Source organism: Manacus candei, unplaced genomic scaffold (genome assembly GCF_025592945.1).
Source record: "Manacus candei isolate 608988 ecotype Guabito, Panama unplaced genomic scaffold, ASM2559294v1 h1tg000043l, whole genome shotgun sequence".
NCBI classification, from domain to species: domain Eukaryota; kingdom Metazoa; phylum Chordata; class Aves; order Passeriformes; family Pipridae; genus Manacus; species Manacus candei.
In genome coordinates, this window is record NW_026138091.1 from 3519319 (window position 1) to 3591407 (window position 72089).

The window sequence follows — 72089 nt, forward strand, 5'->3', positions numbered from 1 at the left end:
TACCCAGCTCTTCCTTCTTTAAAGGTGTCTCAGAACCAGCTAAAGTTTTCCAGTGCTTTAGAACCAAACTAAGGGGGGATTCTTTAGGGATCTTAACTTTTGAATCCACACAACCCATGCTTGCAAAACAAAAGCAAACCAGTCACACACACTGGGTCTCAAACTGACAACCTTTAGGTCACAAGGCTGTTAACGTAACCTCTCAGCTATTTACCGAGTCGTACCGACTGTAGAGCCCCACCGGCTCTCCCAGAGCGTCAGAGCACCGGAGGGCGTCCCCTCCAAAACCAGAACAGCCCCTAGGCTGAACACCCGCCCTGACCTGGGTAATTGGCGAACTAACCCGTTCGCCTCCCCCTGAAAATTGACTCTCTAGACTGTTTCGAGGGCCCAAGTCAAAATTTTCAGGAATCCGTGCCCCCTATCCCGGGACACAAAACTTTCCCGCAGCTGCTAACTAACCAGATTCGCTCTTTTCTTATCTCACCTCTATGCTCCGTGCTTGTTTTCGTGGGTTCCGTGGAGCTGGGCTTCTCAGACCGGCGGGAATTTCTCTCAGATAAAAGCCGGCTTGCTGAGGAATATTCCTGCTGATGAAAATTCCAGTCTGAAGAAGTCCCCGGTCCAGTTCTCCCCGTGCGGGTTCCACCACTGTTGCCGGTGTATTTTGGTTCTGAAAAAAATCTCCGGAGCAGTTAATTAGGGGTGAGATAAGAAAGGGTTTATTTGCCAAGGCAATAGGTGATATAGACGCGCGCCCCGGCCGTGCCCAAGAGGTTACATTTTATAGCATTATCCATCCAATCCCAGATGTGTCCACCCTTTGGCCCTTCCTCTGGACCGCCCCGGGTCCTCCACCTGAGAATTGGGTCTGGGGTCTTTTTGGGACCACCTACTTCATCATCTTCAGCTTCATCAGAGTACAAAGGGTATATTGTCACCTAGTTTTTGACCGTACTCTGTGGTTTAGGCCCTGATACGCTGTTCTCCAAACAGTCTAGGCCTTTACCTTGACAAAAGACTAAACACTGCTACTGGATTCAGGGGTAGGTTGATATAGAAGGCATAGAATGGGGTAAAAGGGTTAGGGAATGTATAAACAAGGGAAAGGAACAAGGGACAGAGGGGTTTCTGCTTTTAAAACCTACCTATAAAATTTACAAGTCTTATAACTATTAGAAAAATAAAAAACCATTAGGGGCTTAAGGCATCAATGTGAAAGCGTATTTAACTTACCTCTCCAAAGGTGGCCAGCTACACCATCTACACATACAGATAAAAAAGAAAATTAATTAGGAAAGGTCTCATGCTCTTCTTCCTTATACTTTTAATTCTTTTTCAGAGAGGAAAATGTCATATGAAGATGAATTATCTTATTAACCTATAGATATTGTAAGAAAACCAGACAGGTTTTTAGACTCAGGGTTCTGCAAAGAGGTCACAAATAAATAAATAGAGAGATAGATAAACAAATAAAATAATAATCCTAATTATTTAATATTATTTAATTTATTATTCAATAAAATAAACATTCTAATTATTGTCTGTGTTTGGTCCGGTTTCTACTGATTTCATGTTGCACAGCCACCAATCCAAATACCTTCCCATTAGGCATAAACTTCAGGACAACCTGGTTGTGAGAACAGTACAACACAAAAAAAGCAAAATATTTAATTTTGCTGGTTCTGAAGGGCTTATACAACTCCACTAAATAGTCCAACAAAATGACCAACAAAACCGTAAATATCTGGTCAGTGACATTTCATACATTAGGTTGTAGAAATTGAATTTAAAATACTATCTTACACCTTTTAAGTATACTAACTTGTTTTTCAAAACAGTGTAATAAACCGGGTATGATAGAGAATAAAGGAGTGTGACTTCTAAAGTAGAAAACAATTAGCCTATTCAAATGGAATCTTTGATTTCAGAGCAACAAAATTATTTAATTTATTTTTCTGGATTTACAAAAAACATAATAATTTTATCAAAATTTATGATGTTATACCTGCGTTTGAAGGGTTTGAGTGTTCTGCTATAAACAGTATACCAAGAATAGTAATGCAAAAGCATCAAAAACCACATCTTTTTAAGTGGCTTCACAAAAATACAGCTCCTAAAGGTAATTATTTTCATTTTGAAGACTTTTGTTCTGCCCATCCTAACTTTAATGTATTGTTCTCCCAAACAGTAGTGGTTTAGAGTTCGTGTTTGAATAAAGCATTGCATAAAAAAGGATTGTCTATAGAATGTGAAAAGAATCTCCACTGCATTTCATATTTGATGAATGAGGAGCTGCCTAGTTACTATAAAGGCTCCTCCCTGGGACACTTCTAAGTATGGTACACCACACTTGGAGCATGGCAAGGTAGAGGATTTATATACGAGTAGATTTGAAGATCAGAAGTGACTGATGTTATCATCTTGTCTGACCTTCTACACCCTAAGTGGAAAGCATCCTCAGAAGTAGTATTAGTGCCAGAACCTGAAACATATTTAATCTCATTTTGAAAACAGAATTGTAATCTCTCGTATTCTGTTTCAACGTGTAATTGCATTTTCTCTTTGAAATTTGTGTCTTACTTAATTAAACCATTGGATCTATTTGTACCTTTGCCTGTCATACTGAAAAACCTCTCTTCACCTGTATTTTTTATGTGTAAGTACCAGAGTAGCAAGTAGGTTTTTGACCTCCCTTATTATAAGATAAAAAGAGGAACTGATATCAGAACAGCAGGCCAATGTGCTGTGATTTAAGATCAAAAAATAAATGGCATAATTACGTAAAAGGCTCATTTCTATGCTACATAGAAATATTGTTGAGCAATTGAAATAAGCACCAGTGATATGCCATCAGGAAAAAATCCACAGATATCTGAAGATTTTTTGGAATAGAGAAAGAACAGAGAAAGTACAGGGAGGTTCTTCTCAGAAATTTCTCTCCTAACAATGTGAAAGAAAAGTGTATTGAAGTTGAGTCTTTGTTTAGGTAAAGAGTATTCCAAGGACATTTTCTTTCATAGAGTTCTAGAAAAGAAATCTGGTACAACACAAAACTTTTAGATAATTCTGTTTCAAATATTTAAGTTAAAAAAGAAAAAATTCAAAAGTAGAGAGGCAAAAATACTAAAGTTTCTTTGATGCAAAAGTCCATGCCTGTTTTGAACAGTTTTTAATCTCAAGTGCTTTCATCCTCTTTTTCCCCTTAAAAAAGAGAGGGCATAAGCTCAACCTATAGTGGAAAATATTTCTTGGAACAGGAAGAGTCAATCATATAATCACTGGCATCAAACAGAGTTAGTCTGAGCCTTTAAACATGGAGACACCATGTCATCCTCATAATCTAATTCTGAAACCTGTTGGATGAAAGTAATTATCATTATTATTGAATTTTATCCCTTTAGATTGTGTCCTCTAGGGTGTTGCACTAATTGACTTTTCTATAACTGCAACTTTATTTTTATGCATTGTAAGTCATATTAATAAATAAACATTATAATTAGAATGATTCCAGCTGGGACTACTTTAGCTAAAGGTCATTTTTTGTTCAAAAGATATGTAGTTTAAATGTTGTCGAGTTTAGAATTAAGATAAAATGCAGTTAAACTTCCTTTTATCTCAGATGTTCTCCTTGAAGTTATTCCAGGATTACTGCAGTTAAAAGCATAAGCAAACTCACCTTTTGAAGTTATGTTTCATGGGTTATGTGTTGAAGTGTTATAAAGGACTATTCTTTACACATTAAACATGACATTTTAGATAGAAAGAGAAAATACATTAAAGAATTTATTTAAACCTTTTATTATCAATATAATTATATTTAAATAATTATTTAAGTTATTTAAACCTTTCCTAATGAACAGACAAAAATTCGGGAGTGATATTCAGTTCAAATTACATGAGCACAGTTGATTTACAGGTTTCTTGCTTCTTCCCATCTTTACTAAATTTTAATTACATAATTACCAATTTTAATTACATAATTACCACAAACTAACTTCTAGATTTTTCAGAGAATGCACTCTGTTTTCCAGGCATTGACACATCAGTAGTAGATATATTTGAAATGTGAGCACTGGAATCTGCAATACCAAAGGACTATTTCAAACCAGTATGTTGGTCTAGGATGGCATTACCTTCATATTCTAGTGGCAGTTTAGAAATTGAAGTCATTAGATAAATCAACAAACTGGTAAAGGAAAGCTGAAACAATTTTCATTGCTTAATTCAAATCTGCACAATATTATGATAATTGCAGTAAATTGAAATTGGTTTATAGCAGAAATTAAAAGAAAAAAAAGCCACCAGGAGCAAGAGGAGTTCACCACTGTTTTTAAGGCATTGGCAAGGTTCTATAAAGGGCTTATTCTACTTTTTTCCAAGACTTTGTTCATCACTTAGGGCAAATGCCCTGAGGTGGAGGTGTCACAGCAAAAATTCTGAAAACATTGTAGCCTGGATATGTATGATTGGACAGCTGCCAGAGAGGCCACTGCTACAACAGAATAGAGCAGAGCCAGACATCAGTTTTCTGAATATGGGAAGGAGTTTAGAGATTCTGTCCAAAACTTGTGAAAAATATCGCATTTCTGTTTAAAACCTATATTTCTGGAAAATCTGCAGTTTGAGAACGAAACATATGAGTTCTGAGAATATGAATGGAAAACAAAGGTTTTCAGCTAAAGTTAAAGCCAAGCTGGATAGGCTGTCAGAACATGGAATCTGCCGAAGTGCATGGCAAATGGATTTTCTTTCCTCTTTATAATTGATGTGTTGAATTTAATTGTGCTGTGCATTTAGCTAATCATAGAGCAATCTGCTTCATAGTGGTTCATCTGACACCATCATGGCTGTAACTTCTACACATTTTTTAATAAAATCACTCATTTTCACTCACTTGAGGGCCTCTTGGTGTCAGTGTATTTTAAATTTACTGTGATCACTACTCCACAAAAAAGGCATGATTCTGTATAAGCATCTAAAATATGAGACAATGGGATCTAATAATTGGCTGCCACCTCTAATGTTGCTCTGATTTTAGACACTGAGTTCTATCTTTTATTTACACAAATGTTTGATTTTAACCTCATGAGCCCTATTCTCTGGCTAGCAGAGGATACTCTCCATCCTCTTAAATCCCCCGCAAATTCATGTAAAAGGTAGGAAAATCTTAAAAATTCTAGGATCTTTTCCTTCATAAAATGGGATTTTTATACAGGATCAGAAAAAGAGGGTGGAGGAGGTCAGAAATCCCCACACAAAATAGTGAGGAACATATACACTAAGTTACACCATGGACCCTACAGATAAAATGTTTTCATATTTGTTAGAAAATTCTGAAGAACCTGTTCTGGAGACTGCTTTAACCAATCAACCTCTCCATAAAATCACAGCAGAAAAACACAAACCATTAAATCAGTTCATAACATACCTTTGAGAGTGCTTGAACAAGGGTATGATGTGCCTTTTATGCATCCAACCAGGAGCATCACTGCATCAAAACAAAGGGGTTACTTTTACTGTGATCCTCTCAGTTGCAATATCTTCCAGCAATGCCGTGTTGGAAACAAGGTCATCAAATGGCCTAATCAGCTCATCTTCTCTTTGGGAGAAGTGCATGTAATTTATTTGTGGATAAATGAAGCTGCATCCTATTAACTAGAGGAGATACTTTAGGAATATCTCCAATGTTCTTGGAGACATTGGGTTGTGTACAAAAAAATTAACTTAAAAATGCATGGTCAATTTTATACTATTTATTTTGCTAGAAGTTTGCCTTGTTCTGAAGAAGTAAAAGCAGCATCAATGAGGTTTTGTGAGGAGAAAGAATCTCTAGCATGCCAAAATGAAAAGTGGCTGATGGCATCCTGGTTGCATTCTATTAGCAACTTTCACTTCTCAGAAGTAAACCTGCAAGGCTAACTCTTTGGGTCAGAGTACATAACTGAAAAAAATTATTTGATAGATAGTTATACTTGAACACTAGCAAAAGGTAAGAGTGATGTTATGTGTAATAAGTTTGAAACACCAGAAACATACAATTGCTCTGAAATCCCATTATGGAGATGTATTATTATTAGGTTCTGCTGTTTCCTCAGTAAGGGAATGCATATAAAACACAAATCAGTGGGCACAAAGGTTGGGAGGAAATCTTTAGACATCCATTTTCTAAACAAAATCACAAATCTCTTCCTTTGCTTGGAAAGGCAGATGCAACATTTTTAAGAGCCCCAAGAAAAAGAATGTAGAACGCATCTTGCTGTTTTAGGCTTCACAATCTAACAGGAGAAACTTAGTTTGTGCCAACAGGCATCGCAAACAACTCACTCAACTTCTCTGCCAATATGGCAATTTGCATAGCATTACCCATAATGCTTCAAATTGTGCCTTTGCTTTGAAAACTGTTTTAATTGAGCCTTTCTGAGCTGCATTAATGCGTCTGTTTAAATTGAGGAAATCTAATTAGCTTACATGAAAGTTATGCCACCTCTGGTGCAGCAAAGCTAATGCAATTAAAGTCAGCCAGATGTATTGAGTATTGTAAGCATGCATTCTGACTGGTGGAGAATAGCTCAGTATTCATCAGAGACTGGACAATTTTGTAACACATTAACAACAGTTGTACTATCTGTAGTGTACAAGTACATATTATGCTCTATATATGACTATTTTAAAATGCTAAGGTTTCTGCATTCTTCAACAGTACATGTTACAAGATCAGAACAATCTCATTCACATTTGTGCAAACCGAAGCCCACTATTTTTTTTTCAAAGAGACCAGTACTTGTATATATAGCTATCATTGCTACAAAATCAGTATTTACTAAACTATTTATACTGGAAATAATTTCTAAACTCCTTGACTACTTACATGCCATTATGAACTGGATTTCTAAAAAAGCTGAAACAGGACAGTACTTAAATGAATAACTGAGATATCACACAATATGCTAAGTTGGAAGAGACCCACAAAGATCATTAAGTCCAACTCCTGGCCCTGCACAGGACCCTTCTGAAGAGTCACGCCATGTGCCTGAGAATATTGTCCAAACGCTTCTTGAACTCTGTGAGGCTTGATGCTGTGACCACTTCCCTGGGGAGCCTGTTCCAGTGCCCAACCACCCTCTGGGTGAAGAACCTCTTTCTACTATCCAACCCAAACCTCCCCTGATGCAGTTTCAGGCCGTTCGCTTGGGTCCTGTCACTGGTCACCTTAGAGAAGAGATCAGTGCCTGCCCCTCCTTTTCCCCTCACAAGGAAGTTGTAACTGCAATGAGATCTCCCCTCAGTCTCCTCTTCTGCAGGTTGAACAGACCAAGTGACCTCAGCCACTTGTCAGGTCCTTCATCATGTTTGCTGCCCTCCTTTGGACACTTTCTGAAAGCTTAATATCTTTCTTATATTGCAATGCCCAAAACTACACACAATATTCAAGGTGAGGCTGCCCCAATGCAGAGCAGAGCGGGACAATCTCCTCCCTTGACCGTCTGGCGATGCTTTGCCTGATGCCCTCCGGGACACGGTTGGCCCTCTTGGCTGCCAGGGCACTGCTGACTCATATTCAACTTGCTGTCAACCAGGACCCCCAGGGCCCTTTCCACAGCACTGCTTTCCAGCATCTCATTCCTCGAATTATGCAAAAGTATAATTCCTGAAGGAATTACTTCAAATTGTGCTTTTTCTTTGAAAGCCTCACTTAGGAGAGATTCAGAGTTGGCTGTGTGTCTTCTATGCAGTGGTTCCTTGTTTCTACTTTTCATTCCCTTCCCAGAATGCCAAGATGGCTGAAAAAATTTGGTTTCTTCCCTGCTAATTGATAGTCTTCTTCTTCCTCATTTATTCAAGGAAGAAAATAATCTTAAGCATGTTCAAGACAAGGTTTTCTGTGTTTAGTTTATCTGCGTGCTTCAAGTTTTATAGTTTTTTTATTTTCTGAGGTTTTATAAAGGTAAAAGTGTAACAAAAAGCCATTTAAATGTTTCTTTACTGGATATTTAGATTTTTTCATGGAGTGTTCACTACAGAGAAGGAGAAGATTTGATTAACAGATGACTTAATGCATCATTTCTTTCCATGCTGTTTGTCCTGTCTGATATGCTGAGACCCTGAAATAAGTGACAACAGCTTAGAAGCTGCTCTAAATGGTTTGTCCTATGATCTGTTATTTTGTTACCTCATGCTGATATGTCCTCCCCCTCAGCATACCATACCGTAAGGAGAGAGTGGGATATCTGTACAGTCTTTCCATCATTCCTGTACTGAGGGTATACTGAAGTATAGCTACTTCCCTTCCACCTCTCTTCTCCCAGGCAAGATCATAGCAGAGGACTTGCAGTGGTATAAGGGTAGCAGGAAGTGGGTTTCTTGAATCAAATTGTACTATACATTGTTTGACTGAAGGAAGAAAATGTGGGGTGGGGGGTGTGGAAGGGCAGATTTTTGGGGTTCCTTTGTTTGCTTCAGCTGCTGGACACAATACAGATTCCTTTGATATCCTTCATCTTAATTTTATAAAAATATCCTTCTATCTTTGCACTATTCTTTAGTGCAAAAATGAATGTTTGCACTAACAAACATTCATTACCACAAACAATTAACTGGTTTGACCATCTCTTAAAAGTCACCTTTTTAAGAAATGTCAAAATGCTCGACACTTCATAGAATCATAGAATAGTTTGGGTTGGAAGGGACCTTTAAATGTCATGCAGTCCAACCGCCCTGACATGGTCAGGGACATCTTCAACTAGATCACTAGATTCAGTGATTATGACTAGATTTTCTGTCACTGGAGACAAACAACCATCTCCATAAGTGGAAGAATAAAGATCACATTGTGTGGGGCTTGTTCATCCACCAGTCTGGCAGCTGTTTGATATGCCTTTCGCTTATGTAGGAGTCAGTGTCACTAAATACTAGTGCCACTTTTCAGGTCCAGTTCACACCAGAACTGAACTTCAGTTGAATCTCTGGGCAAGCTGATTTGGTGACCTGTCACTCATTTGCCTTCTTTTCCCAAATTTGTAACTCCATGATGGTTGTGCCACTAGGATGATAGTAATTTTTTTAAGGTATACCTTTGTTGTTGGGAAAAATTAACATTGTTTCCGTATTTGAAACAGAAACAAGAAAATAAATGAAGGGTGAGAAAGAAGCAAAGTTTTCTGAGTAAAAATAAACCAGGCTCTCACCTACGACAATGACTTGTTTATCCTAAAGAAACATAATCTGAAGAAAATTCAAGCTGGGGGAGGAAAGAGGTAAAATGCTACACACAGAGGAACAGAGTCACTGAACAGAGTGTTAGTTAAATAACAGAAACAATTATTTTGAACAAGCAAGACACAGCTCTCAAAAAATGAGAGAAGAGTTGCAACTTGACGTCTACTTCTGCTGGTTCATCCCTAACACAGGTTCATTAGCACCTTCAGAAATGCCTGCATGCAGGCATTAAAGGTTTTTTTTTTTTTCATGAAGGAAGAGGGACGCTTTGTACCAGCTAAATTAAGCCCTATTTCACCTTGTGCGTGTAGCATGTAGCAAACAAAAGAGATACTGAAAGATTCAAGATCTCTAAAAGAATTATTTAAGACCTGTAAGTGGCCAAAACAAAGACTTATTTCTCATTTAATATGTCCTTTCTTTTCAAAAGGGGCAGTATCCTAGCTATTGAGTAACTAGTAATCAACAAATTATGTTAGCTAGTCGTAACTCCAGAAAATTTACCGCCTCCAGCCTTTTTAAACATGAAAAGGATTAAATCCTACAAAAAAAAACTAATCCAGAGACAGATATGTACAAATATTTTAAAAAGCATTCTATAAATTTTATAGATGGTACAGTTGATACAGGGAAAGGGATGAGATCATTAAACCTGTTAGCCTGCATTAATTCAATTTATCTTAAAGAGAAACATAAAGAGTTCCCCCATATGTTCCAGTAGTGAGCTCCTGAGTTTGACTTGTTGATATTCTACTAATGGCTAGCTGAAAATAAAGATGTGCTGAAATGCCTACATGAAGTCGTAGTCCAGAGAATAGCAACTGCAGGTTTTGTCCCCAACGATGTGGGCTCCAGGTTGCAGGGAGTTTGCTTGTGCAGGTGGAGGAAGGAGCTGCCCACTCTCCTTGCCATCTCATCTCCGGCTTCATTCACTAAAGCACAAGTGGTGAATTTTCTTCCTTTTCTGGCAGCATCCCTGGAGAGGTAAAAGGTGGTGCCATGTTCCACCATTAACCAGTTTCCTTGGGTATTTGTTTTAGAAAAACTATGATGTCATCCTCTAAAGACATGGGAAAGAGTATTTTAGAATGCAGTGTTAAAAGCTCACATTAGCTTTGAGATGGAAATAAATAAACAGCAATATAACAGGTGAACAGATTAGGACTATTCTTTTATATCACTACTAGTGAGGGGGAAAAAGAAACATAAAAAATTTGCTGTGTTATAAAAAGTTGTGAGAAGGAAAAAAGTCTGGTGAGATCCCAAAGAACTTTAAAGTACAATAAGAGAGACTTTTTTTCTGAAAAATATAGACTAGCTATATGCATACAGAGGGGAGAAATAACATCCTTTGGTAAGGCTACCAGACAGGTACAAAACAGCAGAGAATGCTGTAGCAGTGGTAGATTTCATATACAGAAGTGCTTCAGATTGGACTGAGAAGTTGTAATCAAAGTGATCTGGGATTTAGTAATTCTAACATATAAAATAGAACCAAAGACCTAAACAGACAGCTTACAAAATAACAAAAGGAAGAGCATTTCTAGACATTTTTAGAATTTAAAGGAAACTTCAGCATAACAATAAAGAATAGTGTTGTAAGAGGATTATAGTGGGACACAAAGGTGAAATTCAGGCTCTGAATTAAAATCTTGACTGAGATAAAAAAGTCTATCTTTGAGCTTTAGTCACTATTAATTTTTTTTGCCGGATTAATTGAATCCTCAACATAATGCTTAGATCTTATTCTCATCTCTATTTTGCTGTGTTTCTGGCATATATACATGTCTTCAAACATGAGTAACTTTATGAATATAAGCATATATAAGTGCAAACTGAGTTCCAGATTTAGCTTTAGGAAAATACTTACTTTCACCTAATAAAGACCACAAAATACCATGCCTGCTGGCTAATTTCTTTGGATGAGATTATGGAATATCACAGAATATTCTGAGTTGGAAGAGACCCACAAGGATCATCAAGTCCAACTCTTAAGTGAATGGCCCATACGTTGTGGGATCAAACCCACAGCCTCGGTGTTATTAGCACCATGCTCTAACCAACTGAGCTATTTAATACTCCAATACAACATAGAAAAAGAGCCACACTACATGAAACTGTCTTTGTCAGGGAAATCAATTGCAGATAACTAAAAAAGTTGTGTGTAATACAAAAATAAATTTTGTCTACTTCCCCCAGCAGCAAGGACTCCCTCTTGCTTGTCCTGCAAAAAAACTGATTAAGAGTGAGTTTGCTCCAGACCTTAAATCTTAAAAAAGACTTGCCCAACACAAAAAATAATTTAATATCATCATTATTTGTTAATATACCCACAGAGGTCACACTCATTTTATATATTATGGCTGTGCAAATTGGTTTTGAGTCATTTTACTATGTGAAACTAATTAGAAGATTGCAAGTTTATAAACAAATCAGGTGTCAAGTCAACCTGTCACACTGATTATAAGTGAAGTATAGAAGATAAATTGATTAAGCGTTAGTTATAAAAGCAGAACAACATACAAAGTACAAGATCGGGGACCAGAATATAACACAAAATGCAGGTGGAAAGGAAGAGAGCGATGATACTGATTATCAGAAACTGGAGAAATAACTTGACAAAAACCAGCACAAGCAGAGGGAATAACATGGATAACAAACCACAAACTCACATCTCTTTTACTGGCAGCAAGCACATAATATCTGAAAACAAAATTAAAAATCTTCATTTACTAAAATGAATTTGCAAACCAGCCTTGGGGAACTGTGCACATGTCATTAGAGAAGATTTACTTTTGCAAGATATATCAGAACCTGGCAACCACATTAGTTATTAAGATAACACATGAAGTTCTTTACACAACACTTTCTCGAGAGAGAGTGCATACTGAATGCAGGTAACAGACAAAAAAAATTAAATGACCTTTTCCTAGCAGATGCAAAATTTGGTGTGAACTTTATATATAGCTCAGGTGTGTAATCCAAGTGAGAAAAATCAGAAATTCCCATTACTTTCTTGAGCCAGAAGCAATATCAGCTTAAGTTGCATAAGGCTGCAACTAATTGTAATTGGGTTGGTCAGCTGGGAAACTTGCTGGGGATATTTTGACAGAAGATTCCTTTTGTAAAATAAATAAATAAATAAAATAGAACAAAATACCCACTGACGAATTTGAACTGAAATGTTATGGGAAAAGATAAGCTATTAGAATTAATCTCTTTACAAAAGTTTTTGGCATTGCTATGAAGAAAATCACATATTTAAAAACCTAGATTTTTAAAATATGAATTGGGTTAAAAGAATAAGAAAAACTTTAGGCAACTGAAGTACTGCTTTAAGTGATCCAAAATACATTTACTTTCATCCCTCAAGGTATAGCATCAAGATTTTTGTCTTTGGGAATGGAGAAAAAGAGTTCAAAAAATGTGTCCCAGAACAGCTTTTTACGGCACTTCTGGTTTAGGTGCAACCTCAACTAGGTCAATGGGCTTATAAAAATTTTAAATAATCTACATCAAAATTTTTTATATCCCTTGTAATATATATATATAAGTTTATCAGTGTTTTTTTAACTCTTCTGTGCAAGGAAGCTCCCTTCAGACTGTTCTCCCTCTCTAGTACTAGTTTTCATGGTTTTTTTAAAAGAAACACTACCAGAGAAACTATGAGCAACACAACCATACAGATGTAACCTCTGAGCTGTTTCTGCCTCTGACAATTTCTGGTCATCACAAGCCACACAATATCTAGAAAAATAATTGTTCACCAGACTGAACAAATACTTTTCAAAAATACCTTACATCTTCAGAATATGAAAAAGACTTAAAATAAACAGTACCATTCTATATGCCTTTCCTTACACACCATATAATCATTAAGATGTCTAACCACTCCTTAGCCAGCAGTTACCTAAAGCAGCATATTCTTCATCTGAGCTCCTAAGTATCCCTACCTGCATGTTTAAGACACTAAACAAAGTCTCTACTCTCATTTTTATAGTCCAATTTCAATCAGAGGGACTACTTGGGGGTTCTGAGGTGCATCCTATAAGAGAACAACATATAACTGCTTTGAATTTAATGGAAGGGTTTTTTTCACAAGCACGATAATTATCCGGTTTTAAGCAAGAGACCAGAAAACGTTATGGGTTTTTTTTTCCTATATTACTAGTAGTTCTGACTTCTCCGGTTATGAAATGCTGTTCTTGAATCTATGTAAATTCCTTAAGAGTACTTTAAAGAGAGATGCAAGTCTCCCCTGCATCTCTTTTTTCTTTATGGGGAACACATAGATGCTTGAAAGCTCTCTTAACAGGGTAATTATTGCTTGGTGTAATTTACTGTCTAATATCATGCTCTGAGAGGCACTGGAAAAAGAAAGAATGTACAGCAGCTGAGATGGCAATATATGCCTTTAAACAACATCGAGTGGATTATCTATGGTCAAAGAGAGAAAATAAATATACAAGTTCCAGGCAAGATTTGTCAAACAACTATATAAAGATAAGGTTTGGGTTTACTGTATTCTCCATTTTTGCTATTTCTGTGTTGATGCACTGTATTGCAGAAGTAGCATACTGTGTGGTTTGTGCTGATCAGAAGTTGTCAGGGCAGAAAAAGTTCAGAAATTACATCTACATGGTTATGGTGCTCATAGTTTCTTTGGGAATGTTCCTTTTAACAAAATCATGGATATTAGTACTAGAGAGGGAGAATAGTAGTGAGAAGATTAGCTTTTTTTTTTTCCAGTATAACTTTCAGAAGAAAGAATGTAGGAAATTTTTAATGAGAGCTAAGACTGGCTCTTGTTTCCGAATGTCTCTCAACAACCAGTGCCTGTACTGTAGCCACTTCACTGGCTCTACATAAACCCAGCTAAAGAGACTGGAGCCTTTCAGATAAGGTGTGGTCAGTGAGCAGGTGCTCTCTGTGAGCTATCTTGTGGGTTGTGAAAGAAATCCCTGAAGAGAAAGGATAAAGCAAAAACTTTCATTTGCAGAAAAATCAGTCTCTGTCTTAGACTGCTAGAAGAGGTGAGACCTACCGTGGGGTAGAAGTCAAGGCTACATCTTTTCAAAGACTTACGGACACGTAGAGCTTTTGAAGGCAGCAATGACTGTAATTCAGAAACCTCCTTTCCAGATCTTGCTTCCTCTTGTGGTACCAGGCTGGGTCAATTAGGAAGCTAAAAACAGCTGCAATGGAATTCCTGAAGGGATGTATGGGGAAGGAGGAGCTCAGTAAGCTGAAGCATCAGATCCAAGGTTTATGATGACTACTGCGACTTATACCCTCAGAAAGGAGAAACGCTGCAGAGACTAAGACCCAAAATGTGTCTGAAAATCTCGGAAATTAATATTGATCCTGATAACCAGCTAAAATGTAGACTTTGCGGTTGACTATACTTCTTCTCTAAAGTGGTGCAAAGGTGCCTGAGAGAGCAGAAACATGCATTGGTCCTATATATTAAGCCCACCTGGTCCTGCACTAGGTGAGAATAGTTACAAGTTTGGGTTGTGAAGCCTAAATATTGAGGGAATAAGCCCAAGCTTATCAGCAGGGCTTTTTCTCTCATAAACATGACACTGTAAACTGCATCTGGATTTACTTGACCCTTGTCAGATTGAGTTTCTTTGCACTTCCTGGGATTCCCAGTCCTGCAGTTAAAACTGGGATAAGAAAGAAACCATATTTATGGGAGTAATATCTGTGGAGGTGAGAAGTTGAAAGAAATTGTGTCAATAAGGTTGTGGCCTAAGATTCTTTAGCTCCAGAAAACTGGTTGACATATCTCAGAACTGCATTACATTACCAAATGATGGTGCCAGAATGCTGTGTCCAGATAAGGGCTGATGCACTAGTCAGAGATCTGCCACGTTGCAGCAAGAACAGAGTTATTTATGTGAGCTAATACACGGAGGTGCAATCATTTCTGAAATCAATGCAAAATCTTTCTTTCCACTGAGATCCATTTTAGAATCTAGTGCATTCATTAAAAATAAAAATTGTGCAAAATATCTGGGCATGGTACTGTAAGTTTTCATCTGAAATGACCTCCAGCTCAGAGAAGGGCTACAATTTCACTTCCTATGAATTAATCCAACCCAAACCCAGTAACCCTACACATGAATCATGTAAAATATTTCTGCAGTATTTTTAAGGCCTAGAGGAACACCTGTTCTAAGGATGAAAAAAATAACCTGATATTTGCAGCAGGATTTATTGAATACAGGTTTTAAAGAGGTTGCATTTATCAAACACTGCTGAGTGGATATATGTTGTCTGAAGCTTTCCAAAGAATTTCTAGTTGCCTATAGGTTTGTGGTCCAGATCTGGATTACTGTACAAATAACAGGGAGAAAGATGAAGAACCGGTCTGTACAAGAGCAAGATATAACCAGCGCCTTCCTTGATACAACTTCAGTCAAAGCTATTCAGAAGGCCCAGAATCCTTGAAATTGTTCCAAGGAGGACAGAACTTCATGAGGAAGAGGAAGACAGAGGAAGGGGTGGTCATAGAAGACCATCCACCCAATTTGGGGAGGCAGACCTGAGGGAGGGCCTGAGGAAGGTCATTCTGGACAAACAATTTTCAGGATGCGTGTATCCCAGTACACTGATAATTAGCTAGTGTTAGAAAATCGTAAAATCTATCCTGTGTGCTTGCGCTAAAAGTATTTTATGCGCCTTAAAGTGCTTTAATTAAAAGAACTGCTCTCTACCTTTCTATATCAAAATTATCCAGAGAATTTTTCTTTGATTTTAGGCAATAATACAACCTTTATACAACCCCCAAACAAAGCACTATTTAACAAGGGCAGATGGTTGTATTTGTGTTTTAACAGATCAAATATGTAGGTGTCACGTGAGAGGTGGGAGTTCAGATTTTTACTCATCAGCCCCCTAGGAAAGTTGAGACACTGGTGCCCGACAATCTGTCAGCGTCTCATAAGGAGACCCTTCACCCACAGATTCACAAGATCAGAGGGTACCTTGACCTCCCCCGTTAGGAGGAACTCAACAGAGCCAGGATCCCTCAGCAGGTCCTGCCAAGGTGTTATCCACCACCGGCAACTGCAAGGACTCACTTTAACAGTTTACGGAATAACACTTTTTATTAATACAAATTGTGACAGATTAATAGGGTTTGAAGGTTGTCAGTGATAGTGTCTACTGCAAAAATATATTTAAATTAATCTACTGAAACATATATTTAGCAAGCACAAGTTCTGATACAAAGTAGTCTAACTAATATGTTATGGGGTAAGCACAGGTAAAAGTTCTAGTCCTAAAAGCAGCATTTAATGAGCATAGAGTATATTTCTCACCCAAGGTATCCCTCTGGGGGGTGAGAAGATGGACTCAGCCCATAGACTGATCCCAGCAGTTTTGGTGGAGGTCTTTTTCCACTTTCTCTCTATCCCCAACTTATTTTTATCCTATTTTCTTTACATTTGGGTGGAGTTTGAGTGGCTCTAGTCATAAACACTTTTTTTTTCTGATTGGTGTACCTAATGGGAGGGGGGTGGTGATCGTGGTTTGGCACCTGAGGAGGGGGTTCGACATGGTTGTCGACTTCAGCAGCAGAACATCTTGATTCTCCCTTATCAGACAGGTACTGTACGGTCTTAGTACCTCCCTTAGTACAATGTTCTCCCATTCTGCTGGAATTAGAATGGAGGGGGGCCACATAGTCTCCACTTTGTTTCACATTCTGTTCTGTTTCTCTGAGCAGATGTTTATTGATGTACTGGGGAGCATGCTGGCTTCAGTCCATCCACGGAGTTGCAGCTTCTTTTTACCTTAAAATTCTGAATCCCCTCTAGGTTTAACTCTATCCATCATCCCACAGTAGGACACTCAAACTTATAATGAGAGAATTTTAAAACTCTTGGATATTCTTCAGATATGCTATAATCCTTCAGACACAGTGGAGTCCTGTCCATAGGAACCACAGCAGTAGCTATGTATAAAGAATTTGAAAGTGCAGATATACTTTTGGAGGGGAAAAAGGATTGAATTCTGCTGCAGGTTCAGCACTGTTGTAGTTTAACTCCATTTGCCTCACTTTCTATGGCAGGTTAAGGAGGAGTAGAATTTTCTCCAAAGCCTCCGGCTGAGACACTTTGTATAGGACTACTAGGGAGAGAAAGTTTTTGACTGATGAATGATCATCAGTTTACAGACAAGCATTTACATGGATGAGTAATCTAATGATGAATAATGAATAAGCACCACTTTGGGGAAATTGTGCTCCTCTTCAAAAGAGTTTGAAAATGAGACAATAGAAAGATTTTCTGGAGTGCAGTAACTGTTTTGCAGATTGTCCAGCACTCAGCCAGCCTTTGAAATGATTCACCTTTAGGAATCAGTTCCAAATTAGACATAAGATTATTAGGCGAAACTTCCATTATAAATTACTCCTTTCATGTTTTTCTCTACTGATAAACAAAATAGGGCTAATGCATTAGTCCTGAGCCCTGCCCCGAGATGGTTCAACCTATCAGTGTAATCCTAGGCACAGTTTTGAACTGTGATAACTAGGACTTAACAACATCTCAGCCTTGGCCATATTGATCACCATAACTGGTCTACTCTGACCTCCAATCAGGAGGTCTGGAGACACACTATCTTCGACGCTGCTGATGCTTTTGAGAAAGCACGCAGGATCACTCTTGAGGAGAAAAGACAACGCAAAAAGAATCGTGTCTTGCAGAATATCCCACCTAAGGAGTCTTTCTGTTGTGCCTTTTGCAACCGGACATGTCTATCTCGTATTGGCCTTTTTAGCCACCAACGCACCTGCAACAAACGTGGGTAGAGCCCTTCCCAAATCTTCGTTTGTGAAGCCCAGCCATGAGTGAGATGAGATGACCTAGGCAAAACCTGGGCATGATTTGGAGGTTAGTGTAGACCAATAACCTTTCCAATTACACAGAGTAGGAGTAGTCACCTCTTGTGAGGGGACAAGCAAGTGTAATTGCAAAGACGGAGCTGTGACATAACAGTGGACCTCAGTGTCAGAGCATGGTTCTTGATCCATTTGATATGTTTAAATACTGCATAAATTAATGTATACAGCAGTAACCTGCAAAATTCCTTGAGAGGCTTGTTTTGCTTTCCTGTGTGGAAATAGAATTTGTACTAACACAAAGCTGAAGGTCACTTAGACAAACTTAATTTTCATCAAAGCTATAAGAAGGTTTGTGAAAAGGGTACAGTCACAGGTCAGGAACCTTTTTCATAATCCCTGTGCACGACCAGGTGTCCCAGCCCTCCAGAAGTATAACATGTTGGGTCTCATCCCAAAACAGAGATCTGGAGATATGTTTTTCTTTCATCTCAGATCACAGACTCACACCTTCACTAGAAAAGTTGAGATTCTTCTTTGCCGCTTTCATCCTTTCAATGAGTAAACCATAAGTTTCAAAAACTGATTTTGATCATGGAAATTATGAACACTTCTAAGAATAATCAAGTCCTCTTTAGTCTGGCTTAGACATAATCAACTGATGTCAAATTGCTTCTTTGAATAGCAGAGAATATAATTAGGACAGGAATAATCATGTAGTTACTACCTGTTAGCAAATCCTTCCTTCACAGCGAGCTTTATATTTAATTTCTATATATAGACCTTATTGTCCTATATGTCAAATAAGTCTCTCTATGCATTTAAAGAAATAGTCTATTTCACATTTATGATAAACTGCTTCACAGTAAGTCATATCAAACAGTTGCAGGATGTCACTTTAGTAATTTTATTTAATAAGATTAGCGTACTTGATATGCAGACCCTTGACTTGTTTGAGGGATGTCTATACAAGTACAGAAATACAATGTTCCCTGCCATGTTTCTTTGTTAAATTGAGAGAAGAAAAGCATGAGCATTGGAGTAGTCCTCAATGAGTTTCACTTCTTGAAATCTCTCAGATTTTTTTAGGAAATCTCCTAGGATGAGAGCTTTTTATTCTTCTCCAAGCTTAAACATCTTTTCATAGTTTGAGGCCAAGAGTCTCAACAAAATTCACAAAAACTGTGATGCAGTCCTTTTTCGAACTACTTCATGCTGTAAGTGACTAGAAGGACAATACATTTTGTTACCAACAGTAAAACCCAAATAAGAATAAAAATGCATTACTTTTAATGAATTGAATTTTATCTCTAATAATTTTACTTGTAGAGGAGGAGTTGTATCACCTTTGCAAATATATTTGGGCTAAGGTGTAGCTTTATTTTGCAAATCTGGAATCTCTGAATCATTACCAGTGAAGTCTAGCATAATGTTAGAATATAATATAATGTAATAATCTGGGGGTACAGTTTTAGAGAAAATAGTGCTAAATTATTTTCTCTGTTATGATTTTGACTCTGTTTTAGAAGAGGAATATTATACCTATTAATAATCTGAGGTAGCATTAAATCAGACTTTTTTTTAGTTCGGTCACCATTCAATTCTCTGAAAAATAATTCTCAATAGTCATACCTGTTGCCCAAGGGAGAGTTTTTAATGAGATTAAGGTCTAATTGCATGCAAAAAATTCATGTAATAAAGCAATATAGCTACAATAATTTAGTAATATTTAGCATGAACAGTAGTATGATAGAAGTCTGAATAAATAACAGCAACTCTATTAAGTTTTATCAGTCTTGTAATCTGATCAAAATAGATATCAAATTAATTAAATAGAATCATCCTTCCATAAGGTCATATTGATTACTGCTATTTCTATTGTCAGATTTAATTTAATCTAATGCTTTATTTTTTATTGTTCACAAATGACCATTTTGTTTCAAATTTATTCAGACTTTCCAAAGTAAAATACATGTACTCTACATGTATGGAAATCACATGTGCATGTGGAAAAATAATGAGGAAAACCTTTCTTGTTGTTCTTTCTTAGACAACTCTTAATAACAGAAACATCTACTTAAGTGGAGGTAGGGCCCATTTCTAGAATTCCCAGATTAATTCAATCCAGCATTTTAGTACATAAATGTAATCAAATGATGAAACAAAGATATCTGCTTAAGTATGTGCTTAAATACTCTGCTGAATTGGATATATATCTTCCAGCTTCTTAAATTTCACAGAATTAAAACCCATATTTTCCAGTTGGACAAAATATCAGATGATTTTCACAAGGAAGGACAAAGCTGCTTCTCAAGTCATTAGACCAAGTTCTGATTGCAGGTATATTCCAGTCACTCACTCCTAAGATACCCTACTTTGAATAAGTGGAAATAAGAGTCCAGACTAGCCCAGGAAGAGCTATATGTACTTACATAGGATCACAACTCATGTTCTTTCTTTGATAAAATGATGAAAAGCAATGTCAGAAATTGAGTACATGAGACCAAGAAAATGAAATCAAGTCTTAATATTTCCGAATTATGAGTTAAACATGAAAAAAAAATCCTAGAGGGAATACTTCATTTATAATGTCCATTTAAACTGAAAGAGGACCATAACATTCAGATACTTAAATATGCTGTGGGGTTTCTGACTTTTCTAAAGATGTTCGTTGATTTTCTGTTGCTATAATTACATTTCATACATAATTCTTAAATAAATTTTTTTTACTCCAGGTCTTCAACCACCTTAAGGATAAACTTGAAGTGGTATATGGAAGCTAGCTGAAGAAGCTAGGCAAAGAACAGCATTGAAATGCTTGAATCTTTAAGGTTCAAACTATAGAAATTTTGCTAAAGCAAACATATTTAGCCTCAGGAATTGTAAGGGATAGAATTAATAAATATCTCAATGGCTCTGCAGCTACTAATTAAAAACATAAAGAAATACTTGCAGTGCATTCATAGCACAAATGTAATCTTGTCTATTCAGTGTAGATCTTCTTTCTTCCATCTGTCCTAACTATAATTCTTCCCTTCTAACAGGGAAGAAAATCACTTTTGGTCTGGTTCAAATAAATATTTATTTTTGAACTCCAAAAAAAAAATTTTACCTTTAAAAGATCAATATTAAGGCTTCTTAAAACCACAGCTGAGGTTAAGGGATGTGATCCTTCCTCTGTGTGTGACACTGGTGGGGCACACTTGGCATACGGGGTCAAGTCCTGGGCTCCCCAGCACAAGAGTAACGCGGAAATACTTGAGCAGGTCCAGAAAAGAGCCACAGAGATGATTAAGGGACTGGAGTATCTTACAGAGGAAGAGTATGGACCCTGCTCAGCCTGGAGAAAACTCGGGGGAATATTTAAAAATACCTGGCTGAGGGCAGAACAGAAGATGGAGTCAGGCTTTTCTCACTGGTGACAACTGACAGAAAAAGAGACAGTGGGCACAAACTGAAGTACAGGGGGGATTTAACCATAATAGATGTCAAGCCCAGGAACTGCCTGGAGAGTTTGTGAAGTCTCTATCCTCTGAGATATTCAAAACCTTACTGGACATGACCCTTAGCAAGCAGCTCTAGTTGATACTGCTTTGAACAGGGAGTTGGATTACACAGTCCTGAGAGACCCTTCCCCATCACAGTCATTCTGTGATTCTGTGAACAAAAGTTTCATTTCTATTTTGAACCCAAAGCCTCTATGAAGATGCAAATGTCTTGCCAAAGTCAGGAATACAGCATACATATTCTCATTCTTCTACAACCTTCTTCAACTGAACTAACATGCAAGACAGTGCCCAACTAGACATGAAAAAGCCAGATCAGCAACATTTTCAGACTTGAGGTGAGGGAAAATTATAAAAAATGTCTAATAATTCAAGTTTATTTTATTACTTTCTGAGGGGAAAAAAAAAACAATACCCCACAGTTTTATCTTTATCACTTCCTTTACTTCCTAAATTTTTCCGTGTTCTAGGAGGGTTTCCTTTTTCTTACACATGTTATTCAGAGAGTGGTGCTGAAATAGATTTTGTTCCTAAACCTCTGTGAGCTTTTCTTGAGCACTCCTCAGTGAGAGACACTCAGGCCTATTTGGAGTAAAGGTTCAAGTTGAAACATGTTGCCCAGGGAAACGGTTGAGCCACCATCCTTGGAGTTACTTAAATGTTGTGGTGCTTAGGTACATGTTTTAGTAGTGAACTTGGCAGTACTTGATTAACAGTTGTGCCAATGATCTTGAAGTTCTTTTCCAACTGAAAAGATTTCATATTTCTATGAAAGTCAAGAGGTTGAGCTGTAGTATGACATACTGAGAAGAGCTTTGTGAAGTCTCAAGGGCCATGTCCTGGTTTTGCCTAGAATAGTTAGTTTTCTTCCTAGCAACTGGTACAGTGCTGTGTTTTGTATTTAGTATGAGAGCTATGTTGATAACATACTGATATTTTACTTGTTACTGAGCAGTGCTTACACTAAGTCAAGGACTTCTCATACTGCCCTGCCAGTGAGGAGACTGGGAGTGCACAAGAAACTGTGAGGAGGCACAGCAAGGACAACTAAGCGCCACTAACCAAAGGGATATTCCATTTAGTATGGTGTTATGCTAAACAATGAAAATGGGAGGAGTTGGCTGGGGGGGTAGCAGTCTGCTGTTTGGGGCTGGCTGTGCATCTGTCATCAGAGGGTGGTGAACAGTTGCATTGTGCACCACTTGTTTTGTTTATTCTTTTACCTTTATTATTATTTTACCTTTATTTTTTGTCCTATTAAATTGTATCTATCTTAACCCAAGAGTTTTACTTTTTTTTCTGATTCTCTCCCTTATCCCACTGGGAGACGGTGAGTGAACAGCTGTGTGGTGTTTAGCTGCCTGCCAGGCTAAACACAACAGACCGTTACAAATGTCCAGGGTTAACAGTGTGACATATGTCTCTTGGGTCTGGTGAGGCTTAAATGAAACCATGGGACAAGTCAGATGTCCAAGAATGGATCAGTATATACCAGCAGGTTTCGTTCCTGATAAAGTAAGTACTAGCGCTTTCATACAAAATCATAGAGATGTGTAGAAACACCACTTTTGCAACCACTAACCTTGTCTTAGAGTGGACTATGTGCAACATTCTTTTAAAGGTGTCTAGCTGACACCCCAACCTCCCAAAAAAGACAAGGAGCCTTTTGTCGTTTTGCCTTGAAGATGTAACACTATAGTGCTTTACTCCTCCAGTAGCTCAGAGTTTAGCCCACATAGCCAAATAATCAAGGGGACTAGGAGCCTACCACTGAAATGTATCATAGATTCAGTCAGGGCTTGGATGTGGTATAAAGCAGATTGCTGTGACAGAAGTTACAAAGGCTCACATTTTACCCAAATTAACCCAAATTTAGCCATTTTCTTCTCATGAATCCAGCTTTCAATAAGGAAAATAGAAGTAAGGACTATTATATGCTTTATTATAGTAATGTGTGACAATGTTGCATCCACAGTATTCTTTCCAGATGTACTCATGAGCATGTTTATAAATGTTAGTTTAATAGTAACTTTTTAAATATTTAAGCAGATGGAGCATCTGCTTCTATCAAGTCTATAAAGAGGGTGAGGTGTTAACAAAGGCTTCACTATTGGTACAGCAAATGTGAGAAAGATTATTGTCACTTGTAAAAGCAGTAAACACTGTGAGAGGTGCAGTCTGCATACAGATGGTGAAATCTTTCCAAAGGTCCCTTCCTCTCTCATCACTAGACTGTATTAGCAGTCTATCAAAACAGGACCTCTCTATTAAAGAGACAGGAGCAAGGCAGGGTAAAATGCTGAAAGTAAAGCCACATGGCAGTAATCATGGTGAATAACTCTAGCAGTAAAATTTCATTAAATGAAATTAACTTTATAGTCACAATAAAACTGGAAATAGTAAAGGTTATGTTCTTTCTGCAGAGAAAAGCCTAGCTGTTTCAAGTTTAGAGGGAATCACGTAGACATTTGAAACTGTCTGCAAATGTACTATTAAGCCCTGAAGTTCAGCTATAATGAACCATGAAAGAGGAGTAAAAAACTGCATATAGACGTAATATAAGGTGTAATCATATTAAAATTACATGAGATCTATGAATCTACAGTGGGTGTGCATGTGCTCAGCTGCAAGTCTCAGGAAGGGAAGCTTCAAGAACATCAGTCTTTATTGCCATGGAATGTGACATGTATTACTTTACTATTCCTCTTATACTGTTAACTTGATATGTACTTTGCCACTGTTGCCCTCTCCCACATTAACTGCAATCACTGCAGTGAGAATATTGCCAAGACTTCTCTTGCCTCCTTGAAGCCTCAAAAATTGTAATCTCCTTTGTGAACTACTTTTTAATTGCAGTACTTTCTTTCCTCACAGACAGTTTTGTTCAGCATATTTTTTAGAATTCCTAATAAAAAATTATCAACATTAAAGGCTTAGACATCTTAACTGGGACAGTAGTTGGCTTCTGGATTCCAGCCCTGTTGTGCTGTTCAGAAAAATAGCACGAGATCATTTTCTTCTAGGTAGACACAGCATGGTCATTTTGATGTTCATTTGAATATTCACCAAAATATTGTCATTGATATTAGTATGATTGGCATAGCAATAACAATTACTTTTGAGTGACTTTTTTCCTTAGAATAAAGTCTTCTATTTACATAGGAAAAAAGATGAAGGGAGGTTTGGGTTATGATGGGGAGAAGGATGGAGAGCATTTGCTAGCCAGTCCTTATATATAAACACTGGTTTCTACCTCTAAACCCAGGAATAAACTGATCAAGATTGTTGCACCATTTGAGTTATGTGCAATCCTGTTAGGGTTTCCTACAGGGCAGTTCCTCAGATCAAAGGACTGAGTCTCTTCAGGAGCTTCACGTTAATTTTTTTTGTGGGGAGAGAGAGAGAAAGAGAGAGAGAGATGTATGCATTTATATATTTATTTTATATGCATAGATATGAAGCCTGCAATCAAACAATCAAACAGTATTTTGCAGTTGATGATGGTATGCTGTTTGGGAGTGACTATTCTGTCATTGAATTTAACCTTGTTCAGCTGCACCTTTAACCCCCGTATTTCCAAACACTACTTTACATATATGGATTTACACTCTGTTTAAATTTATTCTGCAGGATTCCAGAATTTATACCTCTGGAATCAAAAGAATATCTCTACCTTTTGTGCAGATTAACAGTGTTTTCAGAAACATCCTACAGTTTGTCATACTTCACCATTTAATCTGAGTACATGATATTATCAGCAAACACCAGTTTGCTGATAAAAGCTCCTGCAACAAGGAAAGTAATAGCATCACAGAATCATAGAATTGTTTGGGTTAGAAGGGACCTTAAGGATCATCTAGTTCCAACCCCTCTGCCACGGGAAGGGACACTGTCCACTAGACCAGACTACTCAATGCTTGATCCAACCTGGCCTTGAACACTGCCAGGGTTAGGGCACCCCTGACTTCTCTGGGCAACTTGTTCCATTTCAGTGTCTCACCACCTTCACAGTAAAGAATTTCTTTCTAATATCTTATTTAAACCTATTCTTTTTTGGCTTGAAGCCATTCTCCCTTGTTCTATCACTACAGTTCCTGATGAAGAGTTCCTTTCTGGCTTCCTTGTAGGCCTCCTTCAGATACTGGAAAGTTGCTATGAGGTCTCTGTGCAACCTTCTCCAGGCTGAACAGCCTGTCAGCTGTCTATCAGCCTGTCTTCATAGGGGAGGTGCTCCAGTTCTTTTACAAACTTCTTGCCCCTCTCTGGGCTTGCTCCAACAGTTCCATGTCCTTCTCATGCTGAACCAAATGCAGTACTCCAAGTGGAGTCTCACAAGAGTAGAGCAGAGGAGCAGAATCACCTTCCTTGACCTGCTGACTGTGCTCCTTTTGATGCAGCCTGGGACTCAATTGGCTTTCTGGGCTGCGAGCACACATTGCCAGTTCATGATGAGTTTTTCATCAGCCATCACCCCCAAGTCCTTCCCTGCAGGGCTGCTCTAAATCAATTCTTCACCCAACCTCTATAATTTCTTTTCAAAATGGCACTCCTCAGGACTTAATTAGGGCAAAATAATGCTGATATCCAATAAAACAACAGAACAAGAAAAGTTCATGGTAGAAGAGATTTAATTCAAACTTCATCTAAATGTTTACATAGGAGAATGGTTTTTCATTAACTCTGTTGTTTCAGATTTTCTTTTAAATATTTATAACATTATACTTTTACCAACATAAATATATTTTAGTAATATTCTCAGTGGTGTTTTTTTCTTAAACCAGTCTTCTAGATTGAAAAGCTCATAGTAGAGCATATAAAAAATGTTCTAGGAAATATTCCAAGCAGCTAAAACTACTCCTAAAATGTAACAATGGGCCTTTAGTTCGTGGAATAAGAACAGTACACACAAAAAACAGGGAGTATTTCAGCTTTTGTGTCATTCCAGTGACAATAGTACAGCACTATTTTTTCTTTCCTATCTCCTTTGTATGAGATATGAGCAGGATTCAAGTGAACATATACAGTAGATTATTTAACAGTCCCCTCTCCCCTATTCCTACTTGCCCTGCTCTCCCTACTTTTTTTGGTTTTCCATATGCCGTTGTGGTGGTTTGACCTTGGCTGGATGCCAGGTGCCCACCCAGCCACTCTATCACTCCCCTTCCCAGAGGGACAGGAGAGAGAGTAAGATGGGGAAAAGAAAAAGAAAACAACTTGTGGGTTGGGATAAGACAGTTTATTTAAAGCAAAAAAAGCAAAGTGAAACTTGCACGTGCAGAAGCGAAGGATAGCAGGGTTTATTCTCTACTTCCCATGAGCAGTGATGGTTGGCCACTCCCGAGAAGCAGGGCATCAGTGCACGTGACGGTTTCTCAGGAGGCAGTTATCAGACAGGGAATGCCCACCCTCCTGCTCTGTGCCTTAGCTTTTATATCTGAGCTGACATCATATGGTATGGAATATCCCTTTGGTCAGTTTGGGCCTACTTGGGTCCCCTCCCAGGATCTTGCCCTCAACTAAGGAAGGAATGTTACAGTGTTGATGCTGTGCTCAGCATCAGCCAAAACACCAGTGTGTTATCAATACCCTTCTAGCTGCTAGTGCAAAGTACAGCACTGTGAGGGGTACTCCTGTGAGGGGAAATGAACTCCAGCTCAGCCAGACCCAACACACCTGTCCAAAAAAAATTCTTCCATACCTCTAAATTGAGGTAGTATACATCCTTATAAAATCACTCCCATCTACTGTTTACCTACAAATCCCAAAAGAGTGGAACCTCTATAAAATTTTTTTTTTGCATTATGTTTATTCTTAATCTGGGCTACAGTTTTTCCTTGAATATCGAAATATTTTCTAATCTTGAAAATTTGGATTTAAATTCTTTCAGTCAGGAATTAACCTTATTCCGTGATTTTACCTATAACTGGTTGATTTCATATTGATATAGTCCTTATACATAACCAAAATAAAATGAAACAATCAACAAGATTTTTTTAAAATATTTTAAGTCTTGTTATGCCATAGAATAGGTGCTACACCATTTTTTTTCTTTCACTTATTGCTTCAGAATCAGCACTCTCTTTATAACTAAAACCTGAGACTGGAGTTTAGATATTTTGTGTCTTGTATGGGAATGACCCTTTTTGATTATTTGTCTGATAACACTGTCCTTTGCTTAGCACGCTGTTACTATCAACCTTTCCCTTTACCTTAATATAAAATGAGCAGAACAATACATTCCATTGTGCTGGGTTAATTATTATTAAAAGACATTGTTATTTGTTATTAAAAGACATTAAAAGGTCTCCCTTTCCTCCCATTTTCAGAGTCAACGAACACAGACAAGGTAATCTTTTCCCTAGCAATCCATGTTATTTTTTTCAAATTGATCAGCTGGGAGAAGTACTCAGTGAAACAAGCCATTAGTAAAACTTGAGACGTTGCTGAGAGCTGTGGGGAAATATAAAAATATATATGAAGCAAAAAATGAGGATAGACCAAAAAGTATTTTAAGGATAAGTAAGGGAAACACCAAAAGGACACATCAAATAGAAAACTCCTGTGTTCATGCAAGCCAGTGAGCCAGCATCTGAATGTGAGGGCAGGGAAACCATAGAGAGAATGATATCACACCACTCTCTACTACATCAGCAGTTTGCTGATTTTTTTCATTCTTTCTGTACTAGTGTGCTCTGAGGTAGATTTCACATTGTAAACCATGTGTTTTGGAGGAAACTGAGAGTTGTACATGTTCTGTGATTCTGTATGTGTGTGGGAATACATACTTTATTCTTAAACCAAAATGGAAAGCAGTAGGACTAGGAAGCCTTTAGACAGCACAAAAAACAATAGCTTGAAGGAGATGATGTTTCCCTTGGGTTAAGTAAGTTCTTTATTCTTTGTAAAAGAAAGCAACCTTTTTCTATCTGAAAATGGGCATCTCCAATTACTGTGAATTTGTGGATGAACAGCATGTTGTTAGGGAATCATTAGTCAGGCAAGTGGTCTTGGTGACTTACAGAGCTACTTTAAAAGTTTATCCACAGATTGTCAGGATCAGTGATGGCTCTGAAAGAGTAACTGTCTTAGAAATCATGAGGATCCTCAGAAGCTCCAAATATTACAGAAGTTAATTAGCATCTTATTATAAAGAAACACTTCATTGCAATATTTATTTTTTTATGTGGGTCATAAAAGGGAATATGAAGATATGTAAAGTCTGTGACAACTGCTGGGGGAGATGTAGCCATGCAGTGACCCAAATTATTACTAAGGAAAACCACACAGTATAAAGCAATGCCGAAGAAGATGGGAGGAATAGTATGCCTTATATAGCAATTCTATCATCCAGACTTCTTAGAAGAAAAAAAAAGATGGTAGGCTCCCTCAGCTGCCTGAAGCCCCATCTCCTCAATAGCACCCCATGGAGATTTATTTGGACATTCATGGGCAGTTTACCAAAGGGAACTTTGGGGAACCCTCCTAACATGCTGGCCTCTAAGAATTCTCTTCAGAATCTTTGGGTGTCCTTACTTCCAGTCACCACAGCAACTAAGGTAATTAGGGAACATCCCAACTGTGAGAATTCAGTGACCACATGATTTTTCTCAGATAGTCATCTTGCATCTCTTCCATGCATAGAAGATGGAGCAGTGCAGTAGAAGGTGCTCAAAAAAGGTGGAAAATAAGGGATAACATGCCACGGTGAAGAGCATACTCACAGGAGAAGCACTTTGAACATAATATAGAAAATTTAAAGCAAAAGTTACCATCACAAGTCCACTCATCTGGCTTTGATATCTAGTTGCTGAGCAACATGTTCATTTGTAACAATCACTGAACTTGATAAACATGGTTTGTCTCTTTGCTGGAGGTGATATAAAGATTTCTCAGTCTGTAATCAAGAGATGACCAAACTTTGAAAAATATAGAATAAACCAGCAGGCTTAACCTGAAATCCAATTTGTTTTATAGTTTCCAGCAATACTTTCTATAACCAAGTGCTAAATGTTTGGTCAATATTACTTCCTTACTTCATGCTTTGCAACTAAATTATGCTGCTATATAGGGAAATGGTAATTATAGCACTTGAGAAGCAGTTTGTATTTCCAAAGCTCTATTCAAAAGTTAATTACTAAAAAGTGATATAGCTTGACCCCTCTGGCTGTATACTCTGTCAGGGCTACACTCAAGGGAGAATTCTGTGAGGTTAGCAGCTTTCACAGTCTGTCCTGAACTGTGCCACAGATTTCCTGAATGAGTCTTGTGAGATAACTTAGGTGCAAATTTTGCTGATCCTGGTCACAATCAGTCTAAACAAATAACTTACAATTACTTCATTAGGATTTCATTAGTCCAGCTGACTAACACTGTGCTTTAATTTTGAGAAGTTTAAGGATACACTTGATCAGCCTGATGTTTTTAGCTATGCTAAGATACTCTCCAATACATGACCCTTTGTTGCATTTTCAGTTGTTCTTCTGAAAAAATATGTGGAAACTGTGGGAGTTGTCAGTGTGACTGTTTTGCCTTTGTGATACTTCTGTTTGTCATGAATGAATAATAGGTTAACTCAGAATTAGATAATTTTCTATTTCTGGATAAAGTCAGAAGATGGCTTTATTTTTGTTGATAATGGTAACACACAAAATGTACAGGGATAATATAGCTTTCAGGCCTTGCACATTGTACTTCTGAATATGCCTTCATATACATAGAAAAGATTAAAAAAAAAAGATGATTTCTAAAAAACTCATCTCCTACAAATATTGGGAAGCAACTGTCTCTGGATAGAAGTATACAGTGTCCAATTACATCTTAAAACCTCCCATGATGGAGACTCTACACTCTTCCAATGATTAGTTGTCTCACAGTAAATGAATTCTTTCCCATATCAAGATAAAACTCCTATTCTATGCAACTTGTACCCTTTTTCTCTTGTCTTTTCCATGAGTAAAGACCTTTTTCAGAGAGTAAAGACCTAACTCCTTCAATCTTTGCCCAGAGGGCAGATTCTTTGATCATGTTCTTGAATCTCCTTTGGACCCTTTCTGTTCTCTGTTCACATTGTTCTTGATTTGTGGGGACCAGAACTGGACACAGCAGTCCAGGTCCAACATGACAAGCACTGAGCAGAGTGGGATGATCATATCTACATGTCAGCTAGTAATGTCCCTGTGGATGCAGGCAAGGATCTCATTTACCTTCACTGCTGCAGCAGCACACTTCTGACTTGTGTTCAGCTTATTGTTCGCCAGGACCCCCAGGTCCCTTTCAGCAAGGCTGCTCCCCAGCCATGCAGATTCTAGCGTGATTTTGTCTCAGAGGTAGGACTTTGCACTTCTCTGTGTTAATCTCATCCCATTCTTGTTAGCCCACTCTTCCAGCCTGTCCAGTCTCTCTCTAAGATGTCTCTCCCTTCTGTTGTTTGCACATCACAACACAGTTTGATGTCATCAGGAAATATGGTGATAGGGCTGTCAATTCTGTTATCCAGATTATTTATGAAGACACTGAACATAGACTATCATGACCTATCAGCAAGTTTCCTACCCGTCTTGAAGACCACCCATCCAATCTGTATCTTGCCAGTTTTTCTGGGAGAAGTTTTATACTTTTAGTAGAAAAATTACAGTTTTATAAAACTCAGTTTTCTGGCATACTGGTTATTAGGCAGTATATACTGCCATGGCTAATGGTTGCACTCATAACTACAGGGAACTTGAAAAATTAATTTTTATTTGAAGCCATCATTGAGAGTTACCACTACAGTTTTCAAAATGAGGCGGTGCATTTGTTTTTTCTCCCTGGAGAATTTTTTAAATGCAGAAAGGGCACATACATAGCTTAGATTGCCATATGCTTTAATGTTCACTAAAAGGAGTTTGGAACAAAAACTGGCTAGAAAACACAATTTCTAGTGTCTGTAGAGTAATATCCCTGCTTGTAATGAACAAAATCTAATAATCCCAATCAATTTACACTCTGCAGCTTGGTATGACACATGGTAAACTGATGCAGCCTTAAATAAATACCACTAGTAATAATAATAGGGAAAGATCCATAGGAGAAGGGAACCATTATAGCATGGTTCTGCTTTTCTGTTAATTTGAGATGCTGATTCACAGCATTAGGCACTAGTGTATATAAACCATGTAACTAGCCAGTCAGAGAAGGTGGATTTGGACATAATGGCAAGTGAGTATTAAAGAGATGAAGTGCGAACCAAGTTCATATCCAGAGCCAAACTAAATATAAACTCACAGCCAAACCACTTAAAGAGCACTATTGTTATTAACTAGTGTCTTAGAAAAAGTTATGCTTTTATAGATCTCTTAGTACCTGGGTCAGTGAAGCATGATCAGTTTGGGATCTTCATTTCCTCCATATTGTACTGCAGTTTAGATAAAATTAAACACATATTGCAGAGATAGGTGCCATTGTGTGATGTCTTTAGCACAGTTTGCATTCTAGTCACATAAGTGTCCTTACACATCTTGCTATTTTCTTATTCTTAGATGTTCAACAATGTTAGATGACTTCAGAAATAGAATGTTATATTTGATGATATATTACTCAAAAACCAACATTTTCCTATGAGAAATGAGTTTATAAAGATGCTTTGATTGCACAGTTCTGTGTCAAACATTTGGAATACGGTTTCTGAATTTGCACTTGAGAAAAAAATTTTTGGAGCCTTGTTTATGGATCATTGGTAAGCTTAAAGTGTGTATTAAAATAGTCATGACAGCATACTACCTTGGAGAGTTTCTCCCTAGACAAGAAGTTAGACATATTATAAATATAATTAATAATGATCCAGAAAAATTGGAAGTATTGTAAAGCAGTTAATTTAAACATCCATTCTCTGACAAAGTAGCCATAAAACTTTCAAAAGGAAAACCGTTTGGAGAAATTCACATCTAGAAAATTCATTGCTCCGGTTTTCTGCGAGTAGTTGTATGCAGTGTCATCCATGTGTTGTATTTAATTGCTAAATTTCATTGCTTGTTCTACATATAAAGATGGCCAATGAGATTTCTAAATGTAGGTAGAAAGCACAATTATGTTAAAGTTCATGGAAAATTTTGGACATAGGAGATATTCTTCAGATTTACAGTAGATTCTTAATTCCATCCTCTCAGCCCAATCTTGATATGATAGCTGTAAAATGTGGTTTAACTTCTCATAAGTCTTATTTTGTGCTCAGAATAAGCAGTTAAAACATAAAGGAAAATAGCCACAAGGCACCAAACGAAAAACATACGGGAGCCATAAGCTCATCTAACACTTAAAAATAAAATAATTTTTTTTCCTGTTGACCTAGTAATTTAAATACAAGATCCCTTGGATTCATATTAGGTTATGCAACAAGAAATACTTATGTGTTGGTAAGTTCTAAAGAGGACTGATACTTTTGGTTAACAACAAGTACATGTGGACTGCTATTGGACTACACATTAAGTTCAAAAAACAAATATTAATTTAAGCATGTTATTCAAATTTATTGATCTTGTTACAAATTCTAGTACATTCCAAAGTTGTGTATTGGCAAAGCATGAGTGCTCATGGAAGCTGTCCTTAGGGAAACCTGGAAGTTTTTTCTAGGTTAAGGAAGCTGAAAAATTTAACCATGAGAAATGGCTGTGTCTGTTCTATTTTTTGAGAAAACAGGGCTGTTACTTAACAAAGTTATTTAGCAGTGAAGTAGCTAGTGTAATTTAAACTATTGTGCTGTTTTTGTGGGAACATACTATTGAGTGAAAATGCAGCTATTCAACTATTTCAAGCTAACTCTAGACCTTGACAAACAATTGTACTGAAATTTCAACTTGTCGATCAATACTAGTCATTTAGATGGGGGAAAATTCTTTTCTGTAGTCAATTCTAGCACAGAAAAGGAGGTGTTGGATGTCCTGTTAGTTGTAGATATTTGTATTTTGATTTTTGATTAAACCTTAGACTAACACAATTCCATGCCAAACAGTCAGTTAAGACAGTGAAGAATTTCTTTACATATAAATATGCAAAGAATTAAGCAGTAATTAAGACATCTAGAGAGAGTAATCTGAAAGCTTTCATTAATAAAATTTACAGTAGTTTACATAACCATGTCTAATTAGTGTTTCATCACTGTAAAATAAGAAACTCAGAGTTCTAGAAAATTATCTAATATTCTGTTTTGCAATTTTATCACTCTTTTCATGAAAGACATGAAAGGTTTGTTCTGAAATTCTCTTCCAAAGGTGCTAAATTGGCCACTGGAAGGTTTGGGAAGGGAAGGTTTGGGAAGGTTTGGGAAGGGAAAGGGAAGGTTTGGGGAGGGAAGGTTAGGTAAGGGAAAGGAAAGGTTTGGGGAGGGAAGGTTAGGCAAGGGAAGGGTAATTAAAAATATTATGGGTAAGATAAGCATAATGTTACAGGGAGGAATCTTATCTGCTCTTATCATAATCACAGAAACATAGCATCACATTTAGACACACAGAAGAAAATTGCATAATTTGAAAAAATTAGATTCCCTGCATACTTCCAAATATGTGATGATAATTCAAACCCTTTCTCAATCCAACAGATGGTGTAAGTGTAGTCATCACTTATTTCACTAAGATAGTCTTAAAAGAAGCTGAGACTTCACACCAGTGGTGGAAAATATTTTTCTGTACACAGTTAATTGCTATCCTGTATTCAAAAGATTTTTCCTTATTCTGTTCAGCTCTTCAAATCTAGATGTTATTCAAAAGGGTAATCAGGGTTAACATATGATATGAGTATGGTAATTCTTGTCTTTGCTGCCATAAAGTTAATTAGTATTGAAGGCTATATTTGGCACATGTCTATGTACTTTGATCATTGAGCTGAACAGCATAGCAGTCAAACCCAGAAAAATTTGTCTGGACACCTTTAATTGAGAACAATTAGAATTAGTCCATTCTATGATTTGTCAAGTGCGAACCACTCATAAAAAGAGAGTGGAGAAATTTCTCTCTCCTGTTTCAGACACTTCAGGCACTCTAATCTGAGTGGACCTCAATCTCAACGGAGTTTCCTTTGCCCTGAATATTGAGTAGAAAGGGACCAGCTGTGACTAGACAGGTAATTTTTACATGAGTAACATCAGATGGGATAAATCCTACCTAATAAATAACCACTTCCCACGGTGAGTCTTCTTCCATATTAAGCATTAAATACTGTGAATAGTATCCCAAATTCATTTATGTTGTTTCCAGGCTTTATGCTCAATTAAATGTTGTTGTATTTATTGAAAACCAACTAGAAGTCAGTACATTTTGAATATGGGGAAAAATTCTAACGTCCCATCATTCCTCTCTTTCAGCCCATCTGTTTCTGGGTAGCCAGAGTCTTTCTAATACTCCTAACCACCATCTGAGCTAAGGTTACCATATGTCTAGGTTTTCCATGATAGTTTGTCTTTTCCAGCTGGAAGTTTTATTGTTCAGGAATTTGAGAGCCTCTATTATTTGTCCAGGAATTCTTGGCATATAGGTTCTGGCTCACAGCTAACTATTTCCTTCTGAAAAATCATAGTCTAAAATATGGCAGCCATAGTGAGGGGAAAACCATCTGTCATGACTGTAGAGCTTAGATTTGAGCGTAGATAGATATATTTATCTGGACAGCTGCAACTTTGCAATTACTGCACTAATCAATAGTTTTTGGCTGCAATTTTTGCAGCAGCAGCAGTTACATTTACATTTTCTTTCCCAGCTGCAGCTGGGAAATGAAGAGAATGAAAAGAAAGGAGTAGCAAGGAAGCAGCACATCCGGAGGTGCTGATTCACAAGCAATTTTGTTTAGGATCTCTTCTCGTTTTAGTGGTGAGACTCAGGGGAAAAGGACTGATCACTGGCTACAGACTTCAAGATACAACAGGAATAGCAAACTGCACCACTGTGCAGTGCTTCTCTGACTTATGGAGCCAGCCCACTGCTGTGAGGATTCATTGTCCATTCACTCTAATGTGACCACTGCCACAATGGCACTTGCTGCCCAATGTGGCAGAGGCAGATCAGCTGTTGTTGTTGTTACAGTGGAAATGAATAAACCTATTAAAAATGCTCCATTGCTGCAAACTTTAAAACTCTAAAACTCAAATATCTAGTGGTGTTTTGGCAAATGGGAATGGAGTTATCTAATTGCATTGGCAAAGCTGCAGGGACCGACATTTCCATCATTTTTCAATGCAAGGTTTGAATTTATAACTGGAAAACCCTTCCTGATGCACACTTGGAGAGTAAATGGCAAAGGTATTTCTTTAGGAGAACCACATTGCTTTCCTTTTTTGCAGAAAGACTAATTTGTCACCACAGACAACAATCCAGATATTGATCATGAAAATTCTGCTCTTATTTAGAAAAGTTTTCAAACCTGCCTTCCCTATGGTTTATGAAGTCAGTGAGTGGATTACACAGTAGAACAAGAGCCTAAATATTTGTAAAATGACAGTAAAATTTACACTTCTCCTCTGATCTTGTTATTTATACCAGCTATGTCTGAGGACTTGTCAAGTTATGGAAGCTTCCCTTTAACCATTTCCTGATTGTAGCTCAAGTGGTCATCCATTCCAACAAAAAGAGGGAGCTGGGAGATGTAGGAGGTCCTAGAGACTATAAGAATATGAACCTGCATATGTACCCTATAAAACAAAACTGAAGGCAATTTCTTTTGTCTTTTTTATCTTTACATGTCAAAATACTCAATCTTTCAGGAGGTTATAGATCATATAATATATTTCTAAGTCTTTACAATGTGTTTTGTAGATAGTTAGTCAGTAAAAATATCTGACAATTACCAATTATTAGTTTCTCAAAGGCTCCTTTACCTTTAAATCACTGTATTGATGCTCTCATAAAATATGACTTGTTTAGTATTACTTTTATGTCTGCTGTAGCTTGCACACCATTACAATTACCTTCTATCTTTTCCATCTGGAAACAAGGAGAAGAACTTATCTTCTTTGTATTGTATGGAAAATAATTACCAGTGATACTTTGTATCATAACTGAAGAAGATTTTTTACATCATAACTTGATTGCTGATTTCATAAGACAAATGTCTTTAACAATATATATTACAAGCTACTATCTGGACAATACCATAATGTTTCAAAAACCTTAAAAAAGCTCTTCCAAAGAAAATATTTTTATCACCCAGATGTGATGCACAGGATCACACCAACCTAAGGAAACAAAAAGTTGTTTGTCAAAACAGTTCCATCATGTCCCTTTTAATGTGACAATAAAAAAACCTAATTAGCAATAATGGTCAAATCCCACTAGACTTGAAATCTTATTTAACTCAGATTAGCAGGTGAACTTTCAGATATTTATCTGAATTTAGTCAATCTATTTAAATGTAATGAGTAATGATAATAAAACCTTCCAGTCTGTAGTTCAGCAGCTTGGGCAGACTTAAACATGCACAGAATTTCCATGAGAACAAGGATCTGATCATACACATTTTATTGCAGGAAGTGTTTCCTCGTTAATTTTTCAGGTATCACTCTTAACCAGAAAACAAGTTTTTTGCAGCTTTTTTCTCTTTGTCATAATCTCAGAACTGGAAGAGAATCATAACAGGGAGGTAGCAGACATAGCCAAACTTTGCATACATCGAAGAAGAACCAAGATGTTTCAATTTAAATTGAAAGTGTGAAGAATTCCTTGAGTCATGACCAGAAAAAAAATGGGTTTCAAAAGCCTATGTGAAAAAATGTCACTGAAAGGGTGTTTCATATTCACCACTATAACATAAGGGGAGGGAAATCTACATACAAAAGCACAGTAAACTACTGACTGTAAAATTGCAAAAATATCTTTGCCAACCCTCAATCATAATTTATTACCATAAAAGGAAAAACGTTCCATATTTCCATATAAATGCCTATGTTTGTGTAGAAATTCAAAATTAATCAAATTTTGATGCCTGCAGGGGAAAAGGGAATCTATAATGCAGTGCAAACAATGTCAAATAAATAGGAACAGTCATGGATCAGATTTCTGATAAAAAAAAATTGCCCCTGGGAAATTCAGATTTTTTTCATGAAGGTTTTACATCTTTATACAATGTAAAGACACACTCTTCACTGGTTGATTTATGGCAGCAAAATAAATATCTTCCCATCACCAGTCAATATCTCTTTTAAAGATTAAAAAAGAATGTCAAAGCAAGCATTTGCAAGAAGACTCTTTCATCTTAAAGATTAAGTCTAATATAAAATTGCTCTGTCTTGTCTTGCAACTATTTGGAAATTCATTAAATTTACAACAGTCATTTCATATGGAAATTACTTCTCTCTCCTGAAGAGACTGTTAACTGTAGCCAGGTATTTCATGGTCCATGATTGTATGAATTTACCCTGTTTCAGTAAAAAGCTCAAAATCTGTATAAGACTTATTCAATGACAAAGCCTAAATTGGAGATCAGAATATCTTTCTTGCCTTTTCTTCACATCTGCCTACAGAGAGGCTGGCAATGCATGTACTGTTTTGCTAATTGAGCATTAGATTAAGTGGACTGGTGTATTTGTTGACTGGTTTTTAGCAAATAAGTGGAAGAAATAATTGCCATCATGTGCAGTCACAAATCCACTTTACATTTTAATTTACTGTGTTTGTATGGGATCTTAATCCTTAAGATAGTTACACCCTACTGTAGCTAGCTATAAATATGATGCATAAAGTTTTCTTCTAATAGCATGTCATCAACATTTGCATTTTCAGCATGGAAAAAAGAGTTTTGGAAAGGTCGATGAATTTCAAAGTATTACAGTCAATATTTTGCAAGCTGAAAAAATACAGTATTTTATAAGAGGAAAACTGCAACGCCATTGCTCTTTATAAAAGTTGTTAGACCAGAAAGCCAGAGAAATTTTAACTAATTGCTGCAGTTAAAGGCAGTCCTATACTTAGTAAATAAAACTATCCACTTGTAAGCCATTCTAGGAACAATATAATCTAATGTTTCTGTCTAGTTTTTTTTAATCGAACCTATTAGAATAAACACAAATATTTGAACTTTAACATGTGTCTTCAGAATATTATTACCTTATATCATATAATGTTTTCACTAGTCAAATGAGACAGTGGTTAAATCTAGTGGTTAAAAAATTTTTTTATTTTTTGAGAAATTTACTTTTTTTGGAGACAATCCATTGGTTCCTGTGTCAGGACCTGGAGGGCACTGACAGGGCTGTGTGTCCCCAAGGAGCCTGTCAGGGCAGCCCCGTCTGCAGGCCAAGGAGGCCAGGGCAGGCTCAACCTGGGACCCCAGCCCTGTGCCCAGCCTAGGCCCTGTTGAGCCCAGCGGGGCTGCCCAGATGGACCCCAGCCCCTCTCCATGTAGCCATCCCACTCTGACTGCTTCCTGACATTAAGTTGCACAGGAAGCAGTATCGTAAGTGCTGTTGGATGCAAAAATTACATAGACCTTCCTGCACTAAAAAAAGCTGAGTTCTGTCAAAGTACCACCAGGCAAGAATTTCTGTTCTTCCACTGGGTAAAACTCACCTTTAAGCACCATCATCATGGCAAGGCTTCGCAAACGAAGATTTGGGAAGACATGACAGTTCATGGGCAACCAGAGCAGACAGACGCTCAGCACATCCGCTATCCACAGAATTGAGCATGGTTCTGATATTGCAGCATGCTGGAGTTAATTTGTGTACAGCTTTGGAGGCAGGTGTATATGCCTTTGTCTTTTGATATTTGTGTGACTGCATTTGTAGAAGATATCGATACAGGGCTTTGCAAATGTGGGTAAGGCCTTTGAGCCTGCGCGATGGATTTTTTAGGTGAGAAGCAGTGAGCGCGGAACTGAACCCACTCTTTAACGCTAAGGTTCATCTGCCAGGGCCGAGCAAGCTTGGACGGTGGCAGCGAGGTCCTCCGGATGTAGGTTTAGTTAGAGTGGCATTCTCTTAGATGGATGGCCTTACAGGGCTGATCGAGCTCCATCTGCCCGGGTTTAGAGTTGTCCTTCTCTTCTGTGTGTTCTGGGGTCCCCCTCTTATCTCCCATCATGGCACAGTCTGCACTGGCGAAGTTCCCCCTCTCTCGCTCCTTTCTGCGCTCAAGGCCGGAGCTGGGCCGGGCCCAAGTGCCCGGGGCCAGGCCGCGCCACGGCGTGCACGCACCCAGGGCCACCCAGGGCTGTTACGCGGCGTCTTTAAGCACCAAGCTACTATATTTATTTCCATGGAAGTTAATTCATCATACAATGGTCTCCAGCTGCTCTGACAACTGCTCTAAGAAGCACAGATGAAATTGTGAGTGATACTGGTTTGCAGTATAGAATCTGTAGATACAGAACTAGAAAAAGAATGAGAAGTGCAAACTCACTTCACATAATAAATGAAAGATATAACAGTAGAGTGTAAGAAGAACTGTACATAGAGAAGGTGCGTGAATTGCTGCCAAGTAAGCACAGGTTGCTGAAACCGAGTAGACAAAGCTTCAGAATCCACTGGCTTCCCAAGACCTTCCCAATATAGACTTACCCTCTTTATAATTGGACAATCCAGTGCCTGGAAAGTCTTATGGTACCCAGAGCTCTGTCTCTTGAGGAACTGCCACAGTTTCTGGTAGTGTGCAACTGAAATAGGAACGTAAGTGTCCAAAAGAAAAATGCCCATCTGGACTGAAACAAATCAAATATTACAAAATTCTGTTGTATCTGATAGAAATCCCACTCCAAAACTGCAAACGATGACCCACAGGTATAATACTTGGCCATCACGGAGATCCTGCTCAAGTTGTCCTGTTTTGGACCCAGTTAGGGTTAATTTTTGCAGTAGCCAGGAGGGGGCATGGCTAGGACACAGAGAATATTCTGTACCATGACACAGAGAATATTCTGTACTACCTCACAGTCATTGCCAGGGGCAGAGGAAGGAAATCTCTTCCGAGGAAAAGGGGTTTATTTCAGTCGAGCAAGTGCAGTGAGCGCTGCAGACAGAGCAGTCGAGGGGGTAATGCTGGTCATGAGCTGGAGGGAGCAGTCAGGGTGGCACAGCTGTGGTTAGGTTGAGCTCTGCAGTGAATCACTCTTTCGTACACTTTTGTTATTAATATTGTTGCTGTTATTTGTTTTCTTATCTCATTGCTGTTTCCAGTAAATTGTTCTTATCTCAACCCATCTTCTTTACCTTTTGTGCCTCTAGTAGAGTTCTTCTCTCCAGTCACCTGCAGGGGAGGGGAGGGAGGGGAGGGGGAGAGTAAGAGACTGGCAGTGTGGTTTGGAGAGTCTCAGCGGGAGAACTAAACTGCAGAGCAGCATTCCTAAAGCGTGACACAAGTCCTCACAAAAAATGAAATTCCAAAGATAACAAAGATAATTCCCTAATGTCAATAGTATTAAGCACTTCTTTCATGAATGCTGTCTGTAGGGAGATGCTGTCATTATTTTGCTTTTCCTCTGCAGGTGATTGCCCTTCCTTGACATGAAGTTGCAGTTGCCATTTTGGTACTGCCCCAGTTTTCTAGTTCCTATAATAATGTATTGAAATTGTGTTCAAAAAATGTCACCCTAACTGTCCTAGATAGCTTTTAGCCACTGAGGGGAAAGGGAATGTTTTATTGTTGTTGCTGCTTTTAAGATCTATTTAAATGTAATTATGAAAGTGGCAGAATTTGCAGACTGTGTTTCCCATGTTTCATGCAAGAACAACAGTTTAGATTCAAATACAAATAGGAACATAAGAGAAATGAATGGTGAGGAAAAATACATGTTTTTATAGACAGATTAATATATATGCACATGAACATTCTTTCATACATATACACAAATATTGTTTCAATTGGGAAAATTCAGAATGCAGTAGAGGCCTACTCATTTATGTATCCTGCAAATTTACACTTATGTAAGCTGTCTATATATAGTGGAATCAGTGGTCAGAAAAATGATTGAAGATACAAGTTTCACTTGCCAGCTCTCAACTCCTAAAGACCTTGTACAGAGAATCTCCTTTTGTTGCATGAATACTTAATGCTTTAGGATTGAACCACTGGTCCACATGCAATCAACCCAGGCACTTGTAGCCTTAATTATGAGTGACAGCCCAAGCCAGAACTTCAGTGTTGGCTCACTTCACTCCTTCATCTGTGTACCCTCAGGGATTACAATTCCAATGCCTCTGTTGCTAAGGAAATTACACAATTAAACTAGCTTTCATAGGGAAATCAATTACTCCTCAAATTTTTGAGTTCATTTTGACATCCCAGAGCCATCTTCAGGACTTCATATTGAAATGACACAACTACAACATTATCTAATATCACTTTAACTTTTCATTTTCTTAGGATATCTGTTTCTACTTTTCTACTCTTGTCCCAAAATATATCTTTTGGACAAAGAAATATGGCATTGAGTGGATATATCACATCCCTTGTCACCCACAAGCCTCTGGAAAGGCTGGTACAATGGACTGCTAAAGACTATGTTAAGAGCCTTAGGCAATGGGGTATGGAAGCATCAGGATGCAAATTCAGCAGAAGCCACTTGGCTGGTTAATACCAGAGAATCTTGGCTAACCATCCTGGTCTTTCCCAAACAAACCTCTTATGTACTGTGGGAGGAGATAAGGTACCCATACTACACATAGAGAATTGGTTGGGAAAGGCAGTGTGGATTTTTCCTCCTATGGGAAAAGGCAAACCCATTTGTGGGACTGTGTTTGCTCAAAGGCCTGGATGTACCAGATGGGTAAGGCAGCAGGATGAGGAAACCTGGTATGCACCTCAAGGAGATTTCACTTTGCTGTAAAAGAACCTATTGTATGACACAGTAAGTAAAGTAGAAGGAATAACATGAAGCAACAGAGTGGATTTTCTGAGGAGCAAGGACAGTGCCATGATGACCCAGGACAGGCTGGTGTTGGTGCTCAATGATTGAGTGTGCTGTTTCTCCTGTCCTGAGCACCCACCATGATGGAGTGAAGCCTAAGTCATGGCCCTTTTTTTACCATCTGGAGTGGTGGTGGAAATCCATGGAATGAGAAAATAATATCTATCTGTGAAAGGACAGGAAATAGTTAATGAAAATGTATACATCTGTATGTTGGCTATAAAGCTGGTTTATGTACTTAAAGTTGTAAGTGTTGGTAAGAAGGGATTTCAGTATTGAGAAGTAAATACAGTGGAATAGTTAGAAGAGATATATATAAACACACACACACATATATATGTACTATATAAAATTATATGGGATCTGAGCATGAAGCAAATGGTATGGAATAAGGGGTAAAGATTGTATTGGGTCTGGCCGAGATGTGAAGTGCTTCCTGTGAAGTGGCCAGACATTGCTTGCTGATGGAGTGTAGAAAATAAACTTTTTTTCCTTTGCTTGTACACATACAACCTTTTGCTTTTGTTTTAGAAAATTGCCTTATCTCAACCTATGAACTGTTTTCTATCTTATTTCTTCTCTCCTGACCATCTGAGAAATGCAAATGATAGAGCAGCTTGGTGGGCACCTGGGACCCTGACAAGGTCAACCCACCACAGCCCTGAACATTTTTGCTTCATGGTTCACTTGAATGTCTCTGATGATGGTGACATATTTACATTATTACTCTGTCTTTATTCAGATAAAAATTATTTCTGTTTCACAGATGTCATATCCACCTATGTACCCTACCACTGATATTATGATTTTTCTTTCAGTCATACTATCTTGTATGTGTGTGCACACATGCATATGTGTGTGTGTGTTTAGGTATATACAGGTATATAATAAAACTTAATTTCTTGCCTGGTCAAATTTTCTTATGCAGTTCCAATTTATCCTGTCTAATGAGACAACTTCTAGCAGCAGACATGTTGACAGTAAAAGTAATAGCTTTACAAAAGCAGTAACCTGTTGCTGTACATTGCTATATTGAAAAATGGATGCTCTGGTTTGGAGCACATCTTTTTATTGAGCGGCTACATTTTGTGAGAAAGGTACGTGAGAGAGAAGAACTTTCCTAATCACCAAATGTTCTGATAAAGAAGACCAATTAATCTTTGTCTACTAGAAATGATGATAGGGATTAATGCCTGTAAACTAGTGTGAAGACAAAGTTAAAATAAAACTTAACAATATTGAAGTTCTTTGCAATTCTTCTTTCATGCTCTGTGTAAATTACTTTGCACTCATGCCAGCCTATGGCTTAATACAATTTCTGGGATCTGGTATGTCAGTAATGCTGAGAAAAGCTTAAAACTATAAATTATCCTGGCAATGACTATTACCTAAGCCTGACTGCCTAGCTGCATTTAGATTAGCTCATCTTTCCTTGTTATCTTTAGGGAGTTTACCTAAACACAGCCAGCTCTGTGAGAAAGCTAGCTCTCAGACAGGAAGCTCCCCTGTTTGCTCTGGCCAGTGGTGCAAAAACGACTTGGGATTGCCAAAAGCTTGTGGCCTGACCTGTAGCAGGTTTTAAGGGTAGCCCTATGTCTACCTTGCAGGCTACTAAGAAGTTCTTCATTCGTTACATTATGGCCTTAGTCTTTAAGTATTAGGCTGATGCAAAGGGTTTTTCTCTGGCCTCAATGCCACAAACAAAACTATTTCACTCACTTGTGAGCATACTCACACTGTTTCACAAATTGTGGGTGATGATTAAATGCTGTGTATTTCTGAGCTCCAAAAGAATTCAATTAATGGGAAAATGAAAATCTCTTGCAATGCTGAGCTTACTGTCATTCACTTTTACCACTACCTTCAAAGAGGAGTCAAAAAAACAACAAAGCATTCACTCTTTTTCAGTATGTATTATAGACTCTTGAGGGATTCTGTATGTAACAATATTACTGAAGGATTAAAATGATAGACCATCAGTCTAAAACATTGATTAAGATTAGATGCAGTGCAATCCACAGGTGAAATTCCTTTCACTGCTATGAAGTCAGTAATCACGCCGTATGTAAAAGAAGCCTGGAGGCTTCCAGGTGCTTCATTTGATCCTTCTAACCCACTGCCTAAACTGCAGGATACAGAGCTCCCCCAGAGCGATAATCTCTTACCTGCAGACTAGAGAGAGAAGTAGTGTGTTACATAGAGCCCTGGATCAAATGGACTTGCATGAGGCAGCCTCTCTCAGGATCCCTCGCACATCCTTCCACTTGTGCCTCTCCTGAGGATACACAGACACACACATGCAGAAACATAACATGACCCTAGAGGGTTTATCATTCCCCTTCCTGCCATCAGCCATTTTCAGCTAAGAGAATTATTTTCAATTTCATAGAATCATAGAATCAGCCAGGTTGGAAAAGACCTCCGAGATCAAGTCCAACCCTTGATCCACTACCACCGTGGTTACTAGACCATGGCACTAAGTGCTACATCCAGTCTCTTCTTAAAAACCTCCAGGGACGGTGAATCCACCCCCTCCCTGGGCAGCCCATTCCAATGTCTGATTACTCTCTCTGTAAAAGACTTCTTCCTAATTTCCAACCTAAGCCTCCCCTGGCAGAGCTTAAGATCATGCCCTCTTGTCCTACTGTTGGTTGCCTGGGAGAAGAGACCAATGCCCACCTGGCTACAACCTCCTTTCAGGGAGTTGTAGAGAGTGATGAGGTCTCCCCTGAGCCTTTTTTTGTAAGCTACCAAATTCTTTAGGGGGAATTACTAATGCAAAAGTGATAAGAAAGTGTAAATTTTACATTTTCAGAAAAAATTTATTAGGGCTATAGATTTACAAACAATACTACAGACTTTTTTTAAAGCTTCGCATTAGGAACAGGGATATTGGCATCAAACAATGCCCACCAACCTTTCAATTTATGGAAAATTTTATTTCTTCAATATTTAGTTGAATATGTTTAAATCACATTTTAAAAGCATCACTAGTCACCGAAAGAACAACTAAGCAAATTTTTCCTTTCACTGACATTAGAGAGTAATTTTTTTTGATGCAACACTATAGCTGCATTTAAGTTTTGCTTCCAAATTACTGCAAAATTCACAGGAGCCTAAAAAGAAAATACCTGTCATGTGGTAAGCCCCGGCCAATGGTATGTCATCCACTCTGTGTCTCAATTTAGTTTAAAAAGACTTAAAAACTGTCAATTTGAAGAAACAAGTTTGGAATAACAATGACCATCTCATTCTGTTTATTGATTTTAACCATTTTATTATGTTTTATCAAGCATGCTAAAATTCAGAGCTTTCAGGTATACTTACAGAAAAACTTTAAGATGGGGGAAGGATTTGAAATAGATTTTCCCTGGCTAAATTCTAACAAACAAAAAAAAATCTCAACAGCATTTGGTTTCCTTATTAGTAGCATTGTCAACTATGAAGTTATAAAATAAAGATTACAAATACCTGGTGTTGGCTTTAAAATGAAGGTTTCCCTTCAGTACAAACTGAAGGAAGAGGCCAGTAGGGTGGTTGACCTGATTTTCTGATTTGTTTCTCAGTACCTTTGAGCTCTCAATATAGAAAAATTCATGACCTCCATTTAAATATCATGAGGAATTAGTTTCTCATTATTCTATTGACTGTGTGTTTTGCTTTATTTGTTTTATTCAATTTTTCTATGTGCCATCAGAGATCTCTATTTTTTTCCTAAGTTCAAAATACATGTTTATCCACCCATCGATGTCTTGTAATTTCCTGAATACCTTGTACAATAGACATTTCATTATTCCTTTACTACAATGACTGAACTGTTCTGGGCCATTTGACTTAACAGCAGAGGACATGGTGTGAAGGGATGTCTGTTGGGCTGTCAACTTTGAGAACAAACTGACAAAGTTAAAAGTGATAGAAAGAAAAGTCCCTGGGAACAAGGAACCAAACAGCAGGAAAAGCAAAACCAGGTGAACAATAATAAAGATTTCAACATATTTCCTTATCAGGACTGAAGGTGCAAAAAAGAAAAAAAAGAGGGATAATATAAAAATTCATATCTGCCATAAGGTGTTATCCTTCTTTTACAGAATCTATGTGAAATCAACAGTACAGTATCAACTGAATGCAGCAGTTGTATGTTTGCTGTTTAGGATTTATGTCATATTGTGTCCTATCTGTCAGCTTGCACTTGAGAGCAGCTGCTATGACATAAATCACCCTCAAATGTTTACATAAAAGGTAGGAAGCATTTTTTCTTTTTTTCCTTTTTTTTGTTTATTTGTTTGTTTGTTTGTTTGTTCGGATGAGGAGGCAGGGGGCAGGGAGGAGGTGTGAGGAAGAGAAAGGGGATGGAATTTCAAAAACATTAAAAGAGGATAGATATTACTTTTTAAAATTTTATGTCATTCTCAACCTTCAGAAGTGTTTGCAAAATTTTACATGCCATCTAGAATTTTTGAAACCAGAAAACAGCAACCATGTAACTGTTCTGAAAGTGCAAACAGTCAGGGAAGACCATATACAATTGTTAATGGATTATCCTTTTTTCTAGATTGTGTCTATGACATAAGAGGGGATAATATTTGCTAAATACTCCAGAATAACATCAGGAAAGATTTTGTTCCTGCTGTTACTGTTACCATTGCTACCCTAATGGGTGATCAGGTAACAGTTTTTATATGTTCATTCAGGCTCTGACTCTTTCCTTATGTTGTTGCTGATTTTGTTGTCCTTGGTTCTGTTTTTGTTTCTGTTCTTTTGCTGTTACTGTTGGTTACAGAGGAATTTGGAGCTCATAAATGCTTGTGCTGTATATGTCTGTCCTGTATAGCCCACAAACTTATCTAACTGATATAAACTTGGTAAAAATGCTGACACTTAGCAGAGAGACACATGCTAGCGGTAAACTGAGTTAGAAGTACTTTGACAAAACATATGGTCTCAAAGTTAGTAGAAGCTGATCAGAATTTCCATGTGACTTGGGTTTATTTCCCCTAGTGTTGCCTTAAAGTCAGACAATTTGAGCCAGTCACTGGTGACTATCTTTTTCCACTGACTGTAGCAGAGGATTTAACTTTTAGGTGGCTAATTAAAATAAGATGAAGTTCACACTTTGCAGGTCCATTCATGAAGACCACTGTTAGTACAACTCCCCCTACAAGGTACTGAAAGAACTTGCAACTAGGCAGGGACAAAGCATACTAATAATGGCAGTTTCCTTCACTTGCTCTGTACCTAAAGTGTTGGTATATAACTTGTATTCTTGCTTGTATTTATCAACAAAACAAAAGTTTGATTTTAAATGTTAAGGAAGAGTGATACATCAGGATTAAATGATAAAACTTTAATGCATGGTTTTACAGATTTTACTGTTTAATGTGTGCTCCATAAAAACCAATAATTGTTTGTATTTATTTTGTTCTAACAATAAATATCAAAACAAAACTATAAATACATATTCACATGATTTGCAACATGGTTGTTCTAGTCAACTATGAGAAAATTACACAAATGCTGGTATGTATTTCTTACAAATAAAGGCGTTTTTGCCATAGCTATTTTTTTTTCTCTAGAGTCATCTAGATTTTCATTTTGACTTTCTTCCTATCCTATCTTTTAACAGACAATGAAGGTAAAATATAGATTAACTCTGACAAATAATGGTGTCAGCTTTTGGGAATGAATTAGAACTGAGTTCCACCTTGTCCAGCAATGGAGTACCCTTAGTCCTACAGCAGGATGAAAGGTTGCAAATAGGTGTTTAATAGAGTTTTGAATGAGTTTAAGACAGTTTTGACTAATCTGTTCTAGTACTACTATACATTTATTTACATTTGGAGAATAGAGTTGTTTTCTTGAAACTATAATACCCAGTTCTGGATCTCATGATGATGTTTCCCCCATGCGTACATTTTCCTTTTCCTTCTTTCTATAATACTAAAGGTTGTATTTTCTTGTTTAAGCATGGGCATGATTTTAACATCCAAATGTTTGAGAAGTTGGTCAGAGATGGAGGAATCACAACAAAAACACTATTGCAATTTACCCGTCTTGTTTCATTCAACCCTTCTGCTATTAGAGCGAAGCAGCAATAATGAATAGTGCCCAGACTGCTGAGTGCTCTCCTTTGCATGAGCAGCTGAATTCATGATTTGAGGTCTCTTTTTTTTCCTGCGGTCTTGACATTAATGGCCCTTTAGCCTAGAACCCCTCTGAAAGTAAGACTTGCATTTAGTTGCTGAAAGATGTTCAGCACTTCAGCCCCTTTGTGTGGCTATTACTGAACATCATCTAAACTGACTTATAATGACTTATAATGCTTCTCTTCTTGAAGGATGCTACAATAAACAAGAAAATTGCAATGAATGTTTGCAAAAATAAATGGTTCTTCTGGGCAACAATGGCAGGGGGCAGAAGAACTCCTTATGTCAAGTAGAGCTAAGATTGCATTCAACAGCTGGCTTCATAAAGTATGGTTAAAATATGTGGTAAAAACACAGGGAAGGACCCACAGGATTCTGCGAGTTCCACCACAGGAGTCCATCACTGTTTAGCAGAAACAGGTTATTTAGACTTTGGTTCTCCTGCAGGGAAAAAGAAACAAAGGAAAAGTCAGACACAGTCTTCGTTTCCTGCATTGGGTCTATAAAACACTAAGGGTTTGCTTTTCAAAGGCAAGAGTAGTAGCAGCCAGCAAGAATTCTGTTTAAGTCTGCTTTTCATCCAGTAAAATGTTGGGTTTTTTCCAACAATTGAGTGATATAATATTCTGTATTTACTTTTTGATTAAAAGAATAAATTGTAGGCCATTTGAGAGCCAGTATTAATCTTTCTTATTACTTTGTTCTACAGGAAAAATAAAACAAAATATCTAGAGATATTTTCAGCAATACGAATGACCCTCTTTGAGAATTTTATGTCACAGATAAACTGTGAAATTAGCCATTTTTTGCCTTAATCATTCCTCCAGTTTGCCAACAGTGATTAATACAGCACCCTGATTATCCATGTTCCAGTAGTTTCATATCAGTCACAGAAGATCCATGGTTTAAAGCAAAAATCTGATGATTAAATAGTCACAATTCAACTTTATTAATAGAAAGTGAGAGGGTTTTGTCTTTGACATGTAAGGCAGGAGGAAGAAAAAGAGTGTTATCTGGATCTGAAAGCTAGAAGAATGTATTCTAAAGCATGAAGGAACAGCCAATTTAGGGAACCAATGTTTTCAAATCTATGGTTTTCTTTTTCAGATATACTTCTCTCTTTCACCAAGGGCATGTAGTTGAAAGTCAAGGCAGACACATAACAAACGTAAAATGTCAGAAAGGATATTTATACAAAATTTAAGAGTCTAATGCAAAGAAAAATGACCCACACTTTTTCAACTGCATAAGACATGCTAAAGCTCCTTGTCTACAGGTGTTTTACGGATGTCCACGGCTGTCTGAATCCCTTCTTTAGCTAAGCCAGATAACTCAGCTTTCATCTGGGTCTATCTGAAAAGCTTTAGGGTATCTGGCATTCATACAGGAATGACAGATATAATACAGAATTTATGTACACCATTTTGGAGTAGCAGCTGAAAGCCAGGCTAGAGCATTCTGTAGTGCCTGACATCCCATCTGCTGCAGAGAAGCAATACCAAATTAATTTGCAGAATACTGCTGCCATAATCATGTAATGAGACCACTTCTTTCCTAGGAGTTGCAGACTTCAGTTGTCTTCGTCTAGAAGGAATTTGAATCTATAGCTTCAAATCCCCTGAAAGCTACCTATCAATCCAATTACAGGATAAATAAAATGCGAGTATGTGTCATATGTCCTATTGAAGATTGGCTGCAGATGTATGAGGAACGTGAAAGTCATGGACTTAGAAGGATAACTGCTGAGAAAACATCACTCTCTATCTTACTGAGTCAAAAACTTGCTTGGTAAGAAATCTATAAAATATTTATTTATTTATTTCAGGTGAAGTAATCATGAGATAGTTAAAATCAAATCAAGAAGTCATCACCACATGACTTTTAAGTATAAACTAAAAGTGCACAAACTGTTTAACACTTTGAATCCCAGCTTCAAGTGGATAAGTAGGCAAAAGTAAAAGCTAATAAAAATTATGTCTTTTAAAGACAATCCTTGTTACAGGCTAGTTGATACGTGCAGATAATATGCAGGGAAAAACCATTGCCCAAACAAAAGGAAATTATTCCCAGAACAATTTCCAGTGCAGCAGAACTACTATTACCAACTATGAGGAGGTGCACTAGAGGAGTCTACCCAGATGCATATTTTGTTTGGGAGACACTGACAGGTGATACCGCTTTTGGATGTAATGTTTCAAGTAAGTTCCAGGAGTAAGAAGCAAGCACGACTCTTGCAAGAAGTAAGAGGTAATATTTCAGAAGCAGAGTGTCCAAACATGACAGAAGAACAAGAACCCTAAGTCCGTAGGCATTATGCAGAAAGAATCCCAGCTGGGTTATGCGTACACACACACACACACAAAACACATTATGGTATGTTTCCTGTTTCATCAGGGCCTTGGTATATTATGATGTTCATCTCACTCTCTGGTCCAACAATGAGGCCTAGTCATGAGTACAAAAGTGCTGTATTGATTTACAGCTGGGGCACCCTTGACATAACTGCAGAATTCAGACAATTGGAACAATTAGTGACAGACTCTTGTCACTAAAATTTATTTTCATATTTTATATTTTTATCTGAAAGGAGAATTGCACTCATGGATACATGTGCATTTTCATTGCACTATACCTTTACCTCTGATCACTAATCAGAGAAAGTAGGAGAAATTTAAGTCCTTTATAAGTATCTCAAAGCATTTGATTTCAATACAATGAACTCAAAGGACTCATCTCAGTGTGTAGACTCCATAAGTCAGCAGTATCAGCTGCCCGTGAGCTCAGTGCATTGAAATATGCATACAAAATGATTTATAAAGATCAGTTTTGCAGGTGAAGAAAAATGAGTCTGCATAAAAAACCCTGCTGAAAAAAAGCTGAATGCTTTCCAGACCAGTAATATTTTCACTGAAATCAGAAAAAGGCATAACACAAAAGAAGGGGCAGATATATAAAGAACCTACTACCTGGAACTTGCTCTACTAGAAATGTCAAACTTTGTAAAGAAGCAGAAGGGGTATGCAATGATGAGTTGATGCAGAGGGTAGAAAGAGTTAAAGGAGATTGATTTCAGCAAAGTGAGCACAAATGGAATACATCGTGCTGCAGTTTTTCTGTGATTGTGTCTGTAATGCATTAAATTTCAATAGCACATCTTATACACTACTCATAGAATGAGACATGAATATTTTCTCTCTTCTTAATCAATTTTTTTTTAATTCCTATTTCAGTTTTCCACCTACTGATTTAAAAAAAATAAAGTGAAACATACAAAATTTTTTGTGCAACGCTACTCATAATTTTAATAATTTTCTTAAGATAACATCAAGATTTGTTTAAAAATGGGCTCTAGTGGACCTGTAAAGTTCACTAATATAGTAAGTACTAATACTGTATTTTTTGTCTTTTTAGCTGTCTTTTTGAGATGTCTGCTTAAAAATCAGATTTCAAAACCACCAATTCCTCTAATCCCTTCTTTGTACCTGGTGATTTCATTACGTTGATAATATTTTTTCCAGAAGAAAGATTTTAGCATTTCAGAATTGTCTAAAAACTGTAGCAAGTTTTCATTAAAGGGAAAATGTTAAACTTTTACTCATCTGAACTCAGTACACCATGAATCAAATTCTTAAATCTTTTCTATATGATAGGTAAATAATGGTTCTTCACAGTTAGCAAAACTAAAATCAATAAAAATATCGATTTTTTTAAATGCTCTTTGACCTATTTCTCTCATTTCCAAATATTATTAAATTCCATATGTAATTTTTACTGATAGCAGCTTTGGTACAGTAATTATTGTATATGAGTCTTTTAGAGGAACTTGCTAGTTTATACATTCTCCAGAGAGGTATTTCACATATCTCTGTACTGGATTTCTATAAATGTAATAACTATGAACTAGTGATTAAAAGGATGCTGCCTCATGTAATGAACCTTTATGAAAACCACTGAGAAAACATCACAAGGAGGAAATTGAACGACAATTTTCTTGGTATTTCTTCCACGAACTCCAACAGGGTGTCAAAACATTTTAATGTAGCCAGTATTTATCCTTCTTGCTCTCTTTTGGGAAGGGAGTAAATATAAACATCCTACATGTAGGATCTATCTCTTTATCTTCAGTACCCAAAACAGTTTTAAAGTTCAGAGTCTTTGTAGAGGATTCCCAACTTCTATATTCTTCATAATCTTCAGATTTCTAGAAAGTCTCCAGAGGTAAATATGTTTACTTACCTTTACATCTGCACCACACATACTCATTCCTCTTGATAACCAAAAAATTTTCTTTTATTGTGAATGACCTAAGAACTTCTAAAATTTTTCTATAAATCGTGTGCGTAAATTAGGTACAATGGATTCCACCCACTTTTATATTTATTAAAAGAATGAATGTTGGGTTAGCCAATGCTAATTAGATAGTGCAGTTTTCTAATCTGTTACAAGACAACGCTGATACGTCTTCTTTTTATTTACCCAAGTTTACTCACTGGGAATGTGATACTATCATCCATAAATTAGTATATTCATACCACTTTAAAATGAGTAAGCCAATCTATTCCTACTAAAACCAAGGCATATCTCAGGAAAACACAGTGTTATAGAATAGTAATTAATTTAACTGAGAACAGTGTTCTACACCCATTTTTTTCTAACTTCACTGAATACAGCTTAGCATCTATACTCTGCTATTTCTAAGCATTATTGTTAGGTCCTTTCTAGCATGTCTGTGTAAGTGAAGCAGCACCCTTTACAAAATTGGGACTGGGAGAGAGCCCCCTGAGGTATGTTCTCTGTAAGGCAGGAAACAACATAAATGTTAGACCTGTCATTCTACTTACTCTCTTGCCTTCTGTAAAATATATAAACTGAACTCAAAGATCTCACTCTCCTCTTTGTTCAGTGGCCTGGTTCCTACAACTGCAACATACCACCTAGTGCTCCAAACAGAAAATTGTAACAAATAACTACATTTCTCAAGCACACTGGAACTTTCTCAAATCAGATCAAGTCCCAGAGCTTACTACAAACCACAGCTTCTGTTCCAACGCAGAGGATATTTCTATCTTTTTTCATATAAAGTGCAGCAGTACCCAAAACTTATTTAAACAAACGTAGAACCCAGATGCTTTCCTACACCATGCAGTGTAAATCCACTTATTTCAGGCATGAATGGTGATGCTAATGAATTGTTTGCAACCTGTTATTCAGAATAATTAATTGTTCTGCGAAGCGCAAAAATAATCATAAAATTATTAAGGTTGGAAAAGACCTCTAAGATCAAGTCCAACCTTTAACCCAGCACTGCCAGGTCCACCACTAAACCATGTCCCTAAGCAGAACATCTACATGTTTTTGGAGACCTGGACTGAAGGTTATCCCTCAGACATATTATTTTAGCCAAGTTCTAGCTCACACAATGCTGAGCCATCTACAGTTCGAGTAATTACCCAGGGTCTCGCCTAACTGTATGCATTGTCTGTGTAGCTGCCCACATCTGGCTATGAACTTTTGGCTCTCTCATTGACAACTCACTAACAAAAGATAGTTACCTCCAGAGAAAAATTAGTCTACTGTCTCCTTTGGGAACAACTGTGCTATAAAAATTCATGTTTCTCTTCACAGATTATAAAGCCATATGGTCAGATGTAGTCATCAGCTTTAAACATCTGCATCAATCTTTAGACTACTACTCTAAAAGGACCCAGATTGTGTAAGGTGCATATTGAACTTTCCAGCTATAGACAGTCATCCCATATACTCAAAAGTGTCTCAGACATCATTGGCTACATATGTGTACACAACTGAAACACTCCTTCCATCTCACAGAGATTTAGGTGTTTAGCGTAAGTTTCCTTTGCATGCAGTGGACAGACCTCCAAGAGGAGTAATGAATCTTATTTTAAGAATGGTTCCTAAGATTAATGGTTCTCTGGAGATCGCTCACTTTCTTATTGACTCCAAAGGAAGCCTAGACTGCTATCTGAAATGGACACTTCAGTGACATGCAGTTATGGCATAGATTAATATAACTGTTGCAGAATTAAGTGACTGTGGAATATATGTTATGGACTTGGAATTTGCAAAGCTTTTAGATGTTTGAATGACACTTCTGAAACTGACAGCTAATGTCTGCATGTGTTTTTACTCCTGTGAAAAATACTGAATTGCCTTCTTTCTTGAAAAAAAGGCAGTTTTCAATAACAAAATAGTTTATTTTTTTAAAAAATAGACATTACTATTTTCACACCAATATATATTGCTAAAGTCAATGTTGTCACCAGTCCTTTTACAAATTCTGAAGTCTGTCTTATGGAGCCATCCACAAAATTGACAAACATCGATTTCTTTATGATGCGTATTATTTAGTGCAAGTGGAGTGGTATTATATTCACTACATCTTCAGCTAACTTGAGACACAATAAAAATAAGTTCATTTGTGAGTTCATTGTAAGCCTCATTTTAGAAAGGTCTTCTAGCAGATAAAATAATTGCTAAAAGCATCCTACCATGCCATAAATATAAAAAATCTTTCAATTTAAAGATCACTCTCAGGAACTACCACTCCTACTATGTTAATCAAATCTCTGTTACAATGCAGAACTACAGTTAAGTGAACATAAAGTTGGGACCATTTAATTAAAGGGGTTAAAGTTGAGTACAAAAATTTAGCTGCTTTATTTTGCTTTTAACAATAATCCTTTTAACTGGAGGTAAAATTCCTGAAATTCCAGGAATCATAGCTTTAAGAATAGAACATCCTACAGAATGAAATGCTGGCAGTTAGTTAGAAGTTGTAGGTGAACACAGGTGACAAGACAACAAACAACTGATGAGGTTGCACCAGTGTATAAAGTGAAGTGGAAATAGAAAGAAAAAGTAGCAAATCAGACAGAAGCCATTTGAACTATTACACAGTATCTACATGGATCTCTGAAAAGGGTAACACAGGACCTCTGTAGTGTCAGTGAAGAAAAAAAGACCCTAAAAGGATGTGAGTCTACTTACTTTAGATGTCTACTGTCCTACTGTCTTCTCATTTCTCAGTGGGTTAAGGTAGGAGGATGCTCCTTCAACTTGCTGTGGAATTGGGTTTTTTTCCAAATGAATGCAACATGTAGATACCTAATCCCTCTCATACATTAGATGGGGAGCCTGTGTACTATCTTCAGTCAAACAGATTCCATTTTTATAAATCAAACTCCGAAATTGCGAAGCTTTTATACAGATTTAATGCCAGAGGAAAAATACAAGTTTTGCCTTAGTAACAAATAAAACAACGTTAACTAAGAATATTGAATACTTGTGTTTTGTCAGAAGAAGAAGAGGAGGAGGAAGGGGAAGGGAGAAACAACAGTGACAATGACAATAACAGCTTTAATAGAATTGAACTGAATTGGTCATCAAATATTGTTGGATGGTTCTGTAAATCTGAAAGTACATATTGTTAGAAACAGTGGGATGTTATTTGACCGACAGAAAGACTGTTCATATATTGTCAAATACAAACTTTCATTTGTCCTACACAGAATTGGAGAATGTCCTCTGAGTAAGTGTTACATAAAGGGATACACCTAACCTCAAGAAATCAACAGTTTCAGCATAAAGGAGGTAGCCTTTGCTATGTAAGAGGCCTCATCCAAAAACTTTTCAAATGCATAAAGCTCATAAAAGGATCCCAGTAATTATTACTAACATGAATAAATGTTAAAGAACTGACTTCTGCTATAAATGTATTTTTCTAAAACCCACTGAATCCTGTTCCTTGACATCACTGGATACTGGATGAGATCTTTAGTGATTACTGCTCACTAGAGTTGTCTAAAAATAGGTAGGGAATAAATGTTCAGAATAAGAATATAAATCATACATAGTAGAGTACCATTTTTTTGCTTTGTACTGTAACTGACCTGATGTTCACAATGGCTGTCAATGAAGAACTAGAAAAACAGTGATTAAAAAGTAATGTCTTTGATATAATACTGCATAGAAAAATGTATTGTTACGATGAGATATTATCATTTATTTCCCGGATAAAAAACTACTAGCATAAGCAGGAAACTTCATCACATTTTCCAAATATTAATAGGCTACTGCAAAACAAGTATAAAGATACGCTTAGATAGAAAGTGGTCAAAGAATTTAAAAGTATATTATGGCTGCAGCTTTACCATCTCCTCCTATAAATCTTGCTGGTTTTGAAGTATGCCTGCACTGCACTTTAATATAGCAGCCACTTATATCCAGGAATCATTTCTGTATGAATTTCCCAATGAGAAAACAAAGCTATAATTGTAATGCATAAAGATATCCATTGAACACTTCATAATGACAAGATGTATTCACTACATTACAGACAAGCCTAAATGCCCTGCATCAGATATTTCTAACAGTACAGCATTTTACATATGCTAATTCACATAAATATACGCCCTTAATTGAAATATATTTGTGCCATACTGATAAAATCCAAGAAAAGATAAACAAATATTTAGCTTTGGGGGGCCTTTAAATTGTACTGTCTCCTAAGTAGGCATCACATAACTGTTCTATTTAGAAGACAAGCCATTTAAGTTTGGCAGTTTTACACATTTTACATTAATGTTTCTGAATAAGCTTAAAATGTAACAAGTGTTTAGAAATTTTCTTTTATGAACTGTAATTTGAATAGCTAGAGTTTTTTTCAAATACATCTACCTACTTTTGTACAAAAGCCTTTTCCAAGTTGAGATTATCATTAATGGCAACATAAACATCGTAGTTATTTTCTAATAAGAAGAACATTTCATAACATGAAAAAGAGGTACATTCAAAACTGTGGAGAAAAAATTACAAAAGCAATGCAAGCAAACACCATAAATATTTCTTAGCAGTCAAAGTAGAGCTAGAGAAATATGAAGAAAAATAATTCAGAACATTGCTCAAAGATGTGATAAAAGGACATAAAAGGTGTGGTGAAAGATACAGTTATGTACAGAAATAGGTAAAGCATGACATGCACGTAGGACTGAGATAGTTGAGGAAAACTGCTAGATGGTACTAAAATAATAGAAAATTATATTAATTTATTTTATGTACCTTAGAAAGCAAACACAAGCATCAAACATGAAAGAATTAGCGAGGATATGTGAAGTATCAAGAGATATTATTCTCCTAGAGAGATTTGGTTAATAATATCCTTGGAAAAATGTGTTTCGGTGACAGTGTCAGTGCAAAATGAGAACTGCAATACAGCGCAGAAACTCTCAAGGATCTTACTAAGCAGGAGGAAAGTTTGTTTTTCTCTCTGCACAAATGCCTGGTTGAATGCCTGTAAGACAGATTTCCCATCATGTGAAAATGAATCTCTCTAAGGAGGGAAGTGTTTCTTTCTGTTTTTCAAAACCTGATACTTAATACTCAACTGGATGAACTTTTTATAATATATTATTTTCTTTTTATTCCCTTCCCCCCAAGAAAAATTTGAGATTGTGATGAATAAATTTTTAGCAATTGTTCTAGCTAGACGTTTTGCCCTGGAAGTTTCCACTGACTGAAAGTAATAGTAACAACATGGTTAAAACCAAGAGTGATTCCGAATAATCTGTTCCAGTCATGTCTGAGCAGAAGAAAGCAAATCTACTCTGTGAGAATTTTATCCAACTGTGCAGAGACAGTTTTATGTAGACAGGTTATAAATAATGTGTGAGGTCTAGTCAAGTCCCAAAAAGCTAACTCTTTTCTTCTTTTGCACCAGTCAAAATTAGAAAATACCCAGTCTTCTGCCATCATAGAATAAAGCTATCTAGCTCACCAAAACCCTATTTGGCAAAGCAACAAGTAGTTGGAATAGCTCCACTAGTCTCTGACATCTCTTCACTTTTTTGGTATCATTAGAAGACTTTTATTTACCCCAGAATTACAAAATGTTTTGCTGCTCAAATTATACTTTGAACATTCTGCTGGTGGTCCTGGCCAATGGCAAGTTGAATATTAGTCAGCAGTGCCCTGGCAGCCAGGAGGGCCAACTGTGTCCTGGGGGCATCAGGCAAAGCATCGCCAGGTGGTCGAGAAAGGGGATTGTCCCCCTCTGCTCTGCACTGGTGCAGCCTCACCTTGAATATTGTGTGCAGTTTTAGGTACCAGAATATAGGAAAGGTATTAAGGTATTAGAGAATGTCCAAAGGAGGGCAACAAAGGGGGTGAGGGGCCTTGAGGGGAAGCTGTGTAAGGAGCAGCTGAGGGTACTTGGTCTATTCAACCTGGAGGAGGGGAGACTGAGGGGAGACCTCATTACAGTCTACTACTTCCTCTTGAGGGGAAGAGAAAAAGCAGACACCAATCTGTTCTCTACGGTGACCGGTGACAGAATCCAAAGGAATGGCCTGAAGTTATGTCAGGGGAGGTTTAGGTTGGATGTTAGAAAAGGGTTCTTCACCCAGAGGGTGGTTGGGCACTGGAACAGGCTCCTCAGGGAAGTGGTCACAGCACCAAGCCTGACAGAGTTCAAGAAGCATTTGGATGACACTCTCAGGGAGATAGTGGGACTCTTGGGGATGGTCCTGTGCAGGGCTAAGAGGTGGACCTTGTGGGACCCTTCCAACTCAGCATATTTTGTGATTCTGTGAATAAAGTGGAACCAGATGTATGCACCACTAAACCTCAGAAGGAAGAAATAAGTCATTTATTAAAAGTTCCAGAATTCAGCAAAACCTTCAACATTACACTTCAGAAACTTGTATGACTAAGGTTAGGACAATATCCAAAATATGTGTTTTGCATAAGTGAAATAGCTCTACACTTTCCTTCCTTTGTTTTTACTATGGGAAAGAAGGTAGGTGGAGAACAGTTGGAGCTCACAGAGCATATGTTATTTCTTGCTATGCAGTATGGCAGGAAAAGTTAATTAAGAAAACAAAAAAAAAAGATATCAGCATCATCTAATGCTTTGCTGTTCAGCTTTTTTATATTATATTGTCATGCTACACTGCCAAAAAAGTATCAACATATTCTATTCAGGCTGCTAGAAACCCTCTCCCTCTTGGCTATAAAAAGGACAATGTGGTCATCCTACCACCCTTCAGGCTTCACCAAATATCTGACATGGACAGTAAGATTCTTAGAGCTAAAGCAACTGAACAGATTAGGTCATAACATTTTCAGAAATGCTTCATAGAGTATGTTGTCCAAAAACTATGAGCTATACTACTGGCTGCAGATCAGGTAGTTTCTGATCTACTTGTGAGATCAACTGTAGGGCTGGAAAGTAGGATGCTTTGGGGCTGCTGGGGTCCAACCCATCACCTCCTTGCTTGCCCTTTATACATTGAATTTACCTGAGCTTTTCAGTGTGCTATCTGCTGCAAAAATCTCTGCTCCCTTTTTTCTGATATCTTAGTTTTTACAGCATCTCTCCTATGAAGACAGGCTTAGTGATTTGGTGGTTTTCGGCCTGGAGAAGAGAAGGCTCCAAGGAAACCTTTAGCAACCTTCCAGAACTTAATGGGATCTTAAAAAAAAAAAAAAGAGGAAGGGTGACTTTTTACATGAGCAGATAGTGATAGGATACGGGAAATGGTTCTAAACTAAAAGAGGGGAGATTTAGATTAGATGTTAGGAGGAAATTCTTTACTCAGAGGGTGGTGAGGCACTGGAAACAGTTCCCCAGAGAACTGGTGGATGGGGTGTGGAAGTGTTCAAGGTCAGACTGGATAAGGCCCTGGACAACCTGATCTGCTGGGTGGCATCCCTGCCCACTGTGTGTGGGAGGGAGAACTAGATGATCTTTAAGGTTCCTTCCAATCTGAACCATTCTTTGATTCTATGATTTTATAGTTGTCACATCAGGTGTGCTGCTACAAGAAGTCTGTGCAGCTTTGCACATACCTGACCATGGTTAAAAATAGCCCCTAAAGCCCTGAATTTTTCAGTCTGGTGTCATAGGATAAAGTTATATGAGTGTCAGATTTTGTTAGCCCTCCCACTATCCCAACCTACTACTCTCAATTTCCAAGAGATAGTTTAGGTCATGTATTTTACCATCCAGCTCAATCAGCTACTGCTCTGCATAGCTCAGGGTAAGCTGTGAGCTTCAGCAATAAAGCTGTGGAAAGGAGTAAGGGACACTGGAGTGGCCCACACCAACCCTGTATTAGAGGCAACGTAACATTGAATACTGCTGCTCATTCAGGCTCATTTCCTGCATCAGTTCAAGCTAATATAAATAATATAGAATTTAAGTAGTTGAGTTAAGGATCTGCCTTCCCTTCTAGCAGTTTCATTATCCAGTAGTCACCTCTGGCTAGGGGTGAAATTAAATACTAATAATATAGTATGTAAAACCTGTAAACAAAGTTTTCCTATCCTTTCCTCTTGGAGTTTTCAGGCATTTTAATCTTTAGACAGAAACTGGGATGGAGGTTTCACCATCTAAATTTTGAGCATAAGGTCCTTGAGGGTTCCTTAAGTGCTTTAGTCTCTCTGCATCTCATTTAATAGGAAATATGCTTTTCTTGACAACACCTATATGTAGGAAAGAGAGAATAATGATTAGTAATTGTCAAATATTTGATCTGTGAACAGCATTCTTCAAAAGTACATTGATTCATGGAAGTCCAAGGGTTTTGTGCAAATGAATTTTAATGGAAAATTTAGCAAACTATTAAAAATGTTAACTTTTTTTTAGACAGCATTGAAAAATTCCATTCTGACAAGGTCAAAGTACTTTTCTCTTTTGCGTTTTGATCTTAACATTGTTACGTATAATTAGCATGAACATAAATAAAAGCTGAAGTGTTACAGTCAAGAGGAAGTGCTACCTTGCATCAAAGAAGTGCTTTAATCTCATCAAAGTGAAGCAAGACCATGAAACTTTTTGAGAATTCTGAAATAATGTAAAAGGAAATTTCTTCATCAGAAAATATTTATTTCAATTCCTACTTTTCTTTTCATTCAGTTGAAACAAATGTCAGAATGTTGTAGTTTCTCCCTGACCACAAAGTCTGCTATTATTTTTAATATGGCTAGATAAGATGCAGACAGTGCATACTCCACAGGCAAATAATGCAGTGACATTGTAAGTGTGGTTTCTGTTGATATATTATGGACGTGTAGACAAGTTGCTTCTTCAAAACTGGTGGCAAAGCAGTTTTCCTTTTAGGTGTATAATGAAGATTGCTCTTCTGCCTCTTTCTTTACATGGTTCCATGATTTGAGTTATCCTCCATTACAACCTGTTGCAACCACTTGCAGAAAGGTGTAAAATAAAGAAAAAAGGACCATCTGATGAAGACATTACTGCAGGAGAAGAGGTCACTTGGGTTATGACTCACTAGCTGAAGACATGCCAGCTGATGAGAGGGATACTGCAGAAGGTTATAAAATCATGGATGACACAGAGAAGGTATTAGAAAATAGTGATAGCTTTTCCTCACTGTACAAAACCCAGACAATTGATGCAGTATATTTTTTCACACACAGCAAATTTAATTTGGGAGTTCATTGCCATTCAATGCTTTTTATAACACAAGTACAAATGGCTTCATAAACTATTAAAAAATGTCTCTCATGGAGGAAATTCTGTCAAGAGCTATTAAACACATCTCAGAAAATGCAACCTCTGTTTCATATAGGCAAGCTGATAGCTAGAAGCTGATACCAAATATTTTGTGAAATGTTGTTCTCACTTAGCTTAGTCTTACTCTCATAAGTACCTGCCTGAAGATTATGTGGGCTTTTGGTTGCTCTCTGTAGGGTTCTTCAAATATTTGGTAGGAATAAAGCCCTTAAATACAGAAAATAAATTTTGAGTGTATCTATAGTCACTGGATAGCCTGCATGTATTTCAGAACCTTTCTGGCAAATGTGAATGGTTAATGATACTCTGGAAAACAAAACGCTATCAAATTATCTCTCTCTCTAAATATATATATATACACACACCAATGATGAAACAGGGATGTCAACCTTCTAAGTGAAGATAAGGTTCCCTTCTTTTTGCTTGCTTGTTCCTAGCTAAACGACTATTTTCCTTTATGCATCAAAGCAATCACAAATATCTGTTGTGAAAGTATACTGTTAAATGCCTGAAATTACTGGATACTAAGATGGAAAACTCTCTTTTAGAAACCACATGTACCTACGTCTACCAAAGTTAAAAGAACAAAATCTTTCAGGAGAAACTTTTCTTGATAATTGTAGAGAAATTAGACATTCCAGTTTCACTGGGCAGTTCACTGAAACTGCAAAAATGTCCCTTTTCCTCAGGTTGCAGCTAGTACAGCGTGAAGTTAGGAAAAAACCCTTTTGAATGCATCATGCAGTTCCAATTATCATCGTTCTTGTAACACTGTCACAAGTGTTATAATTAGTGGTGCTAGCAAGGGCATCGTCTATGAGGTCAGCTTCACCATGTTCTGGCTGTTATAACTACCACCATACTCTGAAAATTAAGCTCCTTGCACTGTCTTCTGCCCCCCTATTCATGATGTTTTCCTTCTTCTTTTCAAATCTGAAAATGTGAGTTCTCTAGTGAATATGTGTACCATTTACATTTCTGTAAAGCTAAAATCAAAAGATCTGCCTTCTCTATTTTCACTCTTTGTACAGAGTACTGACTTTTAAAGCTACTAACAAGGTGTTTTAGTTAATAGGAAAAATGGCTACAGAGAATCAGGGAGATGACCCCACAACTGGTGCTAAACTTCTTAAAAAGATGGAAAGTATCCTCTGAGTTGAGGAACCCTGTAATTAATCCTGTTCAGAAATGTGATTGTATACCTCTGAAAACCAATGAAGTTGGCTGTTCTCATTACTTTATTGGAAAGCCTGCTCTCTAATCACACAAGTTTTAAGGTGCAGGAAAGACTTCTAATTTTCAACCTAGTTTTATTGAAGTAATAACAATTTCTTTTTAGGAATAAGAAGCAATTGCACTTCCATGAAGGGCAGAATGGCAGTGCCAACAATTTCACTGAAGCGTTATACTTTTATGGCACAGGATTATTATAATATCTTGTATACACAGCTTTTCTGTTTCCTTTCCAGTTTTTCTATTTTTTTTCCTTGCTTTGGTCAAAGTTCTTTATATCTGTATATATTATTTTTCTTTTGTCATTTATTGGAAAGCCAGCAATAAGCTATTACGTTATGACCTTTCTGTAGCATTTTCCATTGGGACATTAATGGTAGGTTATTTATCATTTTGCTGGGAAGGAATAGATTTCCTGTCTCTTCTCTTGGGGAAACCTTATTTTCACTTGTTTCATTGACTAAATGTACTCATTATTTAGTCTCAAGTGTATGCCTGGGGTGTAGCCCCTGCAATGATTAAGTTTTCCTAGCAAATCAACACTATGGAAAATGTTTATGATACTTAAATATGTCTCACAGTTCATTTATTTTTCTGTCCTCTCTTGATTAACTTCAAGCTTCCTTTTTCTTTTCTTTGTTTGTTTCTATATCCAGTGATGATATCTCAGTTTTAGCTTTCACAACTAATTGTCACTGTCATGTTTTCATTATCATAAACACCCAGGACAGAGAAGCCCTTTAATGAATAATTTCCTAAGGGTAACTTTTATATGTTACTTGTCTTTCTTTCTTGAGCTTTGCGGGTTTTACAAAGAAGCTTGTTATTTAAAATCTTGCACGGTACAAAAAAAATCCTTCACACCCTTCCCATATTCCTATCACATACACATTCACACACAATACGCATTGGGTATTATTCTGTCATTCAGATCCACAGTTTCCAAGTACATAATGATTTAACTAGTGTGCAAAACTCCTTAAAAAGCTTGATTTCACCCTTCCCTTGAGCTAAACTATATTTTCAATCATAAACTGTTGGTTTGATTAAATGATGTAATTGTTATTAATAATTTAATGAATATTAAAGTTATTATCCATCTTGTGGTATTGTTTGACTGAAACTGTAAGAACTTTAATAAACTAGTAAATATTATTCCAGGAAAACAAAAGAAGAATATTCCATTCTCTCTTTCCCACATGAAAAGAATAAAGAGAAACTAATTTGAAAGGGAAAATTTAAAAATATTAAATATACAGCTAAACAATGGAATTGATTGTTGCAGCATGGCACTCTGATCAGTAATTATTTTGATTTGTGATAGAAAAATGGGTAATGATGTGTAGGAAAAAAATTTCCTTGCAAAAATTAATTTTTAATTGTTCACTGGTTAATTCATGAAAATTTTGGATTTTGGCCAACATATTTTTGAGTTTTTATGTTTTCAAAACACCAAGACATTTTAGGAAAGGAGACACAGGGCAAGATCAAATCTGAGATTTAAATGTTTATTTCTAAACCTAAATCCTTCCCCAAGAATATAGAAAGTCACAGAATCAAGTGCTTTCAAGCATAACCTGCCTTTTTCATTTGTTTTCTTATAACAATTGCAACCTTCTTAAAAAAAAAAAAAAAAAGTAGTAGACTGTGACCAGATACAGTGATAAATTCTGTCACAGTCTGAAGGTAGAAGGCAGGAAATGAAGTTGTTTAACCATGATAGGACAGCCATGTTGGAGAGCCAAAGTATGTCCCTATCAAGCCTTATCAATTTAAACTGACACATCAGAACCACAGAATCACAGAGTCAATCACTGAATGAGTAAGGCTGGAAGGGACCACAGTGGGTCATCTGGCCCAGCCCATCTGCTCGAGTAGGGTCATCCTAGAGTACATTAAACAGGACTGCATCCAGACAGTTCTTGAATGTGAGGGAGACTCCACATCATCTCTGCCCACTCAGTTGAAGTGCACAGTCACCTGCACCGTAAAGTTCTTCCTCATATTCGGGTGGAACTTCCTATACATAACTTTCTGCCCATTGCCTCTTGTCCTACTGCTTGGCACCACCTGTCTGGCTCCATCCTCTTGACACCCTCCCTTCAGATATTACAGACCATTGTCAGTCATCTCTTCTCAAGGTTGAACAGGCCCAGCTCCCGCGGTCTCTCTTCTTAAGAGATATGCTTGTCCCCTAATCATCATGGACTCCTGGATGTCAAGTTTGACTAGGTGTTCTCTAACCCAACCCTCCTTGAGCAAGTGAAAGTCTTTCTTCCAACATTCCTTTACCTTGGTCTCCTGAGTCAGAGATTCCTGAAGGCTGGTCTTGTCAGTGAAGATGGATGCAAAGAAGGTATTCAGTAACTCCAACTTCTCTGTATCCTCTGTTACTAGCCAGCAGCCCCTGCCCTCCCACCTCTATTTACTAATGGGCCCATATTATCTATAGTTTCCTTTTGTTACTGATATATTTGAAAAAGACCTTCTTGTTGTCCTTGACATCCTTGGTCAGATTTAACTCCAGATGGGCCTTGGCCTCCTTTAGCTCATTTCTACATACTCTGTTCATTCCAAGTGGCCTGATCCTGCTTCCGTCTCCTGTGTATTTTCTGCTTATGCTTGAGTAATGACAGGAGGTCTTTATTCATCCATGTAGGTCTCTTGACCCCTTTGCTTGATTTCTTGCTCATCGGGATGCAAGGAAGGAATAATGTTCAGTGTCATGCTAGATGGCAATTTCTATATTTTCAAGGATAATATATAAGCGTGGATACTACCTGGATCTCCATCAGTTGTGGCTGACCTGAGCTGACATAACCATTATATGAAGACATACCACCTCTGTCCTGGTCCCTTCTATGTACTGGTGCCAAGAGTTACAGCCTCATGGCAAAGTGAATGGGGGTTTGATCCTGGCAAAATTAATCCAGAGTGGAAAAATGTTTACTTTTTAGCTTAGGTCAAATCCATGATCATTTTGCATCCCACAAGAGTCAAGGCAGAATTACCATTTTCGTTGGGAGAGATACGAAGTTAACCTGGAACTACAGCTTAAGTAGCATAAGGTTTTATCAGTTATCAAAGCCTTGAATTGAAATGTGAAGTGAAAGTATCTGTACATAGTCACTGTACAATCTTATGAGGGATCTCATGCTTTCCTCTGGGCAAAAAATAACAGATTGATGTCCATTTTAAAGAGTATAAATTGTTTGTCATTTCTCAAACAGTTTTTAACTGGGGTATGAGACACTTAAATCCTATTACATAGCTAATTCCCCAGACTTCTGTGGTTTTGGGGTACAGTGAGACAGTGTGACTAGCATGAAAAGTAATCTTCGTAGAAGCTTCGGAGCACTGAACGTGCTCTGGTCAGGTAAAATTAGATGAACTGTTGCAAATCCACAGCCAAGAAACCTAATTGATCTATTCACAGTTGCACAGCATAGATAACTTGATTAATCCAGAGCCATATTTAAATTATTCTAGGATATAAAGTTTTTCCAAATAGATTAGTAACATTTTCAGTGACAATTTCTTACCACTAGCACCAGTTTTTCTTTCCTGTAGAACTCAACATTTGATTCAGTATAAATCCAATTATTCACCAAAGAGCTAAATATACTATAGTAATTAATTAGAGAAAAATTCAGCTTCTAATGAATAAAACAACTTCATAACTTATAGGTAGAATATACTAATCCATCCTCATCAGTGGATGAAATGTAATACAGGTTTTATCCAGTATTTCTTAATAATTATATGCCATTCTAAAACAAGAAAGGTATTTAAAAAGAAGTAAGAATTTTTTAGTGTGCTACCAGTATCTACAATAAAAAATCTCCTTAGTGATTTATGAAACACAGCATGAAATGGAGAAGAAAGGTTGTTTAAGCAATCACATAATTTGAACAAAGTTTAACAAGGTTTACAATATAAAGTAGGTTTAGTAGAAAAGACCTTTTCCCAAAATTGTTCTGTCTACTTTATAAATTTGTATTGCATTATTTGAAGGTGGTGAAAATATTTGATATCTCTTTTGCCCATAGAAGGCACTTCTTTCTGAGTTGTCTTAATTTTGAAAGGTTTTACAATACTATATATTGTCTCTATATATTATTCTCTCCACCAGCCTTGTTACTTAGCAGTATTCCAGAAGAGAATTTGCCACCTTCTACATAAAACACCACGGGAATTGACAAACTAATGAAAAGGACCTATTGACTAAAGCATACACTGTTGCTTTTTCCTTTCAAGTTATGAACAGAGTACTTAGAAAAGGGTGAAGGCATATAATTGATTTAGAAACCCACACAGCAGCATTTGACTCTTCTTGGAGGTAGAATGTAATCTAAAACTCAGTTAGGCTTCCCCTACAAGATATTTTACTTTAATCAGTCACTTCACAAAAACTCAAACCTGAAGCAAGAATCTTGAATTCAGGTTTTTATTCTTTCAAGGCACTAAGCTAAGCAAAAAACTACAGAGTATGTCTTTCTTTCGGCTTCATTTTTCTAGCTCCACAAGTCTTGGATTAACTACTAAGGATGAAAGACAAGGTAATGAAGACTATGATCTAATCTATCCTTCGGTCATTATTACCTACTCTTTAATTTGGTAATCAATATGCTTCAGGGAGAAGTGAGACTTAGGCCTTTAACTCAAGGAAAGGCACTCATCCCTGGTCTCCAAGTTACTAAACAAATGCTCATTCTCTTATAAAACTAGGTAAAGGTGGCTAGTATTTAGCTACCAGCATATTAAAAATAATCTGCCTATACAACATCCCGGAAAAAAAAATCAGCCACTGATGCATATAGGTGGTAAAACCTTCAGCTGTCAGACGGCATTTGGATTGCTTGTTACAGTTTGTCCTTAACATGCATTTAAGGGGACAATGACTGTGGACCATGTTTTTGAACAGATTATTTTGTCATTAAGCTTTAAAAACTGTAGAGATTACACCAACATCATAAGCCTGTTATTTTCTACACAGTTTTAAAAACAGTCAGGAGAGCACTGGCCTAAAAAAAAGAAACAAAAATGCAACCCTTTTTACAACAGATTTCTTTTATGTCAGGTTTGATTTAATTGAAAGCCAAATATTTTCTTGAAGAATAAGAGATTGGTTTTTTTTAAAAAAAAAGGTAAAAACCAGACTGTGATCATACTTTCAAATATATGCTATTCAATCTAACCATCTATAGTTCACAGGAGTGGAAAAAAAGGGAGAAATATTTTGGTCGCATTTGCCAAATACATATTTGCTAGTTTACTTGGTAGACCTTGCAGAGTCCAATAGGGAAATTAAATTCACTGCCATGAGCTGAACAGTAGCTAACAAAGAATATAGGTAATAAAGACTGTGGGAAATAGGTCTTGTGTTCTTCTGTAGAAAATGTTTAAATATCAAGACAATTCCATTTTAAAATGATTTTAAGTAGAATGCAGGAAAATGGTGTAGAAGATATTACCTTAATTATAATTTTCCTAGTCCCAGAGTGCTAAGGGTAGATGGAGGTGGAAAAAGAGTGGATAAGTCTGCCTTACTCTTGATCTCTCTGCACTCCTGTCCCAAGTATATTCCAGGTGGTAAGACAGGAGAGAAAGCTCAGTAACCAACAACCTGAAAGGATCAACCTTCTGGCAAGAGGCCAAATAGAGAACAGAGGGAACATATGCTGGACAGATTGCTTTTTAAAGTTGTGACCACAGCTTTTTTAGGGTATCATCTGGCAAACAGATTTGCAACCTACTAGTTAGCACAAAACTTAATTTTAAGGAAATATTAAGCGAAGTTTCAATTAAGTATGGTCTCTTTTCCTCCCCTCAGCAAATATTATTTCTAACTATTAATATCCAGGTATGAGGTGGTCTGAGCCAAATGTCTTTGTCAACTTACTTTACCATTGTATTTCCCAATGTAGATTAGATTGTGAATAGGAGCATCTGCTCTGTGGACAGGTGTGAGTATATGTTTTGGCTACAGTAAAGCATTGCAGACTTTTAAACCTGGCATATGAGTGATTCCCACCAATAACTATTGAATATGCATAGTTTTCTAATACTATTACATGCTTCAGACTATGAATATGACATGAAGAAAAAAAAAATGAAATATAACCAAATAATTCAGAATCAGGGTTTACACAGAAACAAATAAACCCTAAGTAGCTGAAGGTGGTTCCCAGTGATGTCCATATGGTTTGATTTAGATCTTTTGTGTTTTGCACTTCCCGAGTGCAAGGCATAATGACTTACTGCTGTATTTAAGTGCCAAGAAAGTACATGTGCTTTGTCTGAATTTCCATGTGCTAGGCAAAAAGAATTGCACTTCATGGCAGCAAAACATGGAAGTAAAACAATTGCTTTTGAAGGTGTTCCGGCGTTGCTTTTTGCTACTTTTTGTTTTGTATTATCATATTTTCAGTTGGATGGACTATGTAGGCACAGGAATCTACAAGTGAGGTTAACCTTCACAGAAAAAGGTGTTATGTCCTACCAGAAAATGAATTTTACCTTCTCTGCATAGAGGACTAAGTATACGTTGGAACAACTAACCATGTTGGAAATCTCTCTTCAAAGGCATTTACAGACATCAATATAATAAACTTATGTGAAATAGCTCTTTAATATTAAAAGTAACCACATGAAAGGCAATGACAGCTTTCTTTCTTTGATTGAATGTGACTGATGGGATGCACAAAGTAATTTTTACATGTTGAAATAAACATTATTAAAAATTATGTCGCTCTGAAAAATGAGCAAAGAATCAGCAAAACTATGTAAGTGCAGTACTTAGTGTCAGCAACAGGGGCTAAAAAAGCATTTAGCTTCCCAGTTATATTATTTACTCCATCTGGAAGTATCTAGTGCAGCAGGTGAAACACTGTCCAGAAACTTGAAATTACTTATTAGCCAGATGAACAATTGGTTTTCCAAATCATCAGTGCATCAAATAACCAAACATTTTACGAACTATCACTGAAGGTCACAATATTCAAAATATTTTCCAGTCATGCCAAGACAAAATAAAGGTCCACTGATTCTCTTCTATTTAAGATGATTGACCAATGGCTGGGACTGAAATCCTATTTCCATTTAATGCATGAAAATGAGAAAATTCTAACTGCAAGAATCCTCCTGAATGTACAGGTATGAAGAAATTCTTAGGTACCTGTTACTTCTCAGATTAATATTAGCTGACATACCAGATGAAAACAAGCCCTCAGAGAAGCAAAATTCTATCATCTTAATTGCTGATGGACTACGTCTACTTTTCCAGTCTGTGTTGCAAAAGATATTTATTCCTATGTGCTAAGTGATAGTGAATTTAGAGGATGCTTGGCCCCATTGCTTAATTTTTGTTTGACAACCTGACAAAAATTCAACAAAAGTATTTTTTTAGGAAATCAATCTCTGTATTTTATACTGTTTTGAATGCAGAGCAAATAATTATTAGAGGGAAGTGTTCTGTACCTTTTGTTCTATTCCAGGAAAAAAGGTCTCTAGACTTTCCAAATGGTGATCTGTCTTCAGAGTTTATGATCATATTTCCATCTGCACTCCCATACTCATAGCCCTTTAGTAACATTTTTCTTTTAACTCTGGTAGCAAACTTCTGTTCTACACCATTTTCCATGCACATGCAGTTTTTAGAATAACTTTAATTATACAAGAAATATTTCTGAGAGAAGAAGGGTATTAGTCTCCAAATATATCTCCAAATTTTCACCACAGGGCTCAGCCTTACCAACGCTACAGTAGAACTACTGTTTAAAACAATGTTCCCATCAGCATTTGTATCAGAACACTGAAAATATATTCAGAAAAATGGACTTTGGAAACATCTGGATTCCAGATTAGACCCTCCAACTTTCCCTTACCAACTGAGCTGTACAGTGTGGAAGCCTGATACATGATGATATTAACACTATGTCATATTAAGTAGAATATATTGCTGTAACAGGCACAGCAAATACTCCCGGAAATCACAGAATCGTTTAGATTGGAAAAGACCCTGAATATCGAGTCCAACCATTAACTGTCATGTGTTGATAGATTCCAATTGCAGTCCTTGGTTACTACCCAAGACCAATGACTGCGGAATACTGCCTGGAGTTACCCATAGCCATCATTCAGATGGATGGGCAGACAAGTCTGTCTGGCTCAGAGCAGCAGTCCTGCAATGTGTGTGCAAATTGCTCCTTCCAGTGAGTTGCCCTTATTCTGAACAATAAGATCAGTTAACCTGAACCACTCGTGGCACTTATATGTTGCTCTCACTCATGCTGGCAAGTTATCTAGACACTAGCTGGGTGATGAACATTTTGGGATGCCACAGCTGGGTGAAAGTTTTGAATAACACTGAGTAATGTAATCAAAATTTGCAAACATTTAGTACTAGCCTGGATTCTTAGGAGTGTTTCATCTGTTTGCTCATAAGTCTTACTAATATTTTATCACTCACTTTCCTTTTATTCTTGATAAATTTTGAATTAATCTCTGCTTGGGACTCACCCCGCACACAAGTATTTCAGGAAAAACTGATGCTGAAGCTCACAAAATACACTGCTGTTTTTCTCTCGTAGAACTAGAGATCCAGAAAAGGGAAGATTCACCTAAAGTGAAGGAAAGCTTTTCCTTTTCATTTTTTCTTGTTTTTCCAAAGACCAGAATTGCTCAAGACAAAGTGTCTTCAAGAATATCTTTACTCATACAAA

General features: G+C 37.1%; 1 long non-coding RNA gene across 2 annotated transcripts; it reads left to right on the forward strand.

Moving 5' to 3' along the window:
- The first annotated feature begins 39661 nt into the window (after window positions 1–39661).
- On the forward strand, window positions 39662–50429 carry LOC127474745 (uncharacterized). Of its 2 annotated transcripts, none has more exons than XR_007905969.1 (3): window positions 39662–39859; window positions 46277–46403; window positions 50226–50429. It is a non-coding gene; the product is annotated as an uncharacterized LOC127474745 (long non-coding RNA). The 2 variants fall into 2 exon arrangements; XR_007905970.1 differs by lacking the exon at window positions 50226–50429 and adding an exon at window positions 46524–46673.
- Window positions 50430–72089: the final 21660 nt, after the last annotated feature.